Here is a 64,001-nt window from a genome sequence, read left to right as displayed (position 1 = left end):
TTCTAAACTTATCCCAAGTATGTTATAAAAGTATATAAGTATAAGTATCTGTAGATACCCATTGAAAAGTAAAATATTTAATATTTTAATTTTAATGCAAAATGGTTGCATGTGCTCCGATAATCACTTAAGCTCTGAATCGACTATAATTACTTGATTGGATCCTTCCCAAGATTTCCACTGGTATGTAAGACTAATACATTCAGAAATCTAATCTAAAAACTTGTAAGTAATAATAATAATGTTTCAAAAAATCAAATGCATGGAAAATATAGAGAACACTTTTATTTGAGGAGACAGTAGATGAGACACCGTCACACTGATTTTAGTCACACCTTAGATAAAATTATTAAAATTGAGAAGTATGATCATCGTTATTTTCGTTAGTTTTTTCCACGTTAATTGTTAGTATTGTATATTGACTATATTAGAATGTGAAACAAACTTACAGATCAAGTTGTTGTTGATCAAATATAATCGATTTAAAAATTTTACAATCATCTTCATCGACAACGTTATTATAATCATGATCTGAAAAAAACGATTTATAAATATAATGGTTATTACCTATAATATTCAATATATAAAATAATATTGTATAACTTGTAAGTGCCTAGATACTATAAAATATTGAAATAGTTTTATAGAACTTTAAAGTAGTCTGCTTTATTTTATCAGTGTCATTGTGTGAGGTGAATCGCAGAGGGTAAGGGACAATGAAGGAAATAAGTAAATCTCGGTTATAATATTATTTTATTAAGATGTCTTGGTTTTTATTACCAACATTTAAATTATTTGTTCACTATATATTTCTTATCTTAAATTAGTTGTAAACAATGAAAAATCTATTAGATTGATTAATATAAGATTGTTTAGTGTTTTCGAGTTATTTCTTGTTTCTACTCGTATATAATTGATAATTCTGCATATTACACGTTCTTTAAAATAATGGTCAAAACACAAAAATCTCACCCTTTCGAAGGTTTATAATATTCCCAATGTTCTTAAACGTTACAGCCAATACTTCGTACTGAACGATTATCGCCCAACCAATAGACAATAATAATATATCGATCATCAATACTAAGTATAATGACTTTATAGCTATAATCGTCTCGATTATGTAAAACAGGACATAATACTGATTGTAAGTGTTGACAGCCATAGGATATCGTCTGTTTATAATGTTCTCTAAACGCCGATTGTCATTTTTATTTGCTACGAACGAGTTTATTATAATTGGATATATAATCCATGGAATGTACACCAAAATGCAGAAATTAAAATATAATTTTGATCGTTGTAGAGCTCTGTTACGATGTTTGTAGAGTATTTTAATGTTACGTTGACAATGTTCGCTATTCAAAAACTTTAAAGAAGTAACGTCCATAAGGTCCAAAATCTTGTTTCTGTAGAACATAAGTATGATCACTTTCCATAAAATATAATAATTGAATGCGTTAGAGAATATGATTATAAATAAATCAATGTTGTCAATAGTGTCTTCCAAATCAAATAAAAACCCACAGTTCCCGAAACCAATTAGACACTGGATTATCACTGTTAATGCGATAAAAGAAAGCCTATAAATATTATTAATTTTCCAACCGAATATATTTTCGCCATTAGGAAAGAATATTTGATAAAAACCGCATTGTTTCAAAATTTTTAAATTAATGGCAGCATTATGATCGTTAAATACGGCCATCGGACTTGATTTTTATTTTACCGGTGCAATCTGTAAAAAAAAAGCACCTATTAATAATGTAAAATATAAAATATCAGTTTTAAAAATATCATGTAAAACAATAATTCTAATGGAATACCATTCTTTTGTGAAACTATATTTAGTTTATATTTTACTTTACAAAGTCCATAGTTAAGAAATATTTTAATATAAAATAAGTTAGTTTAGGTAGGTATATAATATATAAAATTGTTCATTATTTATTTTCTTGATTTTATTTTTTTTTTTGTGTAATCCGCGATGCCACAATTCGTTGATATTTGGTTTATAAATATATTTTAATTTTCGCGTCCCATTGATGGTTTACGTACTTTAGCTCATGGTCTTAGATTACTTTGGCCACTGATTTCCAGTTGTTATAGTTATAAATTTTAATTTACACCACAACAGTGGTTTATTTAGGATTTCTTTAAGGGAGGATATATTACTAAAATTGTTGGTGCCAAACGGCTCAAAATTGCATTACCTAATGATAGAGTGATAAATAAAAAAAAACAACTATATAACCATATACAAATAGCTAAAAAAAAGTTGGGCCTAACCCCCCTTCCCCCAAGAATTAATACGCCACCGTGACACAATATAAAAACCGTGGCAAGCATTAAAATTGTGGAAAACTGACACGAGGTACTTGTTGTACTAAATGTGATAAATATTTTTATTGTTGGTAAGATTTTTATGCAAAATAACATGACTGATTTTTTTGTATCTACCTAATTCAGTAAAACAAATAATATTCCTCTAATTATGTTTTATTATTCGCTCCACTTTTGTTTCACGTATAAATATGTTTTTAAAAACGTTAAGAATACAATATAACTTTTTTTTATAAATGTATAAAATTAGATTTTTTTTTTGTTATCAAATTCGATATATTAATTTTTTTTTAAATTACATATTACTAGCTTTAAAAATTTATGTTGATAGATTAGAATAACTTTAAAAATGTATTAATTCGAAAATTATAACTAAACGGGGGGTTAGGGTTACCAATTTGTTATTAAAAAAAATTAAGGTTGTGTTGAACATGCATAAAATACACGTGTTAAAAAAATTATGAGTCATAGGAAGTTTTGATCTATTTATCTAGTTAACGTCCCGCTAACAGAATTTTTAAAAAATATTTACAGTGAGATGAGTGATAAAATATTAAAATGTACCCTGTTTCCGTGGACACTAAGTCACTACATATTGCAATAAGAATAGATTTAACTGAAAGTATCTAAATAAAATCCGTATTAGGGTTTTAAATTTGAAATAATTCACTTGAAATTTTTCAACTAAAATATTTCAAAATTGAAAATTTCACTCTTTTTGAAATATTTCAATGAAATATTGAAAAATATTTTTTCTTTTTTTAAATGTGTTCGGTTATAGTTAGGTTAGAAATAATGTATTGATTATACACAAAAATATTGATAGTAAATATGGAAAAATATGCACTATAAATTTTTTATATTTTTTTAATAGTGTCTAGGAAAAGATTTTTAGCTCACTAATCAAATAGTACAAAAAAAAACGTAAATACAAAAACTTCCGAATTTATCACTTCACACTTGTATTAATTCGATCCTTATTGGTTTTTATTATTATTATTATACATATTTTTTTTATTTCACACAATAAATCAACTTTTAAAAATGTTCACTTGCAAGTTGACGTGATTATAAACTTTAAGATATAATAATTTATACTTTATTTTTCATTGAAATGAAATATTTCAAAAAAGTAAATTTCATGAAATTTTAAAACCCCAATCCATATTATAGATCAAAGAATCTGATATAATCATTTTATTAGGTCAATGTACATAATAGTTAGTGGTGAATGGTAATGATATAAATAGATAGTGTGAAATACTATAGTAATTATAATAATTTATTAATGTTATATTAAATTTACCTATCTAACAATATGGCTATCTTTTTATATTCTATTTACTTATAATAAAATATATAAATTTGAAAACATGTTTGAATTTTCGAAACACGAAATATAAGAGGACAGTTAGTATATATTATAAAAAGTAGTGTAACAAGACTATTTGACAAACTTCCATTAAAAATGTTAATATATTTGTTAAATATGCCAGTTATACCCTGTATAATACATATCATTTATTAAATAATTGAAACTATAGAATGTAGATCGACAGTTGACGCATAGGTACAATCTTCCTTTTATTTTTATCTGTATTGGACATTAGTGTCTGGTTGTGTATAGTGTTTTATAATACTATAATGTAAATAGGTAGTCATCACTTACATTTCACGTTTCTGCAGATCAGATCGCCGTTATAATAATATAATTTTAATTTTTAATATAACCATAAAAATATAATAATATTTATTAATTACAACGAAGAGAGAACCGAATTCATTTCAACTGAACTTGCTGGCATCTGGGTGACTGAAGTTCAAATGACAGTAAAACATTCAGATATAAAATTACAAACAACGGTGATAAATTATAAGCGTAAATATAATTATATATATTTACTGAATAACTAGAATTTTAAATTAGGTATCACTATACTTTACGTCCTTACTGATATAATTATAATTAAATATGCAGATTTAATATCTGTGTTAATGTATTATATAGATATAGATCTATCCACTATATAATAATAATTAATTTAACACTGTTCTAAAGACCAAATACCTAGTATAATAACATTGATATTATTATATTATAATAATAATAGGTTAGGTTATAGAATATTTATAGACGTTTGTATCGTATTTTTATTTTGAAGTTTTAATGATTTTATAAATTAAATAGTAGCAGCATTGATTTTACACAACAATTAAAATATTAATATTAATTTTCACGAATCATAAAATAAAACAACGAATTCGCTACACACGAACTACTCGTAGAAGTTCGATTATATTAATTTTGACGAAATACAAATAAACTGTGACACTATGTAGTTCATAACTGGCTCATATAAGCGTGGACCTGCAAACAGTGCTGATTTGAGGGGGTTCAGCTGACCCACAGTTTTTAATATAATATAGCCCCTTTTTTTATATAATTACATAAGACTGTTTTTATTTAAAGAAATTAAACGAAGTATATTATGTATTCAATAATAATCATTTAAAAAGCTAATACGTGGCCATATTATGATATTTGGTAGTTTTTTTAAACAGTTGATAATTAATTTAATTGTGTCATCGATACCATTGGCGTAACTAGTCCTTTAAGCTAGGGGGAGGGGGATTAAATTCCTAAACATGTTTTATAGCAATTTTTTTTTAATTTGATAATTATTTATTGTTTCAAGTTAATATGTACTAATATGTTTATATGCACATACATTTACCCACAATTTCGACTCAATACACCCAACATATTTACAATGTTAATTACAATTCACAATAAATATGTTTACAAATATGTTTACAACCTTATTTACAATAATTACAATAATTTTTAATTTTGGTTAGTCTATAACTGAGTTGTAAGTGTAGGTCCGATCTGAATCTGATGTGTCTTTTTTAAGTTTAAGTATGATATCCTGTGGTATCCGTGGTTTTAATCTTAGATTGGCGGATCTTCTGTCAATTTTAAAGTAGTGCTTCGTCAGTTTTGTGAAGTTTTTCGTGGAAATTTTTAAATTCTTGCGTCACCCAAGTAGATAGTTCAGATAGCTAATAGGTATAGTATCTAAGCCAGTATGATTGTGTAGTTGTTTGTTTCTCTTCATGAACCACAGGGTTTTTAGAGATATTCTTAAGAATGTATTTAGAAGAGTTTGTAGTTTTTTAATTTTTAATTGAGTTATTATTAGGTATGCAAAGTATTGTAAATTAAAAATTCTTATAATTCTCTAAAAATTGAAATATCATCAGTGCCGGATTTACCTCTTCAGCTGCCCTAGGCTATTAAAACAATGCCGCCTCAAAATCATACAATCATTTTTTTTAAACCAATATGAGCTTCATATAAGTGTTATTTTAGTGCACAATTAAAATCTTGAAAAATCAGGTACTCGGGAAACTGGGGATTTAATTTTAAAATACAAAAGTCAAGACATACATTAATTACAATTTGACTACATACGAAAGACAAGTTACCTAGTTATTGTGTCTAATGATTCCGACATTTCGTGAACACACGAATACACGACACGGTTAAGATGTAGACTTGTAGCCTGAACATTTATATTAGGGAGGGTCAACAATTTTGGGCACTTGAGACTTGAATCATTTTTCATAATTAGTTTCCTATAGTCTTATCAGTGACGGTTATACATGCTGTTCAAGGGGGGGGGGCGAAAATAAAACCAACCCCCCCCCACCCCATAGCATTATTATATATAGTATATACAATATATATATATATATAATATAAAATATACACATGGATTATAGGTAATAGTATAAATGTATAATAATGTTTATATATTAACACACTTTAACATAATGTATTAAAAAAATAAAGATATAAATGTATTGATTTATAAAATGTATCTTGTAAATCGGAATAATTATAATAAAAGCAAATGCCTTTTTTTTGCTTAGCGTATAATAATATTATCTATATCAACATCTATGTCTCTGTGGATATAAAACAGTGCTAGCCCATTTAATCGGTCTTCGCTAGTTGTTGACCTCAGCCATGTTTTTAACCTAAATAAATAAAGCAAATCATATGCATAGTAACAATACATAGCATTGAAATATTTTGATTAAAAAAATTAAAAATATTAATTAAGCAATTAGGTACTTAAAAGCATTAAATTAAGCAAAACTAATACATATTTTTAATGAAAATACTTGTATTGTATTATTATGAAAAGCATAAGCAAAAAAAAAATGAAGTAGGTACTTTTTTTCCATAATATTTTTAATTTAAGTAGAGTGAAGTAAACTAGAAAAGTAAACTTTTTAATCATTCGTATTGTATACCACTATAACATTTAGTAAATATTAAACTAGGTAAATATAATAATTAACACTAATATACCTTGAAGTTTGAGTTTTTTTTTAATGTTTATTGATTTATTGAGCAATATCTAATACTCAATTACTCAAAAGTAAAATGATTTATAGGTACATTACTTATAATAGGTACCTTCTAAGCGTAGAAAAGCTGCGTTCTACTGAAGCAACACTAATAGGTAGTGAACAAATAATACTAAGCATATAATGGATACTTGGAAACACTGATTCCGGACATGAAATTAGAGCTTCTTACCCATTATTTGGAATATGTAATAATAATAATAACTGCTTATTCTCTTCATTGACATATTAAAAATGAAAAATTAAATAAAACAATTTAAATTAATATGTAGTGTAAAATGTAAATATAAAATTACAACCATTAAGAAAAATACAAATAAAAGCATTTCAAAATAAATCACCAACGATCAAATATGAAATAATCAAATAATGAATGTCTAATACTGATAAATGATAACTGATATCAGTTAGGTTAAGAGTGCACATGAACCATGAACTTAGATTATATCCTAGATAAAGCTTAGATCTAAGCAATGGGTAAGTCTAACCTAACCTTATACTAATAGATGTGACTCCGAGGTGGATGCAGTATATGCTTAGATCTAAGCCGTAGACCGTAGTACAGCATTGAACATATAGTGAATTGCTACAATAGAATTTGCGAAACACGAAATATAAGAGGACAGTGCCAGATAATGTGCTAGACCCATGTTTATACAATTTTATGAAATTTAAAATATTTTGTGTATGCAGTGACGGATTAGGAACAAATCTAGTTTAGCACCCCCTCGAAATTTTGGGTTTTTTTTTTGAAACCTATGTAATTTAACGTTATAAAATTTACTAATTACTAATTAGTAACTAATTTAATTACTGAATTGTATACTACCACTGTTCTATGATAATGATAATAATGCATTTATGACACAAATGTCTTATTTGTTTCATTCAAAAAATATATTTTAATACTTAAATTTCAATGTTATTAGATGTAAAAAGATGTAGGGAGTTTTTAATAACTTGTTGTCGTCAAATAAAATTAAGATTTGATTTTGATAATCCAATTCTTAAGTCATTGACTCGATTAAATCCCAAAACAGTTTTTTCATCCAAACGTCCCACAACAATAATTCCATTTATACAGATGTTCCCTAGAGTAGTAAAACAGTTAAATATATACATTGAAGATATCGATGATAGTTGGCGTAAAATTGGTACCATTAATTTATAGACTGAATTCGTGAATAACTTGAAATTATTAAATGTTGAAGAATTTTGGCTAAAATTTTTTGAGAGAGATGATGAGTACCCATTTAAGATTATATCTGACTTTATACTTACTATACTAGCTTTATCACAATCTAACGTCTCATGAAAACGCATTTTTTCAAAATTTAATCTCATCAAAACAAAACAACGTAACCGCTTACAAGCACCGTCATTCAATGGTCTTAATGCATGTCAATGTATGCAAGAAATATCTTGTCATGAATTTGAACCTTCTATTAAAATGTATAATTTAATGACTACTAGTAATTTATATGACAGTGCAAACAATGACAAAAATGATGATAATGGTGATGATGATTTTGTTTTTACTAATGTGTAATATTATTTTGTAGCATTCATTATTATGATATATTTTGAGATATTGTTAAAAATTCTTGGTTGGATCCTATCTAATCTGTTACCTATATAACAAATATATATTTTACTAATTTTTTTTTTGATTTATTATAATATTGTTATTATGTGACTTTTAGAAATATTTGAAATTTTTACTTTTAAACATTAAAGGAAAGTACCTAAATAATTTGTTATCTATTTTTTTTATTACCTATTACATTTGAAGTTTTTTTTGTTAACAGTGAAATCTTAATATTATATTTGTTGTTGTTGTTGTTGTTGTTATTATTATTATATGTATTTATAACATTATGAGTGTAATTAAATTAAACATATTTTATTATATTTAATAATAAAGTGCTTTTAGTTGAAATGTTGTTTTACGTATTTATTTCTAAATATGGCATTATAAACCCAATATTGTATTATTTCATATTAATATTTCATATTTCAATATTATGAATTTTGATTTTATTAAAAAAATGGTTTGTTACGATAACACAAATTTCTATATAATATGTAATAGACGTACCTACATTGGTTGATTTCAAACCATAGCTGAAAAAAAATCTTATTATCTATGATAAATAGGAATAGTGTTTTCATTAAATTATTGTACAACAAATTTAATAAGTGAATATGGCGAGGAATGTAAAATAAAAGTCTGTAATCTTTGGCGAAGACCGAAGGTCCGACCTTTTTTTATTATACGATCGTTCTGTATATTATAGTGCGATATTTTTGAAGCCTCCATACGATCCATGCGTATTGAAATACTGGCAACACTTAAAACACGGACAACGTCGTGACGAAACAGCTAGTTTTTAGTTTTTACATAAACAAGAAAAATTAATCTATTTAATTCCTACGTCATGGAATCGCCGTTTTAGATTTCTAAACATAAGTTTAGACACATTAATATATCAATGTTACTGAAAAATAATAAAATATGAGTAGGTATTTATTACAAATTCATACAAGTCAATATTAAAAAATAGGTATTAAAATATAAATGTTAGCTGCAAAATCTTTTTAAATTGAAAACGGAATTACTCCAGTTTATTCTATTTTATTAAAATACATTTAGAAACCGAGGATTTAGAATGTTCGCAGAGTGAGATTTCATAACTTATTCTTAATTTATTATTTTTTAATATTTTAATTAAAATGTATTTTCGATGTATAAACTATAAACATTTATTGCTGCTGGCTACTAATATTGACAAGTTACTATAATATTTATGTTGTTAAAATACACAGTAATAATAATATTCGTTTCGGTCACATAGTTTATTATTACAGTCTTAGTATAACAAAGAATACGTCGAATAACATATTCTGTTCTTTTCATATTTCTGTTCTTGTTTTTTGTATCTCTGAGTAGTGACAAGGTATCCGTTCGCTCGTGGTACTCTGTCCTCCAAATTTATCAAAAACCGTTCTGACTGCATCGGACAATCAGTATTATTATTTATTCATATTATTGTTTTGTTTATAAATTGTTACGCGGCAATCGACCGATCATATTTTCCGTTCAAAGACCAATCCATTTTCCATTCATCATCAGTTCAGCTTGCAAACAGTCGACGAATTTGACACTATGGTATCGTGCATCAAACTGGTATCCGGTGTAATCCAGACCATAATTGGTGCACGCAAAATAGCTATGAGTAAGTTTGACACCAAGCTCCTGCCATACGAAACCCTCGAGAAGCGTATCAAAATTATTGACGGTAGATTAGGACATCCATTGTCTTTGACAGAAAAAATGCTACATTCTCACTCGGATGATCCTGTTAATCAAGATATCGAGCGTGGTGTATCTTACTTAAAATTAAGGTCTGATCGTGTGGCAATGCAAGATGCTACTGTTCAAATGGCTACACCTGATCTTACACATCCTATTTCAAAACGCACCACACAAACCAAACCGGCGGTCGCTACCACTAATGAATCAATCATTGTACCAGGGTTCCCAAAACCCAATGGCCAAACTCAATCAAATCCATACGACGGACCCGAACGTGATCTTGTGAATTTTCCCAGAATGGTGAGGTTAGAAGAACCTGCCAAAACTAGGTATTTGTTCGTGCCCGAAGAGTGTTTTGAAGTATTTTACAAAAAGACTGGAGTCACAGGTAAATATATAAATTGTTTCCCTATTGGATGATGTACAGTTTTTCCTATACTATTTTTCCTGTATACATTCAAACTAATCAAATAAATATTTCAAAATTTCTAATATTTTTTTTTTTACTTATTATACCTGGTAGCTTTATTTGCTTATTATACTTTATGTAACCCCCTATTTTAATTGTAAATCAACTGAATAAAAAGTAACATATATAGCTTATAAAATAACTTCTTTTACTTAAAGAGAATGTTACAGTTATTCCCATTTATGTTTTATTTGCCTAGTAAATTTGTATTATTAGCTATGTTAGCTTTTAGCTTTTATGTTACCTATTGCTTAGTTCAAGGTATAAATACTATCTATTTTCGCTAGACAGTGTCGTATATTTTAACTTTTAAGCAAGTTAAGAAAATTTTTGAAGTGTAATATTTTATATATTTATTATAAATTTATAACTCATTTTAAAATTGAAATAAAAAACTGACAAGAGAACACAGATGTTTGAGAATAGGCCATTTCACTCAAATATTTAAGATAATCGTTCAAATTGATCCTATTGAATGAAAATTTGCCATGTATACGTTTGTAAGATGAAGACAACATATCCGGGTGTGGCGTTCTCAATGTACATACTTGTGATAGATGATCTATTTAAGGAAATTAATACATTTTTTACGGCATTCTGGCGAACCGATAACAAGTACCAAAAAAAAAAAAATGACTTTATAGGCCATATAGCTAACCGCTTGGCTATACAGTAGCTAGTAGGTGTTTAGCAGTTTTTTTAAATACTACAAAACTTGTGAAAAAGATTCTTGTGATTAGCAGTAATTACAATATAGACAATATAGTTAATCTCTAAAGGTATTTTAAAATAATATTTAATAATTATAGTAAATCTAAATTATTACCTGTTACTAATTCATCATTATCATTAACATGTTCATAGCATTTGACTGAATGTAATTATACAGGCAAATTGATTATTATAAATCTAAAATTGATATTGATAATATGATTTTCTAAATGAAGCAAAAATTATTATTAGGATAGGTCACCACACTCGTATGTGTTGTTTTACAAAAATCTAATTTTATTCAATAGAATCACTTTTGAGTATTTAGCTAATTATTAGAATGAAATGACCTATTATGATACGTAAAGATAATAATATTATCTTTATCTGTGTTCTCTAGTCGGCTTTTTATAGTATTTTAATTTTTAAGCAAGTTATGAGTATAAAATAATTTATATTTAAAAATGTTCATAATTCACTTAAAAATTAAAATATTGTAAAAACTCGATAAAAGAATACAGATAATTTTCTCACTTTTAAGTTTAATAATAGATCATTTCGTTTTAATATTTAAGCTAATTACACTAAATTGATTTTTGTGAAAAAAAATTTGTTATGTAGTACGTTTATAAGATGGAGACAATGTATCCGAGTATGGTGTCCTCTTAATATATATTATGTATTCTGCAATAAAAGAATATATTATATTTTATAACTTATTAATTAATTATTATTTTTAATTACTTTTTATTTTATAATTGTTTATGCAATAACTTTTAATAATTATTATATTATAATATGTTTTGATGAAAACAAAATTTGTTTTTAGGTCCATATGTTCTTGCTGCTGGTGTTACAACTTATTTATTGAGTAAAGAAATTTGGGTAGTTGAACATGAATTCCCTTATGTATTGGCTACTGTTGGTTTGTTTTACATTGGATGGAAAAAATTTGGAACACCTTTAGCTAATTTCCTTGATAAAGAGATTGATGTATGTATTTATTGTAATTATTTATATTAAATTGTTAAAAGTTAATAACTAAATAATTTATTATTTTATTTTATTTAGGAATATGAAGCATCGTGTAATGCTAGACGTCAAGGTGAAATTGATGGTTTAAAAGAAAACATTGAAAACCAAAAAACAGAAACATGGAGAACTGAAGCTCAACAACATGTAATTCAAGCAAAGAGGGAGAACGTAGCTATTCAGTTAGAAGCTATTTACCGTGAACGAGCTCTTCAAGTTTACAACCAAGTACTATTTTTTAATAGTTTAAAAGTATTTTAAATTATCTATAATATTTTCATTTATTTAAAGGTAAAAAGGCGTTTGGATTATCAACTGGATTTGGCTATCTTGACACGTTCTGTACAACAAAGACACATGGTTAACTGGATCATTGAAAATGTTCTTAAGTCTTTAACAAATGAACAAGAAAAGCAAAGTTTTAAAAAGTGCATGGTCGATTTACAAGCTTTAGCTGCAAAAGCATAAATGTAATATCAGTTAGTGCTAATTTTTAGAATATTGTTTAATGGTAAATAAATTTAATTGTATTCTTTAATATACTCTTTTAACAGTAGATTTCATGCTATTTATATGAGATAAGAAACAATTATTATGTATATGGTATTATTACTATTTTTACTCAATTCTCAAATTAATAATGATTTATGTTCTCTAATTATTACATTATGTGCGAGAGGCAGCACAAGAAGCCGGCGGACGAGTGTACGTGTGTATGTGTGTGTGTGCGCGCGCGCAACGACGACGGCCTACACGCAACCCATCGTACGTGAATACTTACGTCGATTGTCGATAACCCTGTAGGATGAGAAGAGTGGACTGTATAATATTAAGGTTGATTCAAATAAAAGTATTTAACTACAAGATCGATGTTGAACAAAATGAAAATAATAGATCGTGGACACGGGATGTGTGCGCCACGACGATGAGCGCGAGAGCTCGGATGCGCGTACACCAAGGGCGGAATATGGCGATGGCACGAAGCGGTTTTGCGACGACGAACCAAAAAAACGGGGACTGCTCCGCTGGACGGACGGTAAAGACAAAGGACACGACGGTGGGGGCGGCAGCATCGGCGGTCATCGGCTAGACCGCGGCGGTACGGTTCCCCTCCGGAAGGACAAAGTTTACACGGAGCTGTACATCGTCAGGGTGGCAATGTTACGACGCAGGACTTATCGTCGCACCAAATTAAAATATTAAAATGTGCATCCAACGTTTCCTCCCGCGTTGGAAAACGCAGCTGTCTTCCAAGAATCACATAATGGAGAAGTTGATTTCGAAGACTAACAGGTCGTACATATTACAAGGTATAAAATTATAAACAAATTGGATTGTACCAAGTACAAATTAACATAAAAAAACATTTAGGGTAGGTACCTAGCACTCAACCCGATCAATAAAGAAAAATAATAATAAAAATTGAACGTTAAATAACATAATAAAAAAGGGTGTGATTATTTCACAGGAATAAAATATTAAATAATAGATATACATTGGGTTGGATTGCCTTTAGAGTTCGACCGATAATCGCACGAGCTTTACAACCGGGCGCTTGTAGACGCCGTCCTGCGTTCGTATAGACACGACACGCACAACACCGTCAGAACCCGGATGGACCTCCACTATACGACCTAGGCGCCATTCTGTTGGTGGCCGAGAAGGAGCCTCTACAATGACCATGTCGTTAATTTTCATATTTGGAGATGACTTGTACCACTTTGAACAGCTTTGCAGCGACGACAGGTACTCTCGAGACTATTGCTTCAAATATGACTGGTGACATTGACGTATAAGTTGTCATCGATTCAACTTGTTGATCTTGACGTCAGTGGTATCAGGCTGTGGTATTGCGTGGATGGGTTCTCCTATTAGGAAGTGTCCCGGAGTTAGAGCACTTAAATCATTCGGGTCAGATGATTTCGGCGTGATTGGTCGAGAATTGAAGATACCCTCGATGCGGGTGACCAATGTTTGAAATTCTTCATGCGTTAATAGTTGCTGACCGATAGCGTGCTTGAGATGGCCTTTGACACTCTTAATACCAGCCTTCCAAATACCACCGAAGTGTGACGTGGCAGGTGGATTAAAATGCCATGTACAATCCAGATGTGAGGAGATGCGGTCCTGCTCCTTGGCGTTTCGAAATAAAAGTTTGAGTTGACACGCAGCACCCATGTAGTTCGTACCACAGTCAGAGTATATATTGGTCGGAATTCCACGTCGAGCAACAAAACGGTCCAAGGCAGCGAGGAAAGCATCAGTGCTCAAGTCGGTGACGGCTTCAAGATGAACCGCCTTGACGGACATACATATGAATAATGCCAAATAGACTTAAGTCGGTTGAGCGTTACGACGTTTATGCTCTTTTACAAGAAAAGGACCTCCATAGTCCATACCAACATGAGAGAAAGGTCGATGAGGCTGAACTCGGTATGATGGCAAGTCAGTCATGATTGGTTGAACACGTACTGCTTTGTGACGTGTGCATGGCACGTAAGCAAAAATAATACAGCGCACGGCAGCACGATCGGAAATAATCCAAAACCTCCGATTTAACATTGACAATATCAATTTCGGTCCCCCGTGAAGGTATGATAAATGGTTATGTTGGATTAACAACGTCGTGAGATGTGAAGATCGTGGCAGTAGAATCGGATGTTTCGTGTGATGGGGAATAGATGAATAACGTAGACGACCTCTAACTCTTAAGATCTACGTCTCGTCGACGTAGGGCGCTAGTTGGGCTAGCAACGGCGGCGTTATTGTTGACTGGTTCTTTAACGTTTTAAGTAATATAGAAAAATGGAATTGTTGTTTTTCGTACAACAACGAGTAACGCAGACTCACGTTCTGATAACGTTAGTGGACCCGAACGAATAGGTTGTCGGCGTAAGCGGTCCAGATAACGAAAAACGAATGACAAGACACGTTGCAATCTGGAAAGCGATGAAAAACGATCAAACAACTCAAGTGACAATGTCGAAACATTGGTAACTAAGACCGAAGAGACGTTAGGCCTAGTCTCAGGCAATTGGTGAGGACTCAATGGTGTGAACTTGGACGTAGGCAATTGTTCAACTGGATGTCGCAAAAACTCTGGGCCATTCTAGTAGATGTCTGAACACATCGTGGCCTTAGGTAGCAGTCCGTGCGAAGCAGGATCCACAGGATTTTCGGCAGTCGGTACGTGACTCCACTACTCGCAATCAGGTAAAAGCTGGTGGACCTTTGTGACTCGATTAGTGATAAAGATCTTGAAATATTTCTGATCCGACGTCAACCATGACAACACGATACATGAGTCGGTCCAAGCGCGACGAGTTATGAGTATCTCTGACGACAAAACGGAGTGGACATAATGGAGTGTCTGAGCTAAAAGTAACGCCCCACACAGTTCTAGACGGGGTATCGAGAGTGAATTGTCGGCACCGACGTTCTTCAAAGGAGCAACTTTCGTTTTACATGTAATAAATTTGACTGATATGGTTCCCGCGACGTCAACACTACAAAGATATACGGTGGCCGCGTAGCCTTTGGTTGATGCGTCTGCGAATCCCAACAACTGTATATCTTGGTGACATACAATGAAAATGTAACGAAAGATAGATAAATCAAATATATCCGATAACTCCAAACAAAATTGCCGCGATGTACATAGTAAATCGTCAGACATAGGATCATCCCACCTAAGTTTGCTACACCATAACGACTGTATAAAACATTTGGCCCATAGTAACAACGAACCCAGCGCGCCTATGGGCTCTTAACTCTTCAGTTGTATCTGAAACCGTTGTAGTTTTTAAATTTACATCTGGCCATTTATCCTTTTCAGATAGCCAGCTGGGTCCATGCCACCACAAATGGTTATTTATGAGCTGATCATCTGAAGCTTCTCTGGACGCCAGGTCAGCAGGGTTGTCTGCAGAACGTATATGTCGCCATTCAGCTCTTGGAACTAATGACTGTATTTGACTCACTCGATTTGATACAAAAATGGTCAATTTGTTGGCGTCACCTTGAATTCACTGTAGTGTGACCGTGGGTCTATCTACATTGTTATTGTATCAGTTTGTAATTGGAGTGATTCCATCAATGAGTGCATCAGTTGTACATCAGTAGTTGGTTTAGCACAGGATCATCCCACTCGGTATCAGTCTGCCACAGTTGCTGCATGAGTCTTGGGGACTATTATGAGTGGCGCTAGCCATTCACATGGGTCATAAGTGCGTGCAATTTCACCTAATAACTCACGTTTAGTAATGCGTTCCAAACATGGTATAGGTTCTACTTTAAATGAAAAGGTATCTCTTGTAGTGTTCCATGAAATTCCCAACACAGATACACTGTTTTGATCAGGTATTAAAATTTGCAACGTTTGGTATTCAACTGGAATGTGTTCTAAAAGAGTTGGTGTATTACTGGCCCACTTTCTCAAATCAAACCCACCTTGTCGAAGATCAATCAACTGCTATATTTGGGCTTTTAGCATCATTGATTTCGTTACATCCTGATATAACTTCATCAACCTAGAAGTCATTCTTAAGTATTATGGATCCTTCTGGATAATCTACTTGTTCATCAACAGCGAGTTGAGCCAGTGTGCGAAGAGCATGAAACGGTGAAGTTATTAAACCATAGGTGACAGTTTTCAGCTTGAACTGTTTTACTGGTTCTGATGGGTGATTTAGCCACACAATGCCTTGATAACATTGATCATCGGAGTGTATATTAATTTGTTGAAACATTTGACGTATGTCAGCAGTGTAAAAATATTTATGCATTCGAAATCTAGTAAGAATTCTTACTATGTCTCGTTGTAGCTTATGACCTCGATGTAACATATCGTTTAATGATTTTCCATTACAGATAAGAGCAGATCCATCAAACACAACTCTCAATTTGGTAGTGATGCTTGATGGACGGGAAACATGATGATGAGGTAGAAAGATGACTGGACTGTCTTCAGTGGGTTGCACAAGTTCTATATGGTTCTGTTGAAGATAGTCAAACATGAACTCACGATACTGGTTGTACACAGATGGATTTCGAAGAAGAGACCTCTCCACCTGAGCGAGTCTTCGTACAGCGACTTCATATGAACTGTTCACTGAATGTGGAGTCTCCTTAAACGGCAATCGAACAACATAACGTCCTTTTTCATTTCGTTTAAATGTTTTAAGAAAGTGGTCTTCACAGAGTTGATCTTCCTTTGACATAATTGTCACTCTAGGCACTTCTTCAATATTCCAGAAATTTTCAATTTGTTTCTCAAGTTGCTGATACGTGGTACAACAGACGATGACATTTGTAGTGATATGTGCGAGATCATTTTTTATGATGTTGTTACTGCAACCCGCCACGATCCAACCAAACCTTGAATTTTGTAATATTGGAGTACCCTTTGGTCCAACATGTTTGCCATCTTGTAAAATGTCATAAAAGAGTTCAGATCCTATGAGCATGTCAATTTTTCCTGGTAAATGGAATGTAGGGTCGGCCAACTGTATGCCTTGTAAATGATGTCAGTTTGATGTGTCTAGTTTTTCGACAGGTAAGTCAACAGTAATACGTGGTGTTACCAAGCCAGTGATTTTATACTGCTTATGGTTTAAGCATGACGTCACCGTGAACTCGGCCATCTCGGTAACAGTTGTCTCTGCTGAAGAGATACCGTTGACGATTACACGTGTTTTCATTCTGTTAATACCTAGTTCTGTTATCAAAGACGATGTTACAAAATGCAATTGTGATCCAGAATCTAGTAGTGCTCGGCATAACACTGTTCGGCCATTCTTGGCACTCACATGTACTAATACTGTTGATAGTATGACGTTCTGAGATGTGGTAGGGTATACCGCTTCTAGATGAGACATCGTACTTTGAAAACCATGCTCCTTCACCTGGTCACTTGAAGTATTTTCACCCTCTGGTGTACTGACCTTTCTTATGTTCAAATGTAATAGTGTATGGTGTTTTAAACCACAATTTTTACAAGTCTTTTCATTTGTGCACTGATTCGTACCATGTGTTGTGCGCAAACAATTAAAACATAATTTTGCCCTTTTAGCTAAATTCAATCGTTCACTGGGTTTTGATTTCATAAACGTATTGCACTTGTAAATGATGTGGTTCTGCATATATATTAAACACTGATTGTTGGTTTGACTATCAGTCGCCAAATGCGCTGTGGTTCTAACAAACTGTTTTTTCTTACCAGCATTAATTACATTACTTACAGTGCTTGGTTTATATTGTAACATATTCAATGCTTGTAATCGATTCTTGATAAATCGCTTAAGTTTTGTCCATGTAAGTATTTCAGGATAAGAAGCAGACTTGACTTCCCAACATCTTCTTACTTCTGTTGGCAAACGTGTCGCAACTATACCGATGATGATAGCGTCCCACTTGTCTACTGGTTAATGTAATACTGATAGTGCTCTTAGATGTTTGTTTGTGCCATCAAGTAATGACTTAGGGGGCCCACGGCGGTTTCCGTTTGATGAACGGTTTGTGTTAACATAATCTTAAAATATAAGATGGTTAATAAACTGATATTAAGGTATATGATAAGATATGATAATAACAAAGTTTTATCCATGAACATTAGAGAAAGGACGCCGAACTGTGCATATCAAAGTGGTCCGGAATTATCGCATTCTGCCAGAATGCCCATCGGAGTGTAACGATGGCGTTTTTACATGTACAGCATAGGGAATTTATTGTTTTTTTAATATTATATTTGAAATGCTGTAACTTATGAATAATTACTATAGAACGTTTTATTAAGAACAAATTGTTCTCGATCGAATACATGTGTTTTCAATAATATACGACTTCTAGAAAAAAAGATATAGTTGTTTTAAAAATACATTCGAATTTTTTATACATAATATATCTAAATCGATATATCTCTGTGATAATATCGCAATATAATATCAATGATCGCGTTTTATCACGACTCATAACAATAAATGTAAAATATTATGTACAATAATTATTATATTATATAGTTTACATGATTATGAATTATAATTAGTTAATACTGTTAATAGAGAACCTACTAGTATAATTTATTAGTAATTACATAATGTTTATTATATTATATAATATGACGTCCAGAAACTGTTTTGTCCCTGGATGTCGAGAAGACTACAAATCCCATATTAAAATAAATAAATGGCAAGGAATAATAAAAAAAAACAATGTTTAAGGCGCCCAAAGTACGATCCTTTTGTTTTAATTTAGTTAATACATTTGAAGAGATTGGATCAGCACAATTAGTTGGATGTAGTAATATGCAACATAAACATGGATTAACATCAGATATAAATTTTTTTTTAGTCACGAGGATACATTTCATTTGCTATCGTAACAATTCAATTGAAAACTCTAAAAAAGAAAAAACCAGACTTCATCGAAAGTCAGCTAAATTAATTTAAATATTTTTATAAGCTCATTTAAAAAAAATTAAACAGTTAAATTACATAATAGTAATAATAATAGCTGTATTAAATTATTTCACAAACATATATCAATTATTTATTGAACATATTATTTGTTTATTGATAATATCAGAGTAAATTATTATTATAGTTAAGCCACTTCTTAATATAATACTTCATTAATACATCAATATATAAAATATATCATTAATTATGGAAGTATTTAGTGTTATAAGTAAGTTATTTTCTTCTTATGGCATTAAAACAATATTTTTAGTATTTTTCTATTTTATTGAAGCATAAAATTTATAATAATACATAATATATTATATTTTATTATATATTTAACTTAGCTGTGATATGTATTAGATTTAATTTACGATTTACAGGATTCTTACGACTTCATAAGTATCTACTACCTACTCAGAAATAAGTGTAAGTATTATGACTGAATAAATTATAAAATGTTATTTGTTCATGATAAATATACTTACTCAGAATATATTATATACTCCGAATGGATTATGGATATATCACAAATGGACATTAATTGAGCACTTGAGACTTTAGCTGTTTAGCTTATTTTGCAGTCGCCAGACATACAATCGTAATTAGTAAGCAGTGACAGCAATGAGCAAATACAATAAATATATAGTATTTGGTGAATCGTCATTGATGTTACATTGCGATATTATCACAGAGATATATCGATTTAGATATATTATGTATAAAAAATTCGAATGTATTTTTTAAAATAACTATATCTTTTTTTCTAGAAGTCGCATATTATTGGAAACGCATGTATTCCATCGTGAACAATTTGTTCTTAAAAAAACGTTCTATAGTAATTATTGATAAGTTATACCATTTCGAATATAATATAAAAAAACTAATAAATTCCCTATGCTGTACATGTAAAAACGCCATCGTTACACTCCGATGGACATTCTGGCGGAATGCGATTATTCCGGACCATGTTTTTTCGCTTCGCCCGGCTGTGTTCGGTGTTCTTTCTTTAATGTCAAGGTTTTATCAAATAATCATGTGTATACAGTTTTTTTTTTATAATTGGTCGGATAACACGAGTAGTACTCTGGTCTCAGTATCCGCGAAGATCACACTCACGAGCTTTTATAACCTCTTAGATATTTTCATTTTACCTGTACCACGTTTGGAATGTATCGAGTATTTGACTGATAATAGTGATAATAGATATTATGTTGAAAAAAACATAATCGTCTCATAATCGTTTAGTACTTTAATAATTATATAAAATGTCATAATTTATTAAAATTGATTCGTGTTTTACTTTACTAAAGTTAAATTTTTATTGCTTTGTTTATTAGGTACTAGTTAAATAGAACCTATTTTGTAGGTATTTAAACTGTATATTATGAAATTCTGATTGAAGATCGTGTAACAGTTAAGAGGACGAAAAGTATGTTGTACTTGTACTTAAATTTTTGTTGTTAATTAGTTTTTATTTTTTTTTTATTTTGCCCTAAAGACATGGACGTGGCCAACTTACAGCAAGAGATAAATCGGCTTACACGTGAGCTTGATCAAGCTCATACAGAAAAAGTTCAATCGGCCACTTATGGACTAAGTTTACTGGAAGAAAAACAATCATTAACAAAACGTTATGAAGAGCTAGAGAATTTATATGAGAATGTGAGACAAGAATTAGAAATCACTCAAGAGGTAATATTGTACATTGTATAAAAGGAATATTAGATATTAACTATATTTTATATTAAAATACCATAATTATATAGGTGTCTGGACATTAGTTTGTTTATAATAATTGAAGGTCAATATTGATAAATACGAGTCTTTTTTTATTAATAAATTGAGTAATAATGATATAGAATTTATTATGTCTAAATATTTAATTTATATTAAATTAGTTTAAACCAACTGTAACTTTAACTGTTTAAAAGTAGGAGGTATCTTTATTCATTTTATTTTGTTTCTATTTATTTTATCTGCCCTTACTACTTTTGCTTTTCAATAATAAATTTTATTAAAACAAACAATTGTACATACATAGTTGACATTTGAATCATTTCTATAGCTCAAATTAGTACAAAATATTATTGACATGTTCCAATCCACAAAAACTATCTTAAATAAATATTTAGATAATCTATTTAATTCATTGTTTCATTTAAATCAATTTTTAAATTTTTAGCTTCAATTATAATTGGTTAAATAGTTTTAATCCCAATTTTAATTTTATATATTAATATTAATAATTTTAGATTTCTTTTTATGGTAGGTACTTATCGGTTATCGCGAATACTTTTCTTTACGCTGCATAATTTAATAAAAATAAATTAATAATTAAGTCAAAGAGGAAAATGTTTAGCCATGCAATTTAAATTCTTACAAATATTTTATTTTATTTGTGGTATTTGGTATAATTTATGTGGTGTCAAAAGCATGATAATTCATTTGTAGGCATTTTAAATTACATGGCTAAACATTTTCCTCCTCAAGTTAATTATTAATTTCTAATTTTGAATTTTATTCCTAGTTTTTATAATAGCTTTAATAATTTTAAATTCGTTTTTTTTTAAAATTACGTCGCATGGAAAGGTAATTGCATAACCGATAAGTACCCTTTTTATTTATATTAAAAAATGAATAAAGTATTTTCTGTTAAATAATGTTGGTATTTAATTAATTGAATTCACTTTGATAATTTTAATTATCTTGATAATATTATTTTTAAGACATTTTTTTTATTTTTTTCAAAATGAGTTAATAAAATTTACTTATGATTACTTGAATGCCTATTTTTAATTTTTACTCTATTTTATGGATTATTCTATTTTTATACTTATTTATACATTTATTTAGTCAAATTCCAAAGTTATTTCAAACAAGGTTTCAAACTTTAATTGTTAATATTCAATTTGCATAGTTTATTGATTTGTTTTTAATTTTAGGCTTTGACCAAATTTCAAACCTCTCATAAAGTAACCACCAAATCTGGTATTGAACAAGAAGAGTCACTGTTATATGAAACAGCAGCATTAGAATCGTCATTAAATACCACAATCATAGAGCTTGAAAATGATACTAAATTGGTGAGTGTAACAATGAACAATTTTATTATTTTTCATAAATCATAAATTGTGATTGATACTAATAATTCAATTGATTAACATTTAATAATAGTTACGACAAGAGTTGGAACGTGTTCGCATTGAACGTGATCGAGCCATCCAAGAAAATAATGATTTATCAAGGTTGAGTAATGAATCTAATCATGAGTCTAAGCAGCTTCGCGCAGAACTACGTGAAGTCAAATCTCGTGAAACTCATTTACTCTCTGATTATTCAGAATTAGAGGAAGAAAATATCACCTTACAAAAACAAATTGCTCATTTGAAATCTTCTCAGGTTAATATTAATATAAGAGTACTTAATGATTAATATTTAATATAACATTATTAATTTGATTAAAAAAAATTTTTATAATAGGTTGAATTTGAAGGAGCTAAACATGAAATACGTAGACTGCAAGAAAATGTGGAGTTGTTGTACTTACAAGTTGATGAGTTAGCAAAGTTAAAAAAAATTGCTGAAAAACAAATGGAAGAAGCTTTGCAATCATTACAAGTATATTAATAATTTAATATGTATTGTTTATATGTAGATATAGTGCTCGAAGTGGGGGGATATGGAGGGATGACATTCCTCTATTTTTTTAAAATTAGATTTTTCATCCCTTTACTTATTTTGTCTAGAATAACACATCCCTCTTAAGATTTGTTTTTTTTTAAATAAAAAACATATTAACATTTATATTTTTAAAATTATTTCATTTAAAATTTAAATAAATAGTATTGTATTGGAACTATATACATTTTTAATTTTTATGGTGAAAATAATTGTTTTATAACATATTTCAGCTCAGCTTATAGTGTTGTTTAGTATAGGTTGTTTCTCCATTATATTATCTATAGCCTTGTTGAAAGACAATAATATAATATAATTAATAAATATATTTAAACTAAAGCGGATTAGCGTTTAAAATGTAAAAATATATGTTTTTACAAATAAAAATAAAATAAAATATCACAGAACAATAACAAAATTAATGATAATAAGTAGGGACATAGATTTATGCTGAAATATTTAAATGTAATTTCTGACATTGTTTTGTTGATAATTAATAAGTGGATGTGTGTGGTATATCATGTGTGAGTCGAACAATTGCTAAATTTATAAAAAAAAAAATATTTGTGAAGAATGTTATAATAAAATGAATAAATCAGAATTGTAAGACATCCCTCCAATTATTTTGAGCCATTTTGACCACTAGATATAGATTATGATTTTATTTGAATAAACAACTTGAAATTGGTTATAGGGTGAACGCGAAGCTAAATATGCGTTGAAGAAAGAACTTGATCAACGTATCAACAATGAATCGGTTTACAATCTCAGTAATTTGGCTTTTAGCATAAGAGGTATGTATGTATCTGCAAATATTTTTAGAATCTTCAATTTTTTTTTGTATATTTGGAAATCATAATGATTTGAATTCAACAATATGTTTCATAGTGCTCAAAAGTATTTGTATTTATACTGTAAATTATTGTAAGGTATGGGCGGTGACCAAAATGTTGGTAGTGATGATGAAGATGATTTGCCTGTGTTACGTAAACTTGAAAACGATATTGGCTCAACTATGGAATTACCAGAATGTGGCAAACATGATTTGTTTAGTGAAATACATCTCAATGAATTGAAGAAATTAGAGAAACAGTTGGAACAAGTAGAGAACGAGAAGAGTTTATTGACACAAAATCTTAAAGAGTCTCAATCAGCATCTGATAAATGTAAAACAGATTTGGAAAATTTAGCATCTCGAATATATAAACTTGGATCACATATAAGATCTTTGGAACATCTTGGTACTCAAACTAGTAAAGTAGTTTCTGACCATAAGGTATGATTATTTTTATATTACAATTGTTAATTTAGATAAACTTTTCAATCACTTGGTTGATTATTTTATTATGATATTCAAATGATTAGACAGAAGATGGAAAATCAAATGCAACTTTAGAGTATTATCAACAATGGTTTAGTTTAGCATCCAAAGAAATTGACCAGCTTCACGGTGATTTAGAAGAACTTGAACGACAGTTAAATTCATCTGAAGAAACCTTATCATTAAAAGATGAATTAATCATGCTCAAAAATAAAGTACTTTTAACTGATTTTTTTAAATTATGCTACAATATTTTTTCATAATATTTATATTTGCTTACATTTTTTAGTTAATAGATAGAGAACAAAAGACAATGGAACTTGAGTCAAATGTTCGCTTGTTGGGAGAATTGGCTACAGATGCTAGTGCTTCTTTAGATAATGCACAAAATGACCTTGTAGTCATCACTGACGAATTAGCTCAACTTGCTCTCCAAATGTCTGTGTTGAATGGAAAATCTATAACATTAAATACTATTGGTATATTACTTTTATTTCTTAATATTCAGATAGATAAAATAATATGCAATCCTTTTTATTTTAGTCATAAAATCAACAAAAGAAACAGAAGAAAATGATCCCCGCCTTGATGTATTACGAACGCGACTCAAGTCTGATGTATTCATAAAAGAATTAGAAAGTCTCACTGAAGCATCATTTGTAGCAAAAAGTCTGAGAAACGTACTTGATCAAATCAAAGTGCTTAAAGAATCTGTAAACACATCAATAGATAATGCTAAAGCGGTTAATCGAGAGAATATTGATGGTAATTGAAAATATTTTTAATAATAATTTATTACCAATCATTGAGTTATTAATGTGTTAAATAATTCTTTTATAGGTCAAAAAAGTTTAATATTGGACAATAATGATGAATTGTCTGATCTCCGAGAACAAGTAATGAAATTACAGTCTCTCTTAGCAACAAAGCGAGAACAAATATCATCTTTACGCATGGTTCTAAAGACAAACAAAAATACTGCTGAGGTAGCATTGAATAATTTGAAATCCAAGTACGACAACGAGAAAATGGTTGTTACAGAAACCATGACCAAGCTACGTAATGAGTTGCGTACACTCAAAGAAGATGCTGCTACGTTCTCAAGTAAATACTTGGACTTTAAACTTAAATATTTAATCTATGATAAGTTCTTTTTACAATACATGTGAGCTTATTCATTTATTGTTTGCAGGTTTGAGAGCCATGTTTGCTGCACGGTGTGAAGAACAAGTGACTCACATGGATGATTTACAGCGACAATTGGTAGCCGCTGAAGAAGAAAAAAAGACACTTAATCAATTGTTGCGTTTGTCTGTGCAACAGAAATTAATGGTAACTCAACGGTTAGAGGAAATTGAAATGGACCGAGAGATGAAAAACGTTCGACGATCAATGGGCACACCCAATTCTTCAACACCGTCAAAAACCTCTAAAAGATACAGTCAGCCTCAACGCCGAGACTGGTGAGACATGATATTGTTAGTATTATTGTTTATATGAAAAAAAAACTACCAACATTATTGTGATATTTCTCACTTCTCATGGGTAAGGTTGATCAGAATAAGTGTAAACCGTCCTCTATACAGTTTTTATTTTTTAAACTAAGTCTTGACATTTAATATTGAGTCCCTTTATAACCGTGGTTTCAATATCCGTCCTGTTTTTGAATATCCGGTTGTTAATATTACGCATTGAATTGCCGTCCTAACTTGGTTCTCTGGTAACCTCTGTTTAATTTTTTAATATTTTCTTAAATATTACCTTTTTTTTTTTTAAATATTATTATTACTGGATTATAGTGTTTTATTTATTGATTGACATGTTTTTTTCAATGACTTTTTTTTAACAAATTTCATTTATTAATATTGTTATTCAAAAAAAAGTATTTTCTCTTGTGTTACAAGTATTATTATTTTTAGTATTATTAATTTTTGTTTGAAACACTTAATATTGTCGATTTTAACAAAAAAAACTATCCACTCACAGCACATAAATATTAGTTTGTCTTTTGTTCCTTGCAAGCTCAATGAAAATAAACAATGGTGCCATAATATTTTTGCGCATTAATACTAATAATTAAAATTTATTTATTTATTATTATATTCTAGTTTACTATTATTCCATTTTTACAATTATTTTCATTTATGGCAGCCAGTTTCTTATGTGCAATATACAATTAAACACTTTTGTATTTTATTTTGTTGTCAAACTAGTTCTAAGATGTTTAATTATTATTATTATTTTTTTAAATTTTATTCATTTTATAGACTCATTTGTTTGTAATACTATAACCCATTTCAAAAAGAACAAAACATGTTGCAATATTTTTTATGAATCTAAATTTATTATTTTACGTTATAATATCTTAAATGTAAAATTGAATTATAATGTTTCTTTTTAAGTACTTACCAAACTTAATTACCTGTAAGAATGTAGGATAATCTACTTTGTGGGTTATAATCATGTTTTTTTAATTGTTTTTACTTGTTTATTACTGTTGTACTTACTTAAAATTTTTTTTTTTGCTATCCGTTGATTTGAATTTAAAAAAAAAATTGAAGTTTCAATATTATTATGTAACGTTAACATTAAAATTAAATGGTGTAGGGACAACGTGTATCTATGTTATTTTATCGACCAATCAAATTTGGATATTCTATTATTAGATGAACGTTTAGTGTTTGGGAATCGTAAAATTTGTAAATTTGTAAGTGTTTTTATTTTATATTTATTTACTTCATAATTTTAACCATACATAATAACATACGGAATACAGTGTTGTGAAATATCATTAATTAATATACATAGTAATAAATAATTTTGGGGGATAATCTATCATTTGTTTACATAATATTATATCTAATGTGTCTATATTCAATACTATTTATGTTTATACTATGTTAAATAATACAGTAGAGTTTTGATCGACTAAACTAATTAAGGGGAACAATGATGACAGAATAATTTACATTTTCATTGAGGTGGTGGGGTTTATTTAAAGTATTTAAAAAATTAAATAATTTTATTTGACAATATATAGTGTATCTGAAGGATTTGACAATTGCTCATTTAAATTTTCATATTCTCCTGATACATTCTGTATATACTCACAAAATTTCAGTTATAAATATATTATATTTTATCTTTATTATTTACTACATACAAATTCATTGAAATGTATAATAAAATGATACATTCTTAAATGTCTTCAATGTTTTTTCTTTATTTTCTATCAGACTGTTGGATAACTGATACCCTACTGTATTATAAAAGTATAAAACTTATAATATATGCTTACTCATATTAAACATACAGTAAAATATATGTATATTATGTTAAAAACTCGACCATTGGGTGTTGGATAATAGGTACCTATAACATGTGATAATCACTTCTTATATTTTCTAATTTTTTTTTTTTTATTGTTTAATCATTTTTTTAGCAAGGGACTTTAATGGTACTAATATGTAATAGTGTTTGGTTTTGTGTAGTTATATGTAATTTAAGTATTCAATGACACCACCTTTAAAAATGTCTAGTTGCGTCCCTGCATAGTACAAGTAAGATTTATGGATTGAATTTTGGGCTAGTCACTGAATATCATTATGATACAGGCTATTACATCACAAATAATATAATTATGTATATGGTATACCTATGGGCTATGTTTATATTTTAGTTACTTAATTCGATAAAAATTGTATTTTTATTCAAATATATTGTATTATACTTTGTTAATGTTCTTGAGAACTGACTTATTTTGAGTATACCTCAAAACAATTATTTTAATGAAACTACATAATATAATATATTATTATCTACTCATTTTTATTTTTAAATTTATTCATGTACTAATGTATTATGTAAACATAAGTCATAATAATATGTACTAAATGTGATACCCAGTCCAATTTATTTGTAATACTGTATTCATTTATAATCTTATACTCTTATCTTTAGTTGATATCATTGAGTCTACAGATATCAGAGGTATGGAATTGCTGTGTATCATAATTTATAACCCTAGGAATACCTAATTTTTATTTATATAATAATACATAATTATGAATTGTGACAAAACTTAATTAACATAATGTTACTTTATTAATAAAAAAAAACTGATGTACTTAATAATTTGTGTGTTACGTTTTTATTTATTAGTTAAATCACTTGGAGTTTATTACAAGTATCTCAGATATAATCACATTGTAGAAATGTTTATTGCTATTCAAAAATTTGAAACAATAATTCTGTTTTGACTTTTATTTTGCGTATATGACCTCTTGGAAGAACAAAACATATCATTTTATATATAGGTAACTTAACTACCTCAATACAAAAACTATACTCAAGATATTTGGAAATTATTAGGTAATAACTTAATATTGTTATTTTTTAATACTGTTTTGATTTTGCAAGTATAATTTCTATAATAACCAGATACATAAATTCAACAACAATTTGTAATTTGTATGTACCTATCTATGTGGTTATGTGTCAGTCTGGTGTCTTAACTGAATTTATTTCAGTGAATAGTGACTGTTCAATGCCTTTCCTAATTCCTTAACCTCATAACAATAATATGCTTAGGTTTTAAGCAAGAAAGAAACACAATTGACTATAATATAAATTATTTATTTATATGGAAATTTAATGTTTACCAAATTATTAAATATCTATGTACAATTTATTAAACCATACTTATAGTGGTGTAAACACTACTCAAATCTATACATTGAAATTGTATCACGTTTCAATCACGTATATTTAATTTCCACTATATAATTTTCATACTTGCACAATTTTGTGTATCGTGGATACGCAGTCGCGATTCCAGGGGTGACTAAGGGGCTTTAGCACCTAATTTGGGTGTGTTGTATGTTATGTATGTATTTATTTAATAAATACATGACATTTATTAATTAGCTACATAATATATTTATTTATTTATTTATTTAATATAAACGCACGTGAGTCCTAAAATATAATAATATTAACATTAACATTGTGTGTGAAAGAACACATTAATACGTAAAACATAATTTATAGTTTCTACTTAAAATTAGAGAATGAATAAAATAATAATGCTAAATTAGATATAGAATACAAATCAAACATAGAAATTATTAATCAAATATAATCAAAGACAAAAGTATTACCTGCAGTCATAAGAAGGTTAGCAGGAGAGTTCAAGCTATAATTTGTTGTTGAAAAAAGTGGATAAAAGGTTTTTGGATATTTAGTAAAATTATAATTGTATTTTTTCTGGAAAAAAATGTAGACACCCCCTTTTCAGATTTCTAAATTGGCTCCTACGTGTATGGAGTAGGTATATATTTCAATACCTATTTGAAAAAGAAAGGGACGTTATTCTACCTCCGCGTAGCAAGGCTCATCACGTCCGGGCTTCTCATCATCGTTTTCATCTAGAGATCGTGGTTGTCCGTCGAGAGCGTCCGATACTTGCTTTCCGAGTTCAATAATCTGAAATCAACAATATTATAGACATTATAGTGTTATATTTTTGGTGTAAGATAACAGCAATCGCCAACGGTAAAGTTGTGGCAACAAAACCCGCAATTTCAAGCCGATAGATATACATATTACCTAATAACCATAATTTTTTTTAGGTTGCTTATAAATTATAACCGTTTGGTTTATTACATTAAAACGAAGATGCTATTGAGGTGCCGCGTTGTAGACATCGTCACAATTTATTTAGGTATTTATATCTACATTATTCGGGTAGTTATAGGTACTATAGTATAATTGGGCGAGACCGTTTTCGACCAAAAAAACTATATAAATACAGGGTGACTATAACAGATAGGCTTGACCAAAAAAAAAAAAAAAATATATAAAAATTATGCTATTTAAACGTATGACAAAAATTGTTAATATTATACTATGATGAGTAAATAATTTAAGAAATATACTCATGTCAGCAAATTCTCAAAAATCATATTTTAAAAAAATTCTAAAAAATAAACTACTTGATTTAGATAAATTTTTTTACCGTCAAAATTGTTTTTATAATCAGATTCACAAATTGACTATTTTAAATGGATCCAAAAAAATTTTAAATTTTTTCAGTACTAAAAAAATTAAATTATACATGTAGCGTTAGAGTCTCTTAATGATGAAAAAAAAATTGAACAAAAGTTATTCCAAAAGTCAGTTCTATCTGTTACGCAACGTATATAGTATATACTATGGAAAAATATACTTAATATAATATGTATACATTTATATTTTTCTACAAGCTTAATTATACTATAATTTCAATTTTTATACAGATTTATAACATTATAACTGTTTGTAGTATAATTTGATTTTAAGTGAGGTAAATTAAAAATTATTATTTTAATTAAATTTTAAAATGTTTAATTGTTTATCATATTTCTTTAAAATGTTTGTTTTTGTTATATAATTATAATATATATATATACCTATTACCTACCTATATATATATTAATTATGAACGTAATAAATCGATCATATTTACACATACGTATAGGATTTATAGGCTTAAAACGCGTTTTTACGTGTAACGTTGAAAAATAAGGATTAATATTTAACAATGCTATTCGCGAGTTTATGAGGGGTTCAAGTGTAAAAAAGGCACAAAGGGGTTCCACTGCAGAACTTAGTAACCTTAATTCTGATCGCGCAAAGCGTCCTCTTAAGGGTTTAACATTTTCTTCAAAAGATGGGCACGTAGCTGTTAAAACGTTATATAGCTGAATTAAATAATTTTTTCCGATAAAAATTGTTATTTATTTTCAAAACATTATCATTTTAATTCTATTTTTAGTTTACCTTCTAAGTTCAATTTATTTTATTTTATTTTATTATTATTATTTATATTATATCAAAATTTGATTACTTAAATGGTTTTTTTTTATGTTTAGGTGCTAAAAAAATTAATTTATGTAATATCCCTACATATATAATTCTTAAATACAATATATAATTTATATTTTTATTATATTTTTATATTGTAGTGTTATTTCATAAACACACTTTGTTACCTACTTAAGATTAAATATATTGATAATTAATCAAGTAATTAATAATTATTAATTCAAAGTTAAAATTTTAGATAAATCAGTTTTTGTTTGAATTAAAAAATTAGTTTAAAAAATGAGAAATTTATATGTAGATTAAAATTATAATATGGTGGCATGGGATATGACTAATAAGAGTTAGGACGGGTAATTTATTTTGAGATTAAAAATAGGTACTAATGATGAACACGCAAATCTTTTCCGAAGTTCGCACACCATTGGTTTTAACACCGTAAAAAATTTTTAAATTATCATAAGAAATAATAACTGTATAAGTTATTAGTTAAGTATTCAAAATGTTCACGCATAAAACGTTAAAAATATTGTAAAGGTCACTTTACCCTTTGCCATTCTGTGCCACATTAATCCTTGTAAGGCTTTACTAATTTAGACGTAGCAATCCGGTATTGCAGATGTAAATATTTATAAATATAATACAATAAATTTGTTACATATTACTTAACCACGCACTACATATTTTTAATACTTACATTCTAAAATAGAGAAGTTAAACTTGAGAATTTGATTTGACTGGAATAGATTTAGTGGTATAATATGCCGTTTGGCCGGTGTGTGGCAATATATTACGACTAAGCTACAAGTGCTACGACCCACATTATCCTTACAGTTTCTATTGAGACGAACTCTAATTTTGAATACAATATTAATACTATTTATATCAGATCCCTCCTCTTCCCGTTCCACTATTTGAAATTTTTATGTAAAACTAAGAAAAGTAGATATGTTATATTCTTATATTACCTAGATAACCATTGATGTATGATTATATACACATAATATAGCCAATATAGACGCAACTATGTGTTATATAATTTATAATATATTATTATATATTATTTTAAAAACATTAAAAATAAAAAATCCACTTATTAGAAATAATCTAGTGTTTTCAACCTTTAAGCCACCAACTAAGGTTAGGGTACACTCACAACAAAATGTAAAATTTACCAATTTATTTAATTAAAATACCTTGTTCATATTTTGCTGATAAGTGTTATACAAATATACAACACATATTATATGTCATAATTTATATCATTTTAATATGTATTACGCGTCGTTGCCAAACAATTAGTTTGTTTATACTTTAGACCATTTCAATTTTATAGAAACCATCAATTGTCAATAATTTTGATCAATTCTAACATTGGAGAATTTTAAACTCATAATATTATGTACGAGTTTGACGAATCTGACGACTGTTCTTTAGACGATTTTGTAAGTACTTACATGCATTGGGGAATACTAGGGCAATAAAAATATTAAAAATACATTATGACCTTCTACAACTCTTTCAACCTAATAAAATTGATCCTAATTACTTAATTTTCTTTTTTATAGCCTATAGTGGTATATTTGGTAATTTTTTTTTTTATAGGATATAAAACTATAAGCCTATTAATAATTTCAAAGTACGTAAGAATTTCGTCGTACACAATACCTAAAGAAGTATAAGTAAATAAGTATTTTTATATAGATAGGTAAAAGTATATGCGGGGAGTAAGGGGCAAAAGCTTTCATGACTTATATACTAAAGTCAAGCGATAAATCTTTTGTACAAGAATTTCCCTCCCACCGCAAATAAAATAAAATTATATAAGTTGTTTGAACTATAATATGCTAAGACATAATATTTTTACTAAAAATCCTTTTCTTTTGAGAATGATGACCACTTTTAAATGTGTTATTAATCGTTGTCTACCTCAAACATGGTGTATTTGTGACATAATATTATTAGGTAGGTATGTATTAACATATTAATAATACCAAACGAGGAATATAAGAGGATTCATATTTTATATGTTAAACTTAACAACACACTTACATAAATTATAAATGTTATATACCGAGTACAATTTAACTTACATTAAAATAAAATGTTAATAAAATATATTTTACTTAACCAATGGACTGGTAGTTGGTACTAATATAAAAGTAATACGCGAAGCAAACGATGAGACGAAATTACTTCGGCCCAAAATTTATTATTATACATTTTGTAACGTTATCGAAAATAGTAATGTATAGCAGGACTTCGTGAATATTGCAGCAATATGAAATGTATACATATAATATATATACATATTCAAATATGTAAAATGGTTCACACATCACACCATTATACTTATATAATTAAGTAAGTATAGAGGGTTAAATTGCGTGAATGAATTAAACATGCCGTTATAAATTTATAATATAATATTGATTAAATTGAACGTTTAACTCGTCGACCTGCACCATAATCTGTACTCACGATTGCAGACTGAGACAATAAATCGGCAAAGTTATCTAGACATCCAATTATTACCTTGTCAGGTTCAAGTGGTAGGTGACTGTATTAACACATTGTGTGGTGCAAGCACGTATTCCGGATCAATTAACGGGGGAGTGGAGAGGAGTAAAATATTTATAATACATGAATTATAAAGTTTATAGTTTTTGCTTCAACTTTAAAAATTTCTAGGGGGTTTGAACTTTGAACCCCTACCCCCCGTATATAGGCTTAGTGCGGTGTATTAAAAAATAATAACGACACACCCTAAGAAAAAGGACAAAACTCAATTTTGAAAACTTTTCAGTGTAACTATTTTAAGTTTTTAGAACTAAATTCTTATACTGATTATAATGTTTTTAAAAAAAAAAATTTTATTGTTTGACTTTTTTAAAGCATAATAGAAAAAGTTTGTTTTTTCTAAATTATTTTCTATTGTCGACCTAAGTCCTTGAGTTACGTCCTCTAATTTTAGAAACTATAAAGACGTAACTTAAGTCATTTTTCGTGGGAAATAAACCGTTTTGATATGAACGTATCTCAAGTTAGCTCTTTTTTTTGTGGGAAATATACAGTTGTTATGAAAATGTATCTTAAGTTAAGTATTTATTAAATATTATTGTTTTGTTATAATTAACAACATTTTGGACTTGTAAATAATTTAAAATTTGTCCCGGAGTTTAGTTACTAATAAATATCTAGTAAAATTGTAAAATTGTTGAAAATAGAGATGGTTGAAACGATACGTCCGTCAGTCCGCCTACATTTTTTTGTTACGACCGTTATTGTGTCTTAAATCTAAAAAGAATAAAAATTGCATCGGTTTATAATATCAAGTAACAAGTGACGATTATTGATAATCATATTATTTTTATTTACCCGTTAACTTGTAGGCTGAGTAATTTTTAAATTAGATGTTTTTGCTGCTTACAGGTATTTACTATTTAATTATAATATATTTTATTTTAAATTATACAATAATACACTTAATTTGTTTCTATTATTTTCTGTTATTATCTGTGCACCATGACACGGGCTGCCACTGGTATTTATTTTATTTTGTTAACATGTAAACACTATACAATACTAACCTATTTTTAGGTTAATATTTTTTACAATTACTTTACAATTTTTAGAGAATAAACCGAATTATTTTTTGCTTGTTTCGGCAGATTAAGGAAACATTTTCCGAGAGATTTTGGGGCACATTAGGAACGTTACCGTACGCTGAACGAGTATTAAATATGGCTGGAACGATAAAAAAACATTTTACTAGTTCGTATGCACAAAACGCAATCATTGTTTTGCAAGAAAAAAAATATTATTTAATCACGTTGTTCACAAATTTTCAGTTTCAGCTGCTTCACGGTGTTATCGCTACGTCGGATGGTGGACCATAAGTACAGCTACGGTTTTATTTTTACCAATTTTTATCGACAAGACGGTTCAGGATGCCGTTGCTAAATTATAGTTCCAGCCATAGAGATTTGCGATACTTGTGACACAGTCACAATATTATTATATAGATGATATTAATTATTTTAATAATGATGTATCAGATAATATACATAATATATAAATATAATAAAAATGTATTGCAAAATGCTAATGCATATCATGTACAGATTTTATTATTACCGATTATTACATTATTATTAAGGTACCTACTTAGTACTTAATAACTATTTATATTATTATTGTTATTTTAGTTGTTTATCAATTTTTATCAATTTTTATTATTTATAATTAATTAGAAATAAGTATTAATTTGCTATATTGTTTTTAGAACTTATGAAAAACTTGAATTTTGTTTTTGTTAATTTTATCACAATTGCAAAGGATTTGTTTATTAGCATGGGTGAATATCTCCAGTTATGTGATTATTGCCGGTTAATCTATGAATATAATATTTTTTATATATTCTTGTCTTTTGATATAGTTATAGCGTTGTTATCATTTAATAGTGGTATATGAATTCCAAGTTAGTTTTCTGTCCAAAATTATGTTGGGTGACCAAACAATATTACCAATATCGACAATATAAGATTTAAATTACAAGATATTTTGAATCATTGTTTTTTTTTAAAAGATTTAAATTTATTTTTCTTCCTATTTTTTGGATTTCATTTAGACGAGCTTGAATATATAATTATTAGAGTTTGGATTTTTATGCAAAAATATATTTTTAAAAGTGTATGCTGTTTGATGGGAGTAAGAAATGTTTGTATTTTATAACCTGTAAAATCTGTCAAAAAAAGTTTTTTTGCATATTAGTGAATATTTTGACTTCAGAAAATATTTCAGAATATTTTAGTTTATGGTACATATTATAGAATATTTTAGTATATTTCCATTATATTGGATTATATTAAAGGATATTCAGCATATATAAGACAATAATCACAGATTGTCGTACTAACTACTTTACTCTGAAAAATTTGGAAAAATATATTATTGTACATTCCTTTAAAAACATTGTATAATATTTTTTTTTAGGTTAATATATTGCTTAATGCAACATAAGATATAATTATATAAATAATTATAAATTATAAATTCATAATCAAAATCAATAATTATATTGCAATTTTTTTTTTTTTTTACTTATTAGTATTATCAATATTTTTAAGAATATTTTGAGAATATTAAGAATATTTTATGAATATTTCATCAATTTTAGCTACATTTAAATATCATATTTCAAACGTTTTAACAGAATATAAATCCGGGCTCTAATAATAATGATACTGTCATCGATGCATAGTTATAATTGTCTATTTCCATATTATTCATTAATTCATTATAGAAAAGATAAAAACGTATACCTAATTAAAAAACTTAAAGCGATATTTTGAGCCTTGAGATACGCCTATAGCGTTACTTTGTTTTGTTTCCTATAAAGTTTATTATTAATTAATCGCTACACTAAATTCGCAGAAAATAAAGACCGTAGCCGAACTTATCGTTTAAAACTATATATTTTAAAATCTATAGAAAACAATTGCGTTTTTTTTTTTTAAAAATAGAGTTGATTGTCAATTTGTTTTTTCTATTATTGTCTCGTACCACTATACATATTACATATATTATATTTTTTGTATTCGATCGACGAATATATATTACCTATACTGGCTATACCTACGTGTGAATACACCCTGTCCTAAAAGCTAAAAGATTTTTCGGTACCAACTAAAAAATAATCGAATTTTCTCTTTAAACGTGTTAAAAATTCCAAAATTTGCAAAATAAACTTAAAACAAATACACAATTATATATTTATGGTCTAAAGAATACCCAATAATAATACGAGTATGCATATTATGCGTATAAGATATAATTTAACAAAAATGAATATTATAAAGATAATTTTTTGATTAATTTTTTTAATACAAAATATCATATTAAATGTACCTTGGTATAAAACGCAGAATCTATATATTTTTTCCTGAATATTCAATATAAACACAAAAAACAGCTATAAGTAGGTACTAGATACATGTATAGTGTATACATGCCCTATAACGTCCAAAATATGCCAAATTAAATATTATATTTTAAATGTCTGAAGATACCTCGAGTGAGTTTTGTATCACACTTGTTTTTAATCTAGAATAAAATTCATTGATATGCGAAATCGTTAAATTCACATCCCAGAAGACAATCTCATCTCCATTTATATACAACATACATATAACATATACTATATATATATATCAAAGTTCTTTAGTACTAGGACATTAGTATTTTTAGAAATGTATTTCTCTTAAATAAATCATTGAAATAAACAAAAATATTTCACTCATATATATTATAAAGGTACATTACTCAGCCAAGTGGTAATCCACAGTAAATACACAATTATTTATAGGTATAATAACTTATTAGTTATTACTAATAAGTACAACGTAATGATTATTATTTTATTAATAATTATAGATAAATGATAATATTGTGTATACACTTTTTTTCTAAGAAAACGTTACTTACTTCTTTATCTATTGCACCACACGATAGACATGCTTCTTGAAAAGCTTGGAAATTTTTTTCGGCTTCTTTCATTTTTCCTTGGTTAACTTCCAAAATTGTCAAATTTATTAGCGCTTCTGGATTGTCTGGATTTAATTCAATGGATTTACGATAAGCCTTTTCGGCATTCCTTGTATCGTTCATATGGTTTAATGCCACTGATCAAATAATGTAATAAAACAAAATAAATACATTTTATTAAGGATAGATAAAGTATTATAAATAATATTAGATACCTTAGATACCCATTTATATAGCTTATAGTTAATAATTTTTATGTTTGATATTGATCTTATCCTTATCCTGATCGATAGGCTAATGGTAAGAGACGGTCGGGTGGAAAAATTAGTTACTGAATTTGTATAATTAATACTGCTGTCGGAACGCTACTCATCCATATTGTTTTTTGCGAGTTCGTTATACCGTCTGATTTTTTTTTATTGTACCTCGAACTGCGTACCTGTTTAATAAACGGTCCGCGACTTACCATATACTTTGACGGTCATCGTAATTTGAAATTGATCTTTTAACACTTCAGTAATTTAGTAAAGAGTCAAGTTCTATATGTCGTCAAACTACATTGTACCTACTTAAATCATATATATTCACATAGGTAATAAATAATAATATATATTATGTAATCAAATTATAGAATTGACAGCCGCTCTGGCAATGATATTGACGCATCGTTTGAATTTTTCAGTTTTTATAAATGCGCTTTGAGCCTTTACTATATTAACATCTCGGACGAACTAAAATATACTGCTTATTAAGGTATTACATTTACATTTTTTTTTTTTACATTTTCTTTGGGAATGGTGGTTATAATATAGGTAATAGATATATAGAACATATTTTATTTTAGCATATTATGTTAAATTAATTAATGTAAGCATTTATTTTTATTGGACCACAACAACCTAATTAGGTACTATTAGTAATATAATATTATTAATTATTATACTCGCATAATACCTACCTTAAATATCTATACTATCCCAGATTCCCAGCCTATCCATAATATTTATTATTTATACTTAGTAGTAATAGTACATATTATATTGCAAATGGACACAATATGTTGTATATATTGTATATATATTTGAAGTTGATATACCATCAAACATTCCTCACACGATTACCTACATTTAGATAGTTTCAGCAGAGTGTACATATAGTATTATGAATAATATATTTAATTATAATAAGCAATAAGCACCTATACTACCTATACCTTCCCAAGTAACAATTATGAAACATATTTAAAATTAAATATATATTAAATATATTTGTTAATACTAAACAAATAGAAATTATAATATTTCGCGATAAAAAAAAAAACAATATTATTTACTTTGAGTTTTAAATCAAAAAATTGACTTACATCCAATAAGCATAAAAGTACCAGCGTGATTTGGGTTTAATTTGACTGAAGTTGAAAGGAATACAAATGCTGAAACATACTGTCTAGTGTATAGATGCACAAGGCCCAAATTGTATAAGGCGATCCAATTAAATGGGTGCAAATAAATAGCACGTTTTAAGCAACTTATAGCCTGGAAAAGAAAAAAAAAACACAATAAGTAGATAGTATAATCTAAGAACATTATAAATTTATGAAAATACATATTTAATATGAAGTGCCCCAGTGCTAAATTGCTAATGACTACATTTTTGACAATGAATTCTGAAAAAACACATTTATATTACTGTTTAACACATATTATTTAGATACCTATGTATTCTTTTATTATTATACCTGTACTTATTATATTTTATCAGAACATATAACAGTCTATGATTCATAGCTATTTATTATTATTATCATCATATTCAATTTGTTTACTTTAAGTTATTCATTATTTAGTTATTTTAAATTGTTGTATTTAAATTTATTTTAATGTTGAGTTTATTTAAAAGTTATTGACCTATAACTAAACAATAAATGTACTAATTTTGAAATGCATAATATTTAGTTATAGTAGTTATACCCACATTTTAGATTTTTAGTGAAAATGCAGAGCAAGTGGATTGATAGGTTTATATACTTAAGTTGTTCTTATAATTGTATAAAAATATAAAAAACATAGACACTATATATATTTAAAGTTTAAATTTTAGTAAAATTCCGAAAATCCCGAAAATGCAGTATAAACTATTTTATAGTAAAAAATGTATATAATCTTCAATTTTTATAGATAATAGATTTGAAAATGTAATACGATGTTCCTCGCAAAAGTTTATACTGATTACTGGAACAATAAATTGTAAAATCATATAAATATAATTATTACCTACTTATAGACAAAATTATGAAAATATAACATTTAAACTTAAAATTTGAACAAAATTATATTTAATTTATGTATTTCATTTTAATTTCATATAATGAAATACAATGTTTTAGACCAAAATTAACCTATTATACTAATCATTGGCGCAATTTTTTTTTTTGGGGGGGGGGGGGGTGCTTTGGGGTGCTTAACGCCCCCAAATTTCATATTAGCTTCCTCAAATTTTCAATAGAATAATCGAATTTTTGATAGATTTGTCAGTTATTAATATATAGAGAGATCTAAACAATAAAATTGATAAAGATTAAATAATAAATCATTTTGCTATGTCTCAAAGACGTATATCTTTAATATAATATTTAAATTAAAATTAAAAATATATTTACCTGTACACTTTAATGTATTTTTACCTTCTTGATTCTTAATCAAGTAAGTATGGTAATTGAAATTTTAAAAATTTAGAATTATTGTTAAATAGGAAAATTATAAAAACTTAATTCAGTTGTAATGAATAGGTGGATAATTATTAAGCTAGCTTTAACATATAAATATAAATGAGAAAGATTTGATATTATACCCAAGCGGTATAACGATTTGAATCCACAAAAACGTCGGCATGAATAGTCTCAAAATTTCTATTTTTTAACTTTTCTCCAAAACTATTATAGCTAAAAAGTTGGTTGATAGCTCATTAAAAAGGGATTATCAAGTAGATACAAAATGTGAGATTAAAAATTTTCAAAAAAAATTATTTAATTTTTCACAGTTAGTAAAAATTGTTATTTTTTGCTTGACTTTAATTTAGCGTGGTAGATTACCGAAACGGGGGAATAGATTTTATTATTTGGTTAGATTCACATTGGTTAGGAGAATTGCTGTGTAGATTTTTAGAACTTAATCTTCAATCGTTAACTCACTACAAAGCTATAAAGCTGAAAAACATAAAAAAAAAAAACGCTCAATAAAATATGTTTTAATTTTTTTTTGAAGCTGTAATGAATTTGAATAAAAGAGTAAGTTCTAAAAATGTTCACTGCACTTCTCCTAGCCAATGTTAATCTAATAATTTCGTCTTCAATTTAAATACTATTAGTACTTATGAAGTAACCAATATCTTAAATAATCTGAATAATAATGCGGCACCTGGAGCTGATGGTTATACAGCATTATTTTTTAAACAGATAGGAGACAATGTGATATTACCTATGACTCACATAATAAACTGTAGTATAACAAACGGTATAGTACTTGATGAACTGAAAGTAGCAAGAATTGTACCAATTCATAAAAAAGGGGATAAAACAGATTTTATTAATTATAGACCTATATCAATAGTAGGAATTTTAGCTAAAATCCTTGAAAAAATAATTAAAAATCAACTATTAAATTACTTGGAGAAAAATAAAATAATATATCTTGGACAATACGGCTTTAGAAAAAAATAGGTAGAGAAGACGCTTTAATTGATATAAATAACTTTCTACATAACAAAAGGGATAATAAAAAAAAAATTTAATTACGTTCTTGGACTTAGAAAAAGCATTCGACTCAATTAGTAGACAATTATTACTCATCAAGTTAAAAGAATTAGGCTTTGACGAAAATACATTAAAATGGTTCACGACCAGTTATCTTAGTAATAGACAACAACTAACCACCATCGGGTCTAATCATAGTAATTTTTGCTATGTCAAAGATTATGGATTTACTCAAGGTACATCATTAGGCCCCATATTGTTTTTATTATATATTAACTCTGTACCTGCATCATTATTAAAAGGAAAATTATTTGTGTTTGCTAATGATACAGCACTAGTTAATTTCGAAGATAATTGGGAAAAATTAAAACAAACCGTCGAAATAGATTTACGGTATATGTATGACTGGATGAAAAAAAATCTATTATCACTTAACATAAATAAATCGGTCTGCTTGTCAATAGTTACAACTCGTTCACAGCTTCCTGTTGGATACAGCTTTATAATACATATAAATGTTGTGGAACAGGTACGATAAATTGCAGTTGTAAGCCAATTAAAATGGTTCTATCATTCAAATATTTAGGAATAACAATAGATTTTAATTTAAAAAGGTCTGAATGAATAATAATGTTATATGTTACATATATTGTACTGTGTTATTATCAATAACCCTTAAAATAAAATAATCAAAATGATTTTTACCATAAAATGATTGTAGTTCTTAAAAGGCCCAATTTCTGTTAGTCTGTATGCAATGAGCCTGAAAAACAGCAGGCTGTTTGGAAAAATAATAAGTAGTTCGCAAACGGGCTACCCCATTGCAAAGAGCCTAGTCTTTTTGCAAAAAAACTAATTTTCCATATGGCCTACAACATATATGTTAAATGTGTTACTAAAATATGTTCCACTAAATTTTTTACTACTGTAAAATATTAATTAATTAAGTCATATCTGTAATTGTATAAGTATCTTTTTTTAAATTTTTTTTACTATTATAAGAATTTTAATTTATAAGAACTCCGTATACCAGATACGAGCTTAACTTAGTTGGTATACATATCAGCTATTATTAATGTATTCTTAATGTAATAATTTGCTTATTGTATCATATAATAGTAATTAATTTTGGCTGAAATAAATAAATAAATAAAAAAAATAAGACCCCAAACAACAAAATCTGGTCTCCGGTTTCAGAGATCTATCTCACTAAATGAAAATGAAAATAAAATACATTATACATACAATATACATATTGTATACAATTAATACATTTCTAAAAATTGAAAATCAAGAAAGTTTACATGCCGATCTCTGACTTGTCAAACGGTTTTTTTTTTAGTATTATTTAATTATAAACTATTAATAATTTTAGATATAATTAATAAGTTAATACGATGAATGCATGAATTGTGTTGTAACAGGGGTACGGGGACAAAGCCCCCCACAGGTCACTTTGGTCAACATAAATTTAGCCCAAATTGCGCCTATGATACTAATAGAGTAATAGTAAAATAAATTATGTACTTTTATAGCATTATCAAAAAAAAAACATTTCATTAAATTCATAATATATAATTATAATTATAATTCATTGAAATATACTTAAGTGATATAGGCTGACAGAGTGTCTTTGCTCAGAATAATTTTTTGCATACAATGATTTTATATTATTTTATTAAAATTTAACACACCTATTGACCATTTTTTAAATTAAATTAAATTCTTTATTTTATTTTACGGACAAAAAATGTCCATTTTAAATAGAGTAGTATAGCCCGAGTATAGGTAAAACAATAGTGAAATGAATAAGAGTAACGTTAACAAGTTTGGAAAAATGGTTTAATATTATACAATAACAAATAGTCAAATAAAAGAAAAACAATATAGGTAATACGTATAAAAACGTCAAAGACTATTGGCAATTAATAATTATAAATTAGTATTATTATGATAATTAGTAGGTAATAATTAAATAACTCGAATCAATTTAAACTAATTTTAGAGGGAGAAAGAAGGGTCTATATTGGAAATGCGCATAAGACGGACGATAGGAGAGTTAAGATAATAGCTTGAGAAAGCTCGTGTGTACGGCGGCAAGGTACATTGAAAGAAATACGGGATAATAACTCGGGGCTATCGATTTTTGAGGAAAGAGGTTAGATAAGAACAATATATTTGCTGAATGACGACGATCGGCGAGGCTTTCTGTGGATAAAAGACGCTCTATTGGTGTATAATGGTGTGTAGTCATGAGGTGAACAGAAAACATTTAGTTTATAAGAAGCATGGCAGGGCAATTTTCTTTGGACCCTTTCAATTATTTTACAAGTAGAAGCAGTAGACGGGTCCCAGAGCACATTATTTTCTAAATAATTTTACATATTTTTTACTTATTAAATTACCGCAACGTATTTATGTTTTCCAAAGAAACACATTCCAATATTATTCCATGTTTCAGAGCATTCAGATAAGTCAGTAACAGCTTTAGTGTACTTGGCCAATGCTTCGTCGTATCCACAATTCCTCTGTTGACAAATGATTGAATTTTAAGTGAATATGAAAAATGAACTTGACTTATAGTTAATATACTTAACGAGAACGGATGTATTTATATCTACCTGCATTTCAGCTGCTATTGTGAAGAGTGCTTTAGGATTTTCGGGATCCTGACACAGTGTGTTTCCGAGAACGTTAAATGCTTGATCATAATCACGTTGTTTCATGTATAACAGACCCAAATCTACAGATATATTCGTGCTGAATGGAAACAACCTTTTCATAAATATATAAATTAAATTAATTAAACCATTAAATGGATTTAATTTAAGTAAGTATACAAAATTAGGTAAAATGAGTTTTTGTATTTTATTATTATAAATAAATACATGTATTTATGGGACAGCTATATTATATAGGTCTCCTATAAATGTAATTTTCACATTATTTTATGCAATAATATAAACTTTAGCCATTTTTAGGTTTTCATTCAAAATGATAAACAGAAAATTGAGATATTTTCAGATTTGTCAGATATCTATTAAATATTTTTTAATATCATATAGAAGAACAGACTTAATATTATGGTAGTTATTTTAATATAGGCTAGATAAATAAATAAAAAAAAGCTAAAAAATAAAATAAAAAATGACTTGAAAGATACTATCTTAAAGTAAAATATTAAATCGCTTTTAAAATTTTCGGTACTCAACAATTAGCCAACAACTTTTAGATATTAATTATAATTTTGAATGATTAATAAATTGACTGGCTTGTCTTACAGTTTTATCACTTAATCTTTATGAGTAAATCGAAGTTATACCACCTACAGATTGTAGTAATTGGTACTTTCTAAAGGGTATTTTTCAGTTTTTTTCAACAATTTTGGAATTTTTAAAAGGTAAGAAATTTAAATTTAAATGTATACAAGTTAACTAAAAACCAATCTGAATAGTTTTAAGAATCAGAATATTCTTTTCAAATACCATGTGATATAGTGGACCTACCTATATAATCTTGTGCCAAGATGGATTAAGGGAGGCGAATAATCAATACCTATCACGGTATTTTTTCTGTATTATTATTACATAAACATTTATTTAAATTTCGTAAATTATTTTTTTTAACAATTTAAACTTTTTTACAGTGGTAAACGTTAAAACGAATGTTATTCTCTAGCAAAGTAAGTAATACTACTAATACTGACAGACGACAAGCACCTTTATTATCAAAGTAAATACTCGTACGTGTTGTATACCATTTTATAATAATTAAGTCTCTAGCTAGAAATTAGAATTTTGACAAAATTACATTAGTTTAGATTAAAATTTAAAAGTAAATAGGTATGATATTTAGTTTTTATTAGTGGAATTACGAAAAACAGAAATTTATATACTATATTTTGTAAAATTAAAATAACAAACTTTGATGCCGAAATTAATATACTGGTCGCATTTTTAAAATTATTTTCTATGGCAAATATAGAAGCTAATTTTTCGTAAGCATCTTGATTTCGACTAAGTTGAATTGTGCGATGAAAGTATTCTTTAGATTTTTCCAATTCTCCTAAGTTCAAGTAACACAAACCTGTTGAATATCAATTGTAGTATGTCAAATATTACAGAATATTAAGTTCAGAAGACAGAAAGTTATCAAGGTATTAAAAATGTTAGCAATATGTTTACCAAGGTTGTAGTATACTTTAGTATCTGGTTCTCTGCACATTTTTTCTGCTTCCAGATACATTTTTCGGGCTTCGTCATTTCTTCCCAAAAGTAAACTAAAATATCAATACCACATAAATAGGTAGGTATTCAATAAGTTAGGTACTTTTTACCCTAGCTCTAGCTGTATATTAAATTATTGCTGTTTTCATATTTCCTCACCAATTTTAACTCTTTTAAAATTCCTTTTTCTAATCAGCTTCTTCTAAGTTTACAAACTACAGAATATAATTTAAAATCTTGGACCACCACATGGGTTCCATCTCCCACAACGACTAAGTATGTCATGTATGATATCATATGTCCAATGATACAGGAATTATAATCTAATCATGGTTTACTTTACCCTTTATAATAATAATAATATAATTATCTCGAAACAAAATTGTTGTGTTTTCACGTTTATGGATTGTCCATATCTTCTCCCTACCTGCTATTATTTATTTCTCCACATATGTCATACCTATGTTCACGGCTTATCTTCAGAAAGCTCTATGCAACCTTCATCATGTCCTGTTGTTTAACTGCAGTACTTTACTTCATATTTGAATAGATAACAAAATAATAAAATGTTGTTGAGAACTGGTTTTGTATAAATATTCCTCTTTATTATATAAATATTTTTTATAATTAATTAATAACCATTAATACTGTAGGTGTATTAAATAGATCCAATTTTTAACTATAAACCACACTTAAAATTGAAAATTGAATAATTTTACTGTTTCAAAAGGTGATAACATACACATAAACACACAAACACATCATTGTAAAACCAATACATAAATCGCTCTGCTCCTCAGAATCTATAATATCCAATAGGTATAGTTTTAATGAAGTACCAATATACCAATATTTAATAAGTAAGAATATATCAATATTTTTTGATTAATACCTAGTTTAAAACTGATAGGCGTTGCACAACTTTGTAAGCAACAGGCATAAGGCAGTATTTTCTATGCTTTCATTTATTTAAAATAAATTATCTTATGAAGTGTGTATTAACTTATCTTATTGTATAATTTTTTTTTTATAAATATAATGTCATCAGTTTTCAATAGTATGATATTAAAATAAAATATTATATTAATAAATTATGATTAATCAACCTACCATGAACGAGCAATCTGTTTGACTCCTTCGACGCATAAGGGATTTAAAGCATAATATCTGTCAAAACACCAATATGAATTTTTTATCTTACCTTCTTCTCTATATATTAATCCCTAAAAAAAAATTATTTATGTATTTCAATATACTGCTTCATATTATATATTATATATTTTTCTTGAATTATATCAGTTAAGTAGATATAATTTACTATTATCAATAATTAATATTGACAGATGTTTAATTAAATGCTTCCTTATTGAATATTAAATGAATATAATATTATTATAAAGAAAATATGTTATCTATGTATTTACATTATTACCAATATATAAAATGCAAATTCGTTATTATCCTTAGTGTTTCGTAACTCTTGGTCAATTAATAATTTACATAATTCCAAATCTCGTTGTATATAACGATTATAAATAATCCAATCAGATTTTTCTTGAACATTGAAAACTTGCATCATTGGTTCTGTAAATAATATTATTATACCCATTACTGACAAAGGAGTTGGTCATTATTTATTACTTAGGTCCGTGTCATAAATTGTTTATTTTATTACCTGTATTTTTATAAGACATTAATCCATTGTCCATAGTACTTAACAGTACCCATTAATTAATAATATTTTAATAAGAATCACAACAACAAAAATATATTTTACTCATGATTTTTACAATATATTAAAAATGTCATAACACACTAACATGAATTTTATAGGTGTGAAGCATAATGTTTTGATAACATATAAAACGTTGCTAGGCAACGAAATTTCAAAAATATACAAATAATTATTCATACTAAATAAGTATAATATTATAAAAAATAAACAAACATTTCCAGAAAAAAAAAAAACTATATTTAAATAAACTAATTATATTTTGTTAGTACAATCATATGAGACTAACAACTATAAATTAAATAATATGGTACAATGTTTAAATGATCTTATATATTAGTGTTGGCGATTCGAAGTTTTTATTTAATAAAAAATAAAATAAAACGTCATTTGATTCAATAAAAAAAACTTATTTGTCAAGAAAAGGTAATCAAGAATCACATTACAACAATAAAATATCATTAATATATGTTGCATAAATTATGTGAAGAGATCATAAAATACGCAAATAACATTTACGTATAACAAATTATAAATTGGATCCGACAATAAATTATTAAACCGACAAGTTAATCAGACCTTCATAATTTGTTATTTTTATAAATATTTGTCCGCAAAAATAAAAAAGATTAACAAAATTTTTAAACTTTTAAAGTATACAATATTTGTAGTTTTTAATTTTTTAAATAATACAATTAAATAACAAGAAAAAATGTACGAGTGAAAATAACTTTCAGATAAGTTTGAAATTTCATTTGTTAAATTGAATGCTAATTTACATTGTGTTAACGGTAAATATTTTAAAATTCTATCTGAAAAAAATACTACTTACACGCTTATACAGAAAAATGTAATTGTCAATTAATATTTTTTTTATTTTGTACAAAATATTTTTGTGGGTGATGTGGCCGCTTAAAGTACTTTTGCCATTGTTACTGTGTTCAAAATTGGCGGCCAACCATTTTGAACTCTGTAAAGAATAAATAATAATTTCATAAACATTGTTACATAATTTGTTTAATGCTAGATATTGCAGCTATTTACCTGCAGAATGGTGGCAGTGAGACGCGCACATTGCACGAAGGTCATTTGAGCAGTTCGTCAATATTGGTGAAAGCACATGCTCCCATGCTAGACGCTGCCATCAGCTTGACTAGTTCATAGGCATGACCAACAGTCATTTCCAGAGGTGGGCGTCGTGGTAAATTACTCGATTCTAAAGTTATAATTTAAAATTTAAACAAAGAATTTGAAAAGGTAAATAAATCTAAATAATAGGTATGGGGACATAATATCTGTATGTGTTGTCTCTGTTACTAACGCATATCAATATTTAGTTTCAGCATTTCTAGTTTTGTGTTGTTAGCTTAAATATCAGAATGAATTGACCTATCATCAAATTTAAAGGTAATAATATTATCTGTTTTCTCATTTTTAAAATATTTTAATTTATGGAAGTTATGAGTATATAAAATATTCAAATTTACTAATGCTCATAACAGGATTAAAAATTAAAATATTATAAAAATCAGACGAGGAAATCTAGATAATATTCTTACCTTTTAGTTTGATAGTAGGTAAATTTACTTTAATATTTAATCTAACAACATAAAACTAGAACTGCTAAATTTAAATATTTGAATGCTATGCATTAATAAGATGGAGACAACAGATGCAGGTATGTCCTATCAATGATATTTTACTATTAGATAATGTATACTTCAGTTTTGAACACGAAAATATCTCAAGTACAGTATTAAATATTAATGTATAAAATTCTAATTACCTAGAATAGCAGAATTCAGTGCTGCACATACACTATCTCTTTGGGAAGCTTCCAGTTGCCAACCAACAGGACTATCCCAAGGATTAGAATATGCTAATAAACTAAACGCATCCTAATTAAAAAACAACATATATTAGATTAAAGATAAAATATTTATAAACATTTATATATTATTATAATATTTTATACATACTTGTAACATTTTTTTATTGGTTTCATTTCTTCCCAATTCTTGTCGCAATTGCAAACTAAGTAAGAACAATTCTCGACCAAATTCTAACATTTTTTCAACACCAGGTTTACTGCCACCACATACTTTTTTGGTAGTTTGATGATATTCTGGTTGATCAATATCTGTATTTTAACAAAACTATTAGTTAACACAGTTATGTTTCTATACAATCAAACTTGTTAACCTACCCATTGATTCTTCATTTCCATTATTATTAACTCTTGATGTTCCATTACTAAGTTCATCACAATTATGTCCATTGTGATAACCATTTGAACTATAATCTTCATCTATAAGGTGATTTTGATGATGTCCATTTACGCTGTCCGCTGACATAATATTATATTCAGTCATTTGGTTGTCTTCGTTGCAATCCATTTTTTCTATTTGGTAGTCATTAATTTTTGGTGTACCATTTTTAATTGTTTTAATTGTAGTTAAATCAGAAGAACCATTTAATATCAAATTCACTGAATTTATTTCAGTCACTTCAGTAGTATTTGATAATTTTTGACATTTTATATTTCTAAAAATGAATAAATAAAATTAACATAGTAAATTTAATTTATTAAGTTGTTTAAAACTTATTTATACCCATTGGTTTGTATCGATGTTGGACTTCGATTTGACTGTAATGTACGTTTTGGCGAAGGACGAGTTGTTGTATGAATTTCAATACTATCATAAGAGCGAGATGTTACCTCAGAATCTGTACCATTAACCATTTCAACAAACTGACGACATTTGAGCTTAAATAGGAGGTTGCGATTTGATTCAAGTAATCCAGGATAAAGCTTATTGGTCATTTCAATAGCTTCTCCCATTCGACCAGTTGAAACTAATTTTAATATTTCTACATAAATTGTTACACATTAATTATAAGTCTTATTTTTTTTTAGATAATTTAAAATTACTTTGGCGATTTTTTATGGAAGCAATCTCTTCTTCAAATGATTGATCAGTTTGAGAAATAAATGCTTCTGCAGTTGCACAGAAACCTTGGTGAACTAAATAAGTAGAAACCATTCTGAAACAAATAATATTATTACTACTAGGTAGAAATAAAATTACAAATATTTTATTTTACTTATGGAAATTTGTCTGGCACTGTGAATATGGATAAGAAAATGGATAATTTTGAATAGTCATTTGTGTTTGGCTTCTGAGCTCTTTCATCATTTCTTCAATTTTGAACACAAATGGCAACTGTCCAAAATTGGCATCAACCACCTCACCAGGTGTTTGTAATCCTACCGTGGGAAATAAATTTGGCTGGAAAAAAATTTAATACATTAGCACAAATAAATAAATAAAATAACTTAAGAGGATGCTAATACATTATTTGTTTTCTACTTTTTTGACTTATACTCAAAACATAAAATGTGTGTTCAGAAGAACCAATCATGTGTTGTTAGTTAGTGTTAGAGTGAAATGATCTTACTTTTTTATTATCTAACTTCTTATTTAACTTTTAAATTAAAAACAATGTTAATATTTGTAAATTATTTTATTTTTATTTTTAAGTAGGTACTTTATGTAATATTTTCAGATCAATTTAAATATAATAAAAAAGCTAAGAAACAAATATAGATAATGTTCTAAGTAAAGTTTGATGAAATGTGAATTCATTAGAGAAAACAACACAAGATTGATCCAGCAGAAGAAAATTTGCGTTTAGATCAGAGAAAATTATATAAATAGTGTGCTGATAACCACTTAAATCATTTAATGTTTAAATTTTAATAATAAGAATAATATTTTAAAGTGATCACTTACAGGAAGGTCAGTAAATGCTGTTCCTAAATGAGTTCCATTTTTAGTATAAAAACAGTGGTTGTGCACAAGATCTACGCCACATCCGATAATATCGCCAGTAGTAAATGTAGGTCCGTATGGTTGACCTGTGCCACTTGAGCAAAATGAATGGCCATCATCACCATGATAACCATATGAATGTTTATCCCAGCCTGGAATCATGTTTATAATTAGTAAGCATCAATTATATATTTTATAAAAAAATCATTTTCAATATGTTATTTTGGGTCTAATTTTTACCTGGTAAACGATTCATATTGACTCCTTGTGCTGAAAGTCCAACACCCATGTAACCATCACGTCCTTTTGATACTATTTTTACTTCAAAATAATATAAGCCACAAGAAGCAGGAATAGGGTGTGTGGCTCTAACACTAGCTGCATCCTTATGTGTTTTACCATGACCTAAATAAAAAAAAAAGGAAATATTATTATTTGCACACAATTAAATGAATATCTTATTAGGTACATTAGTTTACTCAGTATTTTGGTATAATGTTTACTCGGATTAATTTGATACAATTATTTACAAGTATTTCATTTTATTAATAGTGAACTAGATTATTTAGTAAGTAATTTAAGGTACATAAAAGTAGTAACGGTAGTATAGATTGTTATCAGTAATTAGATTTGATTAAAATACTACTAATAAATATATTTATTTATTATATAAATTAATAAATAGGTATTTTGAATTATTTTATGTCACATAATTTAATTTAGTAATAAAAGATAGACCTTGGATAATTGCCAATAATTTAAACACATATTAAAAATATAGTTAATTAATAACTATTATACAATTTGCAGGCACGTATACAGGAGGGGTTGGGGGTTCACTAAAATGATCACAATGAGAAATCAATCTTGGCTTGTGACTGTTAACAGTCAGATACTTATTTTGGACTATAGAACCTAAACTTGTATATTCAAGAAATTAATAGAACTTTACAGTCTAGTAAATAACACTAACTTAATATAATAGTTACTTATATAAAAGTTAGAAATATCCATTATCTTTAAGATGCCAATTTATACTTGTTTTGATCAAATTATAATTTATTTAATTAAATAGTATAGTGTTATAATTTAAACAATTTTCTATCTATATTGTATGCTTGTTCAAACTACCAAGTGATATTAATAATTAAAGTGTTAAGTTTCTTTCACAAATAAAAATTTATATTATTTAGGTAAATAACATTTAAATTTATAATTTTAAATATTAAATAATAAAATATTTCAAATATTAATTATAATATATAAATATCTATTTTTGTCTAACAAGCATGAAAAAGATTAAGGAAGTCAATACAATTTTTATTTCTTATGTTGGAGGTAGTTACATGAATTAAATCTGTATAAACATGTAGTCGCATAAAGTAATTAAGCGCTCAAATAAATATGTTCAAGATATTTTTGTCACTTAATGCAATTAATTCTGTTATCTATCGTATAATAAAGAATAAATAAAATAAAATATTGCACTTAATACCGGAATAGTTATTATCTTGGTTACCTATTATTATAATATTAATTTCTAAAAGGACTAAGGTTACTAATTTATTCTGGAATTTATTAATATGTATAATATATTTTGTGAAATAGAAATTGAAATTAATCATAAAACTATGTGTACCTTTAGCTATAATTTTTCTTGATTTAAAAATATTACACAAATTTCCTTTGTAAAAATTAATAAATATCAAACTATGTAAATCAGTGGTCCTTAACCTTTTTTTAAATGATAACACCTTAATTTATATTCATAAAAATAGCCACACAAAAAAAAAAAAAATTATAAATTTACATAGTTAAACAGTAAGTTTAAGTATTAGTAAATATTTTTATAAAAGTAAATCCGTGGAATACTTGTGATTGGCAAACTGAAAATGGTCTTCAATTTATGGGTAAATAATTGACAAACTTATGCGTAATTTACCATAAATATCTTTAAGCTTAGACCTTTTTTTTTTTAGTTTTTTTATTTAAAATGTTAAAAATGCTGATTCATACAAATATGAAATTAGGTTAATATTTACTCCTGTTGTGGTTTATAATGCGCGGTAAATAAAAATTGTTCATTCATTTAATTTTCACTGACAAATTATATGAAAAAAATTAATCAAAATTTACGAGAAACATCAGTAATTTTATTAAAGTTTTTACCATCATACCAAAATTTACAGTATAAATAAAAATATAAAAAAATATTTGGGCGACACACCCAGTTGAAAACCACTAACATAAATTCAAACATATCATTAGACATCATAATCTAAATATTAAAAATGTATCTAAAATAAATATGTATGTAAATATAACAATAACATCTATCTTCACATCAAAATACTATAGAACTATAACTTTATGGATTTCCATTGATATTTTTATAAATAGGTTATGGCCGAGTTCTGATAATAGTAATTAGGCCAATAGATACAAGATATTGTATTAAAAATTAAGATAATACATGTTGTTGCTTTAGTGTAAATAAACAATGACATTTTTATTTAATTAATAAGTAGAAATTATTTCAATATATTTTCAACAACCACTTTTTGGAGTCAGTATCTTATTTACTGATTTTACATCATACTTAAATACATCTGGTAATTAGGTTTTGATTCATGATATAAAAATGAAACATTTTTAAAACTAAACTGTCTAAAATTGTTATATTTAAAAAACCTCTTGCAGATGTTGAAGCAACGTTAGGTAAACCCGCCTAGGTAGGTTAAATAAATAAATTAATGTTTTCATAAATATAATACGATTGGTAACTACAAAAATTATAATAAGAACAATGGTTAACTTTATCAGTCGTCAAGTCTAGATTTCTGTTATTAGAAACATTAATACAATTTACCCAATTCACTTTATTTGTGTTTATATTAGCTTGATTAGTCGATTAATTGGAAGAAGTACATATTATAATTTTAGTATAATGAACAATAGTCAATACCAAGATACATCATATACTAAAAACCAATAACCATAATACTGTTAATCACTAAGATTGGTTGATCGCACAATGCACCATGGACAAATTTAGGTTTAAGCAATAGGAGAATAAATTGCATATTTTTTAACTTTTTGGAAAGTATTGAACATTTTGATACATATTATTTTTATTATTATTACTTCAATGAGATTTTAACAAAGCTATTATTTTAATATCTCGACAATTATTAAGAATATAACATTTGATAATACATATTATTTCAGCAATGTAACATAAATTACATATTATAGGTAAATGCGTGATTATTTATAATTTATTCTATGATGTATCCCAATAACAACTACCAGCCAATAATAAATTGTAGCCATAATAATTAATTACGATCTAAAAATGGGTAGGACGTTATTATTATGCGCCAAACGCACTCGTCTTATTATTTGCGCAACAGCCGCGATGTTGCGAAATGGCCGTGTGCATCGCCCTGCCAAGGGCGGGTGGGGGGAAGGCATCCTATTCAGCACAGGAAACATCCGTATTCCGCACGTCAAAAACCATACGGGCCTACTGGACAGTACACATGTCGGGTCATGGAGGGGGTTGTGTTGACGAACGAGATCAAGAGCCTCCACGCGACCTTGGCACGGTAACTGATGTTGCGAGTAAAATCGAAAAACAAAAGCTAGCGTGAGGGCACGAAGAAACGCGTCTTCCGAACAGAACCAGTCATTCGAAACGCGGAAATCGAGGAACGAGCAAACCAGCATCTCGGGCACAAGTCACAAATGCGGGAGCGCCGAGCTAGCCGTTATTGACTGCTGAGTATAGGCCCAAAACGGGGTACATTTTTAGTGCGATCGTCCATCGATAGTGAGTGTATAGAGAGCAGGGACTGGAGTCTGGAATAGTGACACTACCCGTCGTACCAGACGACATACACACACACCATATAACATAACATACCATACCATACCGATACCATTACCGTATCCCTCCCTTCCCCCCGACACTGCAGCACCACCGGGGCAACAGTGGGCCAGTGCGCGCAAAACAAAACAATGAACAGCTGATTCTTTGTTACCCACATATATAGTAATAATAATAAAAATATAAAATACGACGTCGACTGCGACTGGGAATATTGTTATTACACTGAAAAACCGTTTCGTTTTGAGGTGCGAGTGACACCAAAACACTATTGAAAAAAAAAAAAAAAAAAAATGATCGGACCATCGTGGCATGGACGTCATAATAATATACCTTTGTAGTGTACACGTATGTTGTTCTGCGACAGCCCGAGATTGGTGAACTTGTCTTTGGAGTTCCAGCTCCGTGGCAACGGCGTGTCGTCCTCGTCCACCATCGGGTACAGGCCCTTCAGCCGGTCCTCGCCTTGCTGGCCGAACGGGCTGTTTGCGCTGCCGTTGACAGCCACGGAACCGCTACCGCCGACGGTCGAGCCGCCGCCGCAGTCCGAGTTCACCACTGTCGTGTTGTTGCTGCTGTTGTTCGGGCTGGCCGCCATTTGTACCACGGACGCCGCCACCGCGTAGAATTTAGTTTTGACGATCCGAGCACGACACACGGACGGGTGCCGAGGATAAGACGAAAAATAACAACAGTCGGGTGGGGGGAAGGGTGACGTGGGGTGAGGAAACTCGAATCAAAAATAATGCAAAAAACGAAAAACAAATAAAGACGACGTCAAAACGCTACGTGCGAGTCCCCGAACCGCCTGCCTGGCGTCAAACCGAGAAACCTGCGAACCGTGGAACGGCACAGCAGTGAGAATTATTATTGCGTACGCTATCGCTACTACGACTAAAACTACTACAACTGCTGCTATTGCCACCAGCGGCACTTATCATCGCGACGGATCGTAACACACGCACACTCGCGCACGCACACGCACAGAGAGTAGGCTGTCACGCGCGCACGCACCAGTCGCTCGCCCGACACATACACACACGCACAACTATGCTATGTTATTATGGGTATACAACACTACGACTACGGCTGAGAGACAACGGTGCAACTACAATACGACTACGGCTGCAGTGCTGACTGCTGACGGTAGCTCGCTGCCGTCGGTCGTCATCGTCGTTCTACAACGGGACGGGAGGCGTGGTGTCGGATATTCCCGGTAGATGGCGGCACCACCGGCGCACAGCTGATTTTACCCGGTGATCGGCGCGTGCGCCACGCCGCCCGCCCGCCTACGCTGCCGACCAGTGCCTACCACTCGTTCGACCTACATTCGTGGAAGGGCTTCCACCAGATGTACGCGAATATTTACACACACAAACACACACTGTCGTTCGGTTTTTGACCTCAATATACAATGGCGACGAGACTACGAGAGCTTATATTATTATTATTATTATTATTATTATTGATATTTATTATTCACTGCATATATCATAATTTCATACATATAAATGTACCGACAGACATAGTGGCGTATCTGAATCACGACCTCTAAAGGGGAGAGGAAATGATTGAATCTCTTCACATTACACATTTATTATTTTCATATAATGCTAATTTCATAATTTCGTTATTCTAAGTAGAAATATTGTATCATTGTACTTTAAATGTACCTAACAAAATTGTGGCTCAACTCCCGAAGTAAATGAACCACCCATTGAATACGCAGATGGACTACGGAGGATTCGGTTTGGATTGTGTTTTATAGTTAGTTTAAATCCTACCGAATGTGGTGGACGGGGGCACCAATATATTAAGTTCAAGTCTTTTTTGCACAACACATTAACGGGTAAATGATCCACGATAATAATGTAATTGAGTGGATAGCCGTAGGTACCTGTGTGTTAGTCGCAGTAGGTATTAAATAATAACATTAATACATTAAGATATCTACATTTTCTTGCATACTTAGAATAAAAAATGTTGATAACCAATTGTGCATTTGTGCCGCGTTATTAAAGTTTATTTTAGGTATGCGATCACACTGTAGCCATAACCGGATTCACAGTATAATTGTCTTCCCCCCCTAAAACCAACACGGATGATTCGCCTAAGTAGTATCTAAGTACAATTTGTATTGGTGCCGTCGTCACCAACGGGTCGAACGAAAACATCTTCGTTGTTGTACCATTACTACCATTGATTATTATATTATATATTTATATAATGATAGGTAGCCAGGCAGGTCAGGTGTCCCGGTATGTACTGTAATCAATGGTTGTGTTCAATATATTAAGACAAGTATGTCTATTCAACCGAAATGTCGATTTCATTTTCTATTTTCTATTTCTGTTATTTTTATACCAAACTAAACTAAGATGAACTATGTTTTTTTTCGTAGGCGTTCAATTCTGGAATTATGCAACATCGCGTTTCGCGTCCACGATTATTCGCGTGGCTAGTGCTTTGGTGGATTCGTCGTTGAAAAACATTGAACCCGCCAAATGCCCTCCCCTTTAGACAGAATTATGCCACGCGTACTGCTGCTATTATTAACCCTTCCATATTTTCAAGGCGGAATCTATTATTGAACGTCCAAAACCACCACCCGGAATCGCTCGTTCTACAAAATATTAGTTATGTATACCTAGTACCTACATATAATTTACCTTGCAATAGCCAGACTTCGAATATCTATAATACCTAATTCATAATTGCATTAATATTTTAACTCTAGTCTGTATATAGTATATACTATTCCCAGTCCTTCATAAATAATCATACAATAATACCTAATTAAATAATGTCTCAATTCATAATAAAAGGCATCGTACAATTAGAGACAAGACCTACTTATTATTTTAATGTTGATAAGTGACGACAAAACATTATTCAACAATATTCATTTAATATTTGGTAAATGATATAATTTAATTGAAATTAAAATAGAAATAAAAGTAATAGAAACAATAGAATATACCATATACCTACTCTAAAGTAATTTTTTGAGAAATTACTAGAGTCCTACTGCAGTGGCAGACTCATAGATAATATAATATAGACCTCATTGAATATAAATATTATATGAATAAGTATTGTATATCGTATGTGTTAAATTTGAGTTGAATGTTTATACGGAAAATGACTTAGAGCGGAAACGGTGTCATTTATTTCTAATTTATTTATGATAATAAATATCCGTAATTTCTTAAAAACTAGAATTTAGTGCTTATTTATTTTTAAAATATTTTAGTACTTGTAAACACAATTTATAGGGAACCTTGTTTTAAATTTTCAAGTTTTTTTACTCTCATACAAAATGCTATCATGAATGTATCGAAAAATAATCAAACATTTTTAAATACCTATTCGTGGATAATTCAGAAAGAACCAAAATATTTAGAACATTTTTATTTAGTATTTGGAAAATCTTATGAAAATTTCAAGTCCTACGATTATTTACTATGGACTATGTTGGATTGTATTGAATAAGATAGTCAATAAATGTTAGCTGATAATTTTTGAATGATATACGATTTACGAAATTAATAATTTTTTTTAACAAATAAATCTCTTCAAGAAATTCAATGAAAATTTTTTTTAATAATAATATTTTTTAAACGTGTTATGAAAATCAATATAAAAGATCGATAGGTATATATATATATATTTATATATATATATATATTTATAAAATATATTTATATTATATTTATTTATCATCTATACTGCTACTGCAGTAGTTTTCAACCTGTGCGTCGGGGCTCCCAGGGGCGTCATCAGTTATTATCAAGTGAGTCGCGCAAAAAATTAAAAAAAATAAAAACTTGATAGAACCTGTCAAATTGTTATTCATGAAACACTTATCACAATTCATAACTTAATTCTCAAAATGAGGAAATGAGAATCGCGCTTTAAAAATGTACGCCATGATTTGATAATATTATGTAACAAAAACAAACATACCGTCCCACTAAATATTAAAATTATTTTTAGGTATCGTTTAAAAATGTTTCCTATTATTAATAATTACATGTTTATTTCATTATTAAATAATGTAAATTATTAAAATTGAATAGGTACCTGAACATCGATGGAATTCACATGCACCTATCCGCTTGCTATACTTCCTATATTAAACTAGAATACTAGATCAAAGGTAAACGTTTATATATTTGCTTATTGTGTTATATATTTATGCAAAATGTTGGTATAAATTACGATTATCATAACATGAATGTATTACCATTTAACGCAATATCGTTGTTCGATGCACATCGATAATCGTTTTAACAAGTATCTGTTATTTTTCTGTGGTATCTATACCATATTATACACAATGAGTAGTTAATGAATTTTCGACCAAATTTATTATATTAATATATTTTAATATACGTAATTATTACTATTATTTAGAGATAATCATTGATTTTAGACCAGTATTCATGCACTAGCAAAATGTGACAGCTGAGCGACTTGATGGTTCCTAAAATTGTGAAATCGATACCAAACGATGCACAGTTGTTTAATAGGCGACCGTACTAAATCGAAAAAATATAATACGTGGCGTAAAATACGCGGAAATTGGAACGTCCGGAACCACAAGCGAGCGAGAAATACGATAGTGTCGTTCGTGGTCTATAGTGCTCTATAGCTTAACAAAATCACACAATAGTAGGATGGCCAGCTTTAGCGACGGCACAGGATCGATTGAAGTTGATTCCAATTTTCAAGTGCTGATTTCAGACGAATAACATATTGTATGTACCATCTAGCATTTTTATATTTGTATAATGTTCAAATTACAAATACATAATAATAATATAATATTTATTTTTTATATTAATTAACATTTAACGGCATAAACGTTGATAGAAATAAATATCAACGCATCGTTTGAGATTTCTCAGTGCTAGAAGTATAGAAATTTGAAACTTATCGAGCCACATCACTCACCAGTCATCACTCATTAGTGGGACTATCGAGGACCACTCATCGCAAGTATTGTTGGTTCGCACATGACGAATAACAACACACCGGTGGGTACCTCAGGACCTCAGGTATACTATTTTATGTGGAATCAAATGTTTGGTTCACTCATTCTTTTGGAATTGCAAAACCGTCAACAGTTAATTAAAACCGAATAAAACAATTATTTTTGTTTTTACGGATCACGGTTGATAATACTTGTATTTAATAAATTTTGCATACAATGATATGTAACGTACTTGCAGGTACGTATTTTACTAAAAAAATGGATTTTTTTTTACAAAATGTAATTATGTAATGACTTTAAATAATGTAAAAAAATATTTATAATTTCTAAGATAATATTATGTTAACTGATTCTATGTATAAATAATATATATTAAAATACCTTTGTTGAGTTCTATTACCGGATAGTATCTTTATTAAATCCTTATTAATTTTTTATTGAAGGTTCTAAAAAATTATCTTATTTGCTAATTGTGCTAAAACACAAGTTTTAAATGTTTTTTTTTCTATTAAAATAATATGTACTAGCTTAAGACTTAGATAAGTACTAAACGTTTATCTAACTAACTATTTAGAATTTTGTTATTAATGTTATACAAATACAATTATACTTGGAATATAAATAATATAGTAATATGATTTTACTGAATAATGTTTAAAGTTTTTTTTTTTTAAACTTAGAAGTATAGTAAACAAATCATAGTAATAATAGAAGTATAAAAAAACCCAGTTAAACTAACAGTTCATAACATGCAGTTATTAATAATAGTATATTATAAAATAGTATCTACGATCAGTACTATCTATTGTACCCGCTTTGGTATTAATGATAGGCATTAACAAAGAATTCACTGATTAGAGTTAACCGTTAAGACGTCATTGTTTAATAATTGATAATTTTTACATTATATCTATACATTACGACAAACGTTTAAATAAAATGCATTTTAATTTAATCAATATCTTTACAAAATATATGATTATTGTCTATTGATTAGTATAATCAATAATCATATTACTCATATTTGTGGTATTGCATTTAAAAATATAAAAAGATAATATTTAATACTTACTCACTCAGTGTTTGGATTTATTTGATAACGTTGATGCGTATCCCCTATACTATGTGATATAACACTCAAACATAGTAGGTACTACTATATGAGTACATGTAACGATATAACTTAAAAAAGTTAAAAATATTTTATTTCAAAAGCTGAGCAAAATTTAGAAATCAGTTGTCTGGCAATCATTCTTCTTTACTCACCTTGATACAGGATATTGGTGAATTATTGAAATAATAGTTAGAAAGAAATTATTGCATTTATAAAACCGTTTCTAAGACTACATTTCATAAAAAAGACTTAAAAATTAAAATTGTATTCAGCATTTACATTGGTAACATGAGAAAAATAATTGTAGCTTAATTTTTAATTTATATGGTAGAGGTGCTGAGAGCTTTTGAAACTTTTAAATTTACTATTCTAAAATAGTACTGTAAAAAGTGGCAAGAAAATATGTTTATTAGGAATCTACTATAAGCAGAAGATAGGAAATTATAACATTTTTTTAGGTATTGTTTTTAATCCATGTATTGTATGTAATTAAATAAATTACTAATTAGTACCATTTTTTTGAAGGTTTGAACCTCAAATTGATGTCTTCTTTTTCGGGTGTTTGATTACCATCAGCCTGGTACTCCGAATTCAAAATTTCAACTTTAAACCAAACTGGAAAATTAGTAATCAATTTGTAATAATTTGTAACCATAAAAAATTTGCAACCTAAGTTTAAATCCCCAAATAAATGTTTTCTTTTAAGGCACTGGTTCTCAAACTGGGAAGCGCAAGCAGTTATTACGAAACTGTTCAAAGAAAAGTGTTGTCAGCATTAACATTAATTATTAATTTAATTATGTATTTTTTTATTTACTATTATTAATATTTTATACTAATTTATTACTATAATATTTCACCTTAATTGATCGATACATTTTATTATTTACTAATATTTATATTTTATAATTATTATTATCAATAAAAAAGTAGTCATTCCGAATATTGTATAGTTTATTTTTAAAGTACACAAAAAAGGTTATCGATTTTTTTCAATTTATAGGAGGGGGCGCTAGATTTTTGAAAATTTATAAAGAAGGCGTAGAATAGAAGAGGTTAGGAATCACTGCTTTAAGGGGTGCTCAGCGAAGTCAAGGTTTATTTCTATGAAATTATTGAAATTTGTTTTGTAATTTTCAAGTTTTTGACAGTGTTAAAATATCGTGTGCAAAATTGTAAACATAAATTCAAATTTTGTAAATCACCCCTCACAAAACTTTTCTATCATGTATCTGATAATCGAGAACACACTACACAATTTTATTTTGTATTAAAATTTATACAATTATATAAATGTTATATTTTATAATTTTATGTAATACATATTTACATAACATAATTTTATTATACGTAAATATCTGCCATGACCAATGGGCTAAGCATCTAGATAAGTACTTAATTAGTTTACATATAATTACGAATATTTATTTCTACATAAATGACATAAATCACCTGCTGAAACTGTGATTTAATATATAATATATTCAATTGAAAACTACAAATTAAAAACTAAAATCTTTTAATATTAAATTTACAAAATAATTTTTAATTTGTACAGATACAATTATAAGTTGACTATTTTAGTGTTAAATAAGTAAAATAGATCTATTATTTTGCAGAAAAAATGTATTTAGAATATTTTTTGGATCCACTTTGATAGTTCTATAAACACTACATTTTAAATGGCCTAATATATAAGACTAGATAGTTTAATTGATTTCCTTATATAGTATTTCACAAAAATGTTCTTATCCGTTGGATCGTTGAGAATATTCTTTCTAGCTTTGCAGTTAAAAATGATAAATTGATAATGTAGCTACTAGCTAACACTTTTAATAAAATTGTATACATTGTTTTAAAGTAGTAGCTAATAACGTTATTATCAACCTCGATTGTTTCATTATCGTTTGAATTTAATCAATTATTATGTTTGGCTTTTTATTCAGAGTTCAATGTTCAATTAATAAATCAATTAAATGATTTTTTTTATAAATGTTTACGTTAGAATAGATTTTTTTTTATTAATCTAAAAGCGAAATTTAAGTTTTAAATGTTTGACACTTCTGGTGTTTGTAAAATGTTGGTCAGTGCAGAAACTAAGATTTTAGTTCTAGAGTTTACTTATCAAATCAATACAATACGATTATAAGAAATGCTATAAGTTATACATTAAATGCTTAATGCATTAGGTTAGGTCAAAATTCGTTGTTAAATTCATATTTTTAGTTAAATAACTATAAAATTCAAGCGTGTTAGCTAACACGCTACACATATCATAAAAATAAT

General features: G+C 28.2%; 6 protein-coding genes across 7 annotated transcripts; 2 read left to right on the top strand and 4 right to left on the bottom strand.

The window, feature by feature from the left end:
* The first annotated feature begins 9,949 nt into the window (after positions 1–9,949).
* LOC113560462 (ATP synthase subunit b, mitochondrial-like) lies at positions 9,950–12,794 on the top strand. The gene is made up of 4 exons (XM_026966346.1): positions 9,950–10,487; positions 12,109–12,272; positions 12,351–12,539; positions 12,603–12,794. The coding sequence occupies exons 1-4, from the start codon at positions 9,950–9,952 to the stop codon at positions 12,777–12,779; spliced, it is 1,068 nt and encodes a 355-aa protein (XP_026822147.1). The 3' UTR covers positions 12,780–12,794.
* A 1,317-nt stretch (positions 12,795–14,111) lies between these two features.
* LOC113560455 lies at positions 14,112–14,765 on the bottom strand. The gene is made up of 2 exons (XM_026966335.1): positions 14,685–14,765; positions 14,112–14,609 (listed from the first exon to the last, which is right to left on the bottom strand). The coding sequence occupies exons 1-2, from the start codon at positions 14,763–14,765 to the stop codon at positions 14,112–14,114; spliced, it is 579 nt and encodes a 192-aa protein (XP_026822136.1).
* A 1,244-nt stretch (positions 14,766–16,009) lies between these two features.
* On the bottom strand, positions 16,010–20,735 carry LOC113560446. Its single transcript, XM_026966324.1, has 5 exons — positions 20,693–20,735; positions 17,894–18,726; positions 16,886–17,815; positions 16,566–16,782; positions 16,010–16,269 (listed from the first exon to the last, which is right to left on the bottom strand). The coding sequence occupies exons 1-5, from the start codon at positions 20,733–20,735 to the stop codon at positions 16,010–16,012; spliced, it is 2,283 nt and encodes a 760-aa protein (XP_026822125.1).
* A 267-nt stretch (positions 20,736–21,002) lies between these two features.
* Positions 21,003–26,599, top strand: LOC113549749 (protein bicaudal D). 2 transcript variants are annotated; one of them, XM_026951207.1, is made up of 12 exons: positions 21,003–21,197; positions 21,267–21,460; positions 22,711–22,851; positions 22,943–23,167; positions 23,249–23,386; positions 24,141–24,240; positions 24,376–24,722; positions 24,812–24,982; positions 25,057–25,246; positions 25,311–25,532; positions 25,608–25,871; positions 25,960–26,234. In XM_026951207.1, exons 2-12 carry the CDS (start codon positions 21,269–21,271, stop codon positions 26,232–26,234), a joined length of 2,265 nt encoding a protein of 754 aa, XP_026807008.1. In that variant the 5' UTR covers positions 21,003–21,197; positions 21,267–21,268. The 2 variants fall into 2 exon arrangements, with proteins under 2 accessions (XP_026807008.1, XP_026807009.1); XM_026951208.1 differs by lacking the exon at positions 21,003–21,197 and having other exon boundaries at positions 21,269–21,460; positions 25,960–26,599.
* A 3,231-nt stretch (positions 26,600–29,830) lies between these two features.
* Positions 29,831–48,109, bottom strand: LOC113549751 (Bardet-Biedl syndrome 4 protein homolog). Its single transcript, XM_026951210.1, has 10 exons — positions 47,827–48,109; positions 47,584–47,735; positions 47,262–47,374; positions 46,110–46,204; positions 45,849–46,011; positions 44,547–44,700; positions 44,331–44,453; positions 39,538–39,709; positions 38,115–38,311; positions 29,831–30,251 (listed from the first exon to the last, which is right to left on the bottom strand). The coding sequence occupies exons 1-10, from the start codon at positions 47,858–47,860 to the stop codon at positions 30,135–30,137; spliced, it is 1,320 nt and encodes a 439-aa protein (XP_026807011.1). The 5' UTR covers positions 47,861–48,109; the 3' UTR covers positions 29,831–30,134.
* A 374-nt stretch (positions 48,110–48,483) lies between these two features.
* On the bottom strand, positions 48,484–56,734 carry LOC113549750 (ran-binding protein 9). The gene is made up of 11 exons (XM_026951209.1): positions 55,939–56,734; positions 51,957–52,121; positions 51,678–51,868; positions 50,989–51,173; positions 50,816–50,928; positions 50,496–50,754; positions 50,090–50,427; positions 49,863–50,023; positions 49,670–49,781; positions 48,928–49,099; positions 48,484–48,853 (listed from the first exon to the last, which is right to left on the bottom strand). The coding sequence occupies exons 1-10, from the start codon at positions 56,201–56,203 to the stop codon at positions 48,969–48,971; spliced, it is 1,920 nt and encodes a 639-aa protein (XP_026807010.1). The 5' UTR covers positions 56,204–56,734; the 3' UTR covers positions 48,484–48,853; positions 48,928–48,968.
* Between the last annotated feature and the right edge of the window lie 7,267 nt (positions 56,735–64,001).

This window comes from Rhopalosiphum maidis, chromosome 1 (genome assembly GCF_003676215.2).
Source record: "Rhopalosiphum maidis isolate BTI-1 chromosome 1, ASM367621v3, whole genome shotgun sequence".
NCBI classification, from domain to species: domain Eukaryota; kingdom Metazoa; phylum Arthropoda; class Insecta; order Hemiptera; family Aphididae; genus Rhopalosiphum; species Rhopalosiphum maidis.
Note: the sequence above shows the minus strand (reverse complement) of the source record. Positions and strands in the feature narration are given on the sequence as shown.

Coding starts and splice junctions, on each gene's coding strand:
- LOC113560462 (XM_026966346.1), top strand. CDS start 9,950: ATGGTATCGTGCATCAAACTGGTATCCGGTGTAATCCAGACCATAATT. Junction 10,488..12,108: donor CAAAAAGACTGGAGTCACAG/GTAAATATATAA, acceptor ATTTGTTTTTAG/GTCCATATGTTCTTGCTGCT. Junction 12,273..12,350: donor TCCTTGATAAAGAGATTGAT/GTATGTATTTAT, acceptor TATTTTATTTAG/GAATATGAAGCATCGTGTAA.
- LOC113560455 (XM_026966335.1), bottom strand. CDS start 14,765: ATGACTGACTTGCCATCATACCGAGTTCAGCCTCATCGACCTTTCTCT. Junction 14,610..14,684: donor ACTATGGAGGTCCTTTTCTT/GTAAAAGAGCAT, acceptor ATGTCCGTCAAG/GCGGTTCATCTTGAAGCCGT.
- LOC113560446 (XM_026966324.1), bottom strand. CDS start 20,735: ATGGTCCGGAATAATCGCATTCCGCCAGAATGTCCATCGGAGT. Junction 16,783..16,885: donor AACTCGCTGTTGATGAACAA/GTAGATTATCCA, acceptor GCCCAAATATAG/CAGTTGATTGATCTTCGACA. Junction 16,270..16,565: donor TTTGGAACGCATTACTAAAC/GTGAGTTATTAG, acceptor TACAGTCATTAG/TTCCAAGAGCTGAATGGCGA.
- LOC113549749 (XM_026951208.1), top strand. CDS start 21,269: ATGGACGTGGCCAACTTACAGCAAGAGATAAATCGGCTTACACGTGAG. Junction 21,461..22,710: donor AATTAGAAATCACTCAAGAG/GTAATATTGTAC, acceptor TTTTAATTTTAG/GCTTTGACCAAATTTCAAAC. Junction 23,387..24,140: donor AAGCTTTGCAATCATTACAA/GTATATTAATAA, acceptor AATTGGTTATAG/GGTGAACGCGAAGCTAAATA.
- LOC113549751 (XM_026951210.1), bottom strand. CDS start 47,860: ATGGACAATGGATTAATGTCTTATAAAAATACAG. Junction 46,012..46,109: donor TAAAGTATACTACAACCTTG/GTAAACATATTG, acceptor GATATTCAACAG/GTTTGTGTTACTTGAACTTA. Junction 44,454..44,546: donor CAATAGCAGCTGAAATGCAG/GTAGATATAAAT, acceptor ATTTGTCAACAG/AGGAATTGTGGATACGACGA.
- LOC113549750 (XM_026951209.1), bottom strand. CDS start 56,203: ATGGCGGCCAGCCCGAACAACAGCAGCAACAACACGACAGTGGTGAAC. Junction 50,929..50,988: donor TGCCAGACAAATTTCCATAA/GTAAAATAAAAT, acceptor TATTTGTTTCAG/AATGGTTTCTACTTATTTAG. Junction 50,428..50,495: donor ACATCGATACAAACCAATGG/GTATAAATAAGT, acceptor ATTCATTTTTAG/AAATATAAAATGTCAAAAAT.